At 39.5% G+C, this 72,089-nt stretch overlaps 1 protein-coding gene across 2 annotated transcripts; it reads right to left on the bottom strand.

Annotated features, from left to right (window-relative positions):
* Nucleotides 1-18,513: 18,513 nt before the first annotated feature.
* LOC126092001 (ATP-dependent RNA helicase me31b) lies at nucleotides 18,514-64,533 on the bottom strand. 2 transcript variants are annotated; one of them, XM_049907376.1, is made up of 11 exons: nucleotides 64,171-64,533; nucleotides 63,440-63,605; nucleotides 62,996-63,074; nucleotides 62,689-62,923; nucleotides 54,357-54,500; nucleotides 54,173-54,267; nucleotides 40,897-41,019; nucleotides 23,498-23,626; nucleotides 20,727-20,907; nucleotides 20,433-20,644; nucleotides 18,514-20,323 (listed from the first exon to the last, which is right to left on the bottom strand). In XM_049907376.1, exons 2-11 carry the CDS (start codon nucleotides 63,514-63,516, stop codon nucleotides 20,246-20,248), a joined length of 1,353 nt encoding a protein of 450 aa, XP_049763333.1. In that variant the 5' UTR covers nucleotides 63,517-63,605; nucleotides 64,171-64,533; the 3' UTR covers nucleotides 18,514-20,245. The 2 variants fall into 2 exon arrangements, with proteins under 2 accessions (XP_049763333.1, XP_049763332.1); XM_049907375.1 differs by having other exon boundaries at nucleotides 63,440-63,610; nucleotides 64,171-64,532.
* Between the last annotated feature and the right edge of the window lie 7,556 nt (nucleotides 64,534-72,089).

Genomic DNA, 72,089 nt, shown 5'->3' with positions numbered 1-72,089 from the left:
GAAGTTGTTATGAAATTCGGAGGATGGAGAGAAGCAACTAAAATACATTGCATTTAATATCAAGACGGTTTTGGATACATTAGCAATTCCTTGACAATGAAACTTATTGCAAGATTTCGGAGCAGACTTTTCACGCAGAAATGAAGGAGATTTTTGAAGACCTGGACGCTGCACGAAAGAAGACATGTTAACCTGGTAAAGGATGAACTCTTATCTACGCCATTTCCCCCTGTCAGTTACATTTTGCTATTCTCTGTTCTTTTTCAATAATTTTTGTAGTGGAAATTGGTTTAACTTTTGCTCAAAAACGCCACAAGGACTACCCCAACAATAGCTTTTCCGAATCATGAAGTCCGATAGCTTTTCTGTAATACGAAGTCCGATTTGCGTTTCATTCTTTCACTTTTTTCACGGTCATTTACAATTTTTAAACCCCCTTTTCATTCACCATTTCTTCCCACATTTTGAACCTTTTTCTTTTTCTTTTCTTCTCATTTTCTTTTTTATTAACCACTACAATCTCCTTCAAATGTATAACATTGGATCCAATGGCACCTCAATTTGAGGAACCATTTTGGAAAAATGCATTAATTTCTCTGCAATTTTTAATAACCCTAAACAGGTTCAAAAATATTCAAAATATTTCTAGTTTGTTCAGGAAGTGTGCTGCATTACCTGATATCATGAAAAAATCTGTAAAAGATATACCTTATAAACAGTGCCTGAAAGAAATAGGTGTTGATTTTTACATAATATTGAGCCGATAAAGTTCCCTGTATCCTTAATCTGGATTAACACACAGTTAAAGTGTCCCACAACTAGTGGCATACTGCAGTTGCAACACAGCTGCATGTGTGAACTCCTGGTTTTCAGTGACGCAACTTTGGGCACACAAGTTTTCTCATGCCACTAAAGATTCAACTTGGTTGTAGTTTGTTACGCCACTTTTCTTCAACCAGTGTTCGCTTGTGGATGTATTTCGAAACATGGACATTCTGCCGCAGTTGTCTTGGGGTAATTGCTTCTGTGCTCCATTTGATTACAGCATGTTTTCATTTTATTACTGAATAAAGTGAAAACAGTGGTGGGCAGGTACACTTTCGCAGATTCTGGAACTACAAGAACAACGACCTGTGTTTAATTTTCTGTAGCAGTGTGTGTGTGTGTGTGTGTGTGTGTGTGTGTGTGGGTGGGTGGGTGGGTGGGTGGGTGGATCTGCATGAAATATTTGAAAACCAATGGTGTAGGCCTAGCCCATAATCCTTAAAGATTTTTGGAAGAAAAAAATAAACTTAATATGTAACCAAAAATGCGAGTCATGATTTATGACATAAAGTACTATATTAATTGTAGATTATATTATATGTGGAAAATAGCCCGGAAGTGTGATGTTAAACTAAAAATTAGTTATTAGGAATGCGCATAGTAAAAAAACAGTAAGAGTGGTGCATCTGCAGATGATGTTTACATGCCAGCAGTTGGTTAGTTTACCATAGCAGACAGCATTTTCGTCTTTGAGTGTTGTTTATTTTATAGATGTGTTTGTGGTCCCTGATTTATCTCTGCATGAAATATATTTTCAGGTATAAGATGTAGGATTCGTCTTCCTTGTATTGAACTCTTGTCACTGCTCTAATGCCATAACCTGTACTGTAACAAAAAAAAAAAAAAAACACCCATATGTTTCTAGTTGACGCCATGTTGAAAGCTGTGAAACTAGTAGAATTTGTGGCATCCTATGTGAACGGTAGTTCATGGTACCACTAGAGAGAGCTACATTCTGTGGCGTCACATTAGTTGTGTCGTATGAACCCGTCTGTACCAAAGGCAATAGAAACAATCAGGTAGGTTGTTCTGGGAGGTAGCGCTGCTATTGACTAATGTGAATGATGTCAGCAAGAATACTGTTATATTGCGCTCCACGAGAGTTTAAAGGCCTCCTGTAACTATGCTTGCCAAATATTTGAACGTGTATGGTGCTGTTTGACATACTTGTCAAGTATCGAGCATGTTTGTGAGAAATTTTGATTGACGGAAAGTTTGACAGAATGGTGGATGTTGTTTGTGTCAATGATTCATTGCATATGTTTAGTGAAAAACTGTTTTGTTTTATAGTTTGTCTCACTGTATCCTGAGTTCCCACAACAATGAAAAAAACATTCAAGGATAAAGCAGTAGAGGCAGGTATGACATCTTTCCCAGCCATATATTTTGGAGGAAGAGGTTATGAACAAAATCACTCTTTTAGGATACATACAAATGAGAGTGCAATAGACTAAAATAAAATGTAATTTCGATTCTTCCATGGACGATGTGGGCTATATGTTACTACGTTGTGGTATTTTCATGAACTGTCATTAGAAGAACAAGCAGAAGAGAATAAATTTTTGCATACATGTGTCTTTCTGTTCAATTTGAGGGCGACGTAACTTTAAACATGTTGTTAAATGTTTCACTGAGCATCAGAAGTAACTTCATGTAATCATCTTATTCTGAGTGTAACATTTCCATTAACAGGTTTTCATGTGCATATTTATCTCTCATTTTAAACCATTCCCTGGACCACAGTCTTGTTTTCTTCTTCTTGAAACAGAATGCCAGAGGCATTATTAGAAACGCTATATCAGTTGTGTCTAGGGACAGCAAATCTTGGTGCTGATTGGGTGAGCCAATCAATTGCACTCAACTGGCCTTGTATTGCAGGTCATAGCACTGCCTGGTGGCAGACAGCAAAAGCTTACTTTGACCTTTAGGATAAGGAACTGATTCATTCTGCGCGAAATTTAGAGTTTTTGATTAGTAAAGTTTTTAATCTTGGGGAAGGTGAAACTTCCTGATCGGTTAAATCCAAGTGCTGGACTGAGATTCGAACTCAAGGCCTTTGTCTTAAGTCGGCAAGTGCTCTACTGACTGAACTACCAATTGTTACTCATGACACATCCTCAAAGTTTTACTTCCGCCAGCACCACGTTTAAGGAGGGATCATGAGTCATGCTTGGGTATCTCAGTTGGCAGGGCACTTGCCACAGAAAGGCAAAGCTCCCAAGTTTGAGTCTTGGTCCAGAATACAGTTTTAATTCACCAGGAACTGTCATATCAACGCATTCACCGTTGTAGAGTGAAAATTTCGTTCTGGAAACATCATACAGACTGCAGTTAAGCCATGTCTGCTCATCCTTTCTTCCAGGAATGCTAGTCGTGCAAGTTTCACAGGAGAGCGCCTTTGAAGTTTGTAGTGTAGAATACGAGTAACTGGCGGAAGTATATCTTGGAGAATGGGCTGTGAGTCATGTTTGAGTCGCCCAGTCAGTACAGAACTTGCTCATGAAAGGCTAGGTCCCAAGTTCGAGTCTCAGTCCACTACACAGTTTCATATCATCACACACTCCACTGGAGAGAGAAAATTTCATTTGTGTAAATTGTCACAATGTGCAGAAGTGCCTAAGCTGCCTATACAGTTTTTACAAACTATAGTTTAATGTACCAAAAACCCTCGAAAATATTTCCCACATCTAAAAACATACTTAAGTTTATATTCTTCCCAAACTACAAATAATTTTTCACGAGAAAAGTATTTCAGTTCTTATTATCTTAAATGACTAACTTTATATGTTTCTGACTATAGAGTACTGCACAGATAGACTGATCTGAACCCCAAGTTTATCGCTGATGTCTGCAAAAACATTATAGGCACTGGTTTCTTTTATTAACCTGGAACTAAATTTGATCTTTAAATAATGGAGCTTTACATACTTCTCTCAAGCAGTTCATATCCCGTTACAGCAGTTTATGAGTAGATATAAATTTTTATCCAACATCCCTTTCAGTGTATTGAATTTGCCAATAACGCAAAGAGTATCGTAATTATATCTCATAATCCTGAAGATGTAGAAGTATCTATTAATGTACTGGACTGGAACAGAGATTCAGTAACAGCTGTCAGGTTTTGTTACGTAAGCTAGTTAATAAGTGTATTATGAGAGCAAGCACTACACAATACCAATGTTTATGTACTTTTTACAAGTGTCTGAAAGATTTTTAAAATCGGACAAAGTGTTCCTATAGTCCGAGTGCCAGTGACAATGAGTGAGAAAAGAAAAGCAAATTGTCAAAGCAATTTTTTTTACATTTATAAGGAACAGTAGTGGACCTAAGATTGAATCTTGGGGAACACCATATGTGATTTCTCCCCAGTCAAAATTATGCCCCTGGACTATATTTTTTGAATTACTAAGTATTATTGTAGTATTCACTTACATAAATTGACATATGGCTTCCCCAAGGTTCAATATTACGTCTACTATTGTTCTTCATATATGTAAATGATCTTCCATCTAGTATAAAACAAGCAGAATTAGTTTAATCAATCCATCCATACATACAGAAACAGAAGAAATGGTAAACCAATTTATAAAAAGTATCATTGATTGGCTTTCTGTGAATGGTCTCACCCACAATTTTAAAAAGATACAACATATTGAATTCTGCACATGTAGAGGTAATACACTAATGATAAGTGTAACATGAGGTGATGAAATAATAAGTAGGATGGAAACTTTAGAATTCTTAGCAGTCATATTGATGAGAATTTAAATTGGTAAAAATATGTTTTGGAACTCCTAAAACAACTTGGTTCAGCCAAATTTGTGCATACAATCATTGCAAATCTTGGGGATGGACAGATCGGTAAATTGACCTATTTTGCATTCTGTAACGCCATAAGTAGGATTCGTTATGATTAGGAAGGTAGAGCAGAGAGTGTGTTACTGTGAAGAGTTTGTGTTAGGGTTACTCTTATCAGAATCGAGAGCAAACCAACACCAACAACGATAGCTCAGGTATTTATACCGACATCGCAAGCTGAAGATGAAGAGATAGAGGAGGTGTATAAGGATATTGAAAGGATAATACAGTATATAAAGGGATATGAAAATCTAATGGTCATGGGAGACTGGAATGCAGCTGTAAGGGAAGGAGTTGAAGAAAAGGTTACAGGGGAATATGGGCTTGGGACAAGGAACGAGAGAGGAAGAAGACTAATTGAACTCTGTAACAAGTTTCAGTTAGTAATAGCGAATACTCTGTTCAAGAATCACAAGAGTTGGAGGTATACTTGGGAAAGGCCGGGTGATATGGGAAGATTTCAGTTAGATTATATCATGGTCAGACAGAGATTCTGAAATCAGATACTGGATTTAAAGCATACCCAAGGAGCAGACGTAGACTCAGATCACAATACAGTAGTGAAGAAGAGTAGGTTGAAGTTTAAGACATTAGTCAGGAAGAATTAATACACAAAGAAGTGGTATACGGAAGTACTAAGGAATGACGAGATACGGTTAAAGTTCTCTAAGGCTATAGATAGAGTAATAAGGAATAGCTCAGTAGGCAGTCCAGTTGAAGAGGAATGGACATCTCTAAAAAGGGCCCTCACAGAAGTTGAGAAGGAAAACATAGGTACAAAGAAGGTAACTGCAAAGAAACCATGGGTAACATAGTAAATACTTCAACTGATCAATGAAACGAGGAAGTACAAAAATGTTCCTGGAAGCTCAATAATGGAGAAATACAAGTCGCTGTGCAGCATTTGATATGACCAGAAAAATCTGCGCTAATTCGCAAGGTGTGTTTTATTGGTATTTTTATATATGACCTGACAGGTATGCACTATGTAACCCTGTAATGTTCTTAAAATTTGTATATACTCTCGGTTGATTTTATATATCACCAGACTGATGTGCTGTGTATAAACCTGCAGATCCCATGAAATATCTAATTATGATCGTATTGCCGGCCGCAGTGGCCGAGCGGTTCCAGTCGCTACAGTGTGGAACCGCGCGACCGCTACGGTCGCAGGTTCGAATCCTACCTCGGGCATGGATGTGTGTGACGTCCTTAGGTTAGTTAGGTTTAAGTAATTCTAAGTTCTAGGGGACCGATGAGCTCAGAAGTTAAGCCCCATAGTGCTCAGAGCCATTTTTTATGATCATATCTTATTAAGTATAGGACCACACAGATGTACATTTTTGTAATTCTGCAGTTCTCATGAAATTCCCATTTGCTTTTCGATATGTCCTATATGTGACCAGGCAGATGTGCAATTGTGTAGGTATGCATTTTTCATAAGTTTTGTGTATGTTTACGTGATACAGTGATCTCTAGAGTTATGTACAAGCCTTAATGACGTAATGTTACCACACACACAGAGCCTGTTTGACGTGAGCTGTGACATTCATTTGCGCCTCTTCTGCTATCGCCATCTCGCGATGCAGCCTATAGTGTAAGAACAGAGCCAGAGTTGCGGTAGTACCTAGCTTGCGCTTGTATGTGATGGAGACACTTAACATTTACAATGTCATCTCTCTTGGACGTCTATGTGCTACTTATGACAATTTTGTAAGGCCTGCATGTTACAGGCAACGATTAATATCATCATTGTTTGCCTTGATGTTGTAACCTGTATATGTCCTAAGGTATGTAACTAAATTTACATGTATGCATGTTATATAAGTGGAATCCAAGCCCACTTTTATAGTGTTTTCTGCCCTCCCTAGATCTGATGATGGCGACTTTATTCGCCGAAACCGGTAATCATGGAATAAAAAGAATTTCTGCGATCTTGGCTACCAGTTTATTGTTTTACAAGCATCTAGATCACTCCCACTTGAGCACAATGTGCTCCCTACAAAACATATGCATTTGTCATTTCTTGCAATGTAGAAAGACCATTTTCTGTGTTAAACAATTTCCCAGCAGATAAACGCATGAGCCTAAATAAAGAGAATTTGGATTATTATGAATTTATCATATAGCTTTTAGTGTGGGAGTCTCCAGAGAGATGCTGGCTCATGTTTGATGCAGAGCTCTTTCCATATAAGCAGACAGGCTGCATCTCTAAGGGAATTGAATCCTGTGAGGAAAGAAGGAGGAGGAGATTAGTGTTTAATGTCCTGTCGGCAGTGGCGTCACTAGAGACGGAGCACAAGCTCAGAGTAGGGAAGAATGGGGAAGGAAATCAGCCACGCCCTTTCAAAGGAACCATCCCAGCATTTTGCCTGAAATTATTCAGGGAAGTCATGGAAAACCTAAATCAGGATGGCCGGATTCGGGTTTTTACCATTGTCCTCCCGAATGTGAGTCCCATGTGCTAACCACTGCGCCACCTTGCTTGGTTGTCAGGAAAGAAAGGAATGTAGGAATGGGCTGTGGTCGATAATAAAGGACCATTCCCGGCATTTGCCTACACTGAAATAGGAAAGAGCTCAGTGAAAATCATTTTCAAGGTTGTTGGAGGTTGGATTCCAAACATCTCACCTCCTGAATACACGGATTCGTCGCATCTCAGCTCAGCATCCCAATGTGCATGGCTACCCTGTACGGGGGAGAATTTAGAAGAACTGGTTATTGTACAATGTTCTAAAACAAAGTAAAATACATCACTACAAAAGTCGGAAATCTGATATTCCATGTTTTTCCTTTAATGGTGCATGTTTTTGTCATTTGATTGTGTACGAATGCATGCACGTTTTACGATTTACTTGTGCATGGAATTCCAGGCTTAGTTATTGTAATATTATGAGGGCATAACTAAATTTTAGACGAAAGTGTTGGGGTTGGGGGCAGGCTCCTGCCTTTTGTGTTCTGCGCCAAGTCATTTTGTCACTGTTGTGACCAAATTTGAGCTGTTGGAGTTGTTAATCGATTTGCCCGAACAAGAGTTGGTGTCTGTTGTTATTAGGGGAATGCGCGGGGCGGGTAAGTCGCACTTTGTCTTCCGTAATCAGCCTTCAACTTGGGATAGCTCTGTACCGCGGTTGTGGCGAAATCGGCGTTGCCCCTTGGGAACGATGTATGTCATCAAGTTAAGGGGCAGGCCACTGGTGCTGGCAAGGGAAATTCTGAAGTGTCGATATCTGCTGGAGCCGTAAAAACTAAACCTTGGCGTTGTTTCGGATGCGCTAGCACGACTCATTTGGTGCGCTCTTGCGTTCGCCCTTGCGCACCCAGAGCCGATAAATGATGCAGGGCTGGGCAGCGACCTCGGGATCAAGCCTTTAGACCCTGGCCATGTTGTCGCTCCCTCATCACCGCCCTTGCCTTATGTTTGGTCTCGAGTAGGTGACGAACCGATTTGTGCTCTTTTGGATTCTGGTAGCTCCTTTTCATTATTGAATTTCGAGTGGTTTTTGGAATTTGGTCATCTTACGAAACTTCGGTCGGTCCCTTCTCTGGTGCAGAGATGTTCGGTGGCCAATGGCCAGGTATTGCCTCTGCATGGTTGGGTCCAAGGGAGTATATTGGTAGGGGATTTTTCCTAGCCCTTGTTGTTAGCCTTGGTCAAGGAGCTGCCCATAGATCTAATTTTAGGGTGTGATTTCATCAACAAGACGGGCTTAGTCTTGGATTACTCTCGCTCCTGTGGAGAAGTTTGGTTTCTGTGAGTGCGCTAAACGTATTGTGCATCAAAAAACAGACGCATTGGCTGTTGAGGCTGTGGCTAATGAGTTTGATCTTACCCATCTCTCACCACATCAGGCTTCTCAATTACAGGATTTGTGACAGAGTTTTCCTGAGCTTCTTAGTGATAACATGGGCGTTACTAACGTTCTTAATTACCATCTTCTATCCGAAGATATTCCTGTCAGGCAGTCCCCATATCGTCTCTCACCCCCTAAGGTGAAGATACTGAAGGCGAAAATATCACAAATGCTGCAATAAGGAGTTACCAGGCCTCCTACATCTGCTTATTCTTCCCCCATATTCCTTGTTCCTAAGGATCAGGGGCGCAATTTTAGACCTATGGTTGACTACCGGCGCTTGAACGCTAAGGTTGGCCTGGAATCTGTGCCTCTGCCTAATCTCAATAACTCTTACCTGGTTTGCCAGTGCTAAATGGTTTACTGTTCTTGATTTGAATCAAGCCTATTATCAGATTCCAGTAGCTGAAGAATGTAAACATGTTACCACAATTTGTACTGATTGGAATTTGTTTGAGTTTAACAGAGTTCCCTTTGGTTTGACAGCCGGTGCGGCTGTTCTTACTCGTTTAATGGATAATATCCGTGGGACTTGAAATTAGTGTGTGTGTATAATTATTTGGACGACTTAGTCATCTATAGCCTTTCGTTTCAGGACCATTTGGATCATATCCAGCAAGTTCTTTTGAGGTTACAGGCAGCTGGGCTCACTGTTAAACCTAGTAAGATCACATTAGCCAGGCGGCAGGTGTCCTTATCAGGTCACCTAGTGTCAGGTCAGAGTATTCGCATTGAGCAAGAGCGAACTAAGGCCTTAAGGGCTTTGCCTCTGCCTACTGATAACTGTGGAATTGCTAGGTTCATAGGCATGGCGAACTATTTTAGGCGTTTTGTCCCTAATTTTTCTCAGTTCGCGGCGCCCTTGAACGAATTGCACGGGAAGGGAGTGCGTTTCGAAGGGGATCTGCCCAGGCCACGTTTGAGCATATTAAGGCAGCTATTATCAATCCTCCCGTTCTCGGAGTACCAGTCTTTAATAAAAGGTTTATTGTCCAAACTGACGTATCTAACGCTGGTATTTCAGCTGTCCTCCTCCAGGAGTTGGAAGGTCAGAGGCAGCCATTAGCTTACGCATCTCATCGGTTAACTGGTGTCGAACTTCAGTACTCCATCTATGAAAGCGAGGTGTTGGCCGTTTTGTTTGCATTAGAGAAGTACCGCTTCTACCTTGAACATCGGGTATTTCAGTTAGAAACCGACAATCAGGCTTTGAGCTGGGTGTTGACTAGGCCACGTAAAACTAGTCGTATTGCCAGATGGGCGGTACGCATTTCCGCATTTCAATTTGAAATTAAACACGTGAAAGGCACTGAAAATGTTCTTGCGGATGTCCTCAGTTGGATGTTCGCCGAATTTACACCTAGTGAGGGTACCAGGGAGACAGATGGAGGCAGTCTAGGCTCTATCGTGTTGGGTGAAATTCCTCTTTTGTTTGATGATGTCGCGCAGCATCAAGATTAGGACCCTATGTGGGGCCCGATTAAGCAACACCTTTTGGCTGGGGAACTGTCGGTGAGTGTATTATAAGAGTGGCATTCTGTGTAATAGGGTGGGGCATGCGAAGCAGCTCAAGATCTGTTTACCAGTAGCTCTGGTGCACCCGGTTTTTCGTTACTTTCACGATTCATTGGCGGTGGCCTCTTAGGAACTTATAAGACTCTGCAAAAAATCAAAGAGCATTTGACTTGGCCCTCCATGAACCGAGATGTCAGCGAGATAGTATCCCAATGTCGGTTGTGTAATGTAGCCAAACGCGAGAATGAGATTTTCACTCTGCAGCGGAGTGTGCACTGATATGAAACTTCCTGGCAGATTAAAACTGTGAGCCGGACAGAGACTCAAACTCGGGACCTTTGCCTTTCGCGGGGAAGTGCTCTACCAACTGAGCTACCCAAGCATCACACTCGCCCCGTCCTCACAGCTTTACTTCTGCCAGTACCTCGTCTCCTACCTTCCAGACATAACAGAAGCTCTCCTGCAGACCTTGCAGAACTAGCACGCCTGAAAGAAAGGATATTATGGAGACATGGCTTAGCCACAGTCTGGGGGATGTTTCCAGAATGAGATTTTCACTCTGCAGCAGAGTGTGCACTGATATGAAACTTCCTGGCAGATTAAAACTGTGTGCTGTATCGAGACTCGAACTCGGGACCTTTGCCTTTCGCGGGCAAGTGCTCTACCAACTGAGCTTCCCAAGCACGACTCACGCCCCGTCCTCACAGATTTACTTCTGCCAGTATCTCGTCTCCTACCTACCAGCGCATACTCCGCTGCAGAGTGAAAATCTCATTCTGGAAACATCCCCCAGGCTGTGGCTAAGCCATGTCTCCGCAATATCCTTTCTTTCAGGAGTGCTAGTTTTGCAAGGTCTGCAAGAGATCTGTTAAGTCTGGAAGGTAGGAGACGAGGTACTGGCAGAAGTAAAGCTGTGAGGACGGGGCGAGAGTCGTGCTTGGGTAGCTCAGTTGGTAGCACACTTGCCCACGAAAGGCAAAGGTCCCGAGTTCGAGTCTCGGTCCAGCACACAGTTTTAATCTGCCAGGAAGTTTCAACCCAAGAATGCTCTTCAACAGGGTTTGTTGAGCTCCGAGTGTGAGTCCTGTCCTATTCACAAACTCTATATCTATTACCTAGGACCCTTACCTCGCATTAAGAAAGGTCACCGATTCATGTTAGTATTGATGCATTCTCCAGATTCACTCGGCTCCTTCTGAGTCGTAACGTCACTGCTACTACTACTATTTCTCATTTAACTAATGTTTTCGGTGTATTTGGCCCACCTAAGCAAATTGTTAGCGATATTGCACCGGCCATTCTTTCGGCTCCCTTTAAGGCATTCTGTTTTCAGAACTGTGTCAAGCATATCACAACTACGCCATATTATCCGCAGGGATCCTTTGCGAGAAGGTTAACCGAAATCTTAAATCCGCTTTGATTGTTTATCATCAGAAAATGCCTAGTAAGTGGGACTCTAGTCTTCTTTGGCTTGGTTTTGCCTTTAATACCGCCAATCATGAAGGCTTCAGAGCTACTCCCGCCGCTTTGATCTTTTCCTATCCTGTTAATTCCCTTCTTTCGAACTTGTGGGGGATTCAAGATTTAGTTCCGGTAGTTATTACTCCTCAAGTCATCAAGGAAAACTGAACTATGCCAAACATAATATACTCCTGGCTCATAATAAACAAGCTAAGCGTTACAATCGTAATCGGTGAACCTTAACAGGGAGGCCAGGAGATCAGGTCTATGTCCATAATTTACCCGGTAGACAGGTGCGTCTCAGAAATCTGAGTAAATTTACTCCTCGTTTTCTCAAGCCATGCACCTTCGTACGAGTTTTAGGCCCAGTAAATCTGATGATTAAGGATAACCAGCTCTGGTAAGCAGTACCGGGTTCACCTTAGCCAGGTTAAATTCAGTTAGTCTGATGACTGAATCACCCCTCCCCAGCATCATGTTTGAGGGGGGAGGCTGAGCTGTGGCTGGCTGGCGTCACGTCTTTTATTTTAATTATCGTTGGTTGCAGTCCTGTTTTATTTCTTCTTTGGTTACCACCATAACCTTGCTGTCTTCTCTCCGTGAGTGGCAGCAGCAGTGTGTATCAATACTACTACTGTTGTATTATCTTTGGAGTGGTGGACATATATTTTGGGTGTGCGGTGTGTGACAACCAGTCGGTTGGTGCACAGTAGCAAGGAGGTCCCCGTTGCGCAGAGTCGGGTAGGAGTCACTGTCGCCGAGCACATGCTGGTGGGGTTGTGAGGCACTTCTTGCGAGAGTTACAAAGTTTGTCATCCACCAATCTTGGACTCTGAAGTTGAGTACTCATTTAACCTACTATCAAGCCTCAACTGCTATCACTTCTCTTCGTTTGCTCCTGGTTATTGCTTTCTGCAAGATTCCTACAAGCAACAATGTGTGTGCATTGAAGTCGGTTACAATGCAGCCGTTTTCTTGGATGAGGTTTGACTGAAGTCACTCCTTCATTAATGAAGTGCACCAGAGGTATCTTCTGCCTTGTGGCCGTTAATGTTCTGGTCACCTGCCCTGAGCGTTGACGTAGTTTTTGGCAGTGTATTTTCCTCGTCGTGTTGTTGCTGTCCAGCAAAGCGTGTAGTTCGACAGCTGAGGTGCGTTGGTAGTTTCGGGCATTTATTCTGACTTGGCTGGATTGGGCACCAGTATCAAGAACATTGCGCTATTGACATCTTGTTGTCGTTTTGCACATTGGGTGGAGCAGAACTGATTTTGTTGGTCTTTTTGCCAGCTGGACTTCGGTTGGGTTGCCTCCCGATTAAGAGGTTGTCGGTCTGGCTGCCTGTCTCACCTAAATGTGCATTAGTGTTACTTCGCAGGCCGACCCTTGGAACCTTCTGAGCGCTACTCCTTGTGTTTTACATAGTGATTTCCTTGTAGTCTTAAGTACTCTGTGTGGCCTTCGGCTGTGTATTAGGTTATTAAAATTGTTAATTTCTTTCCTCTTTAGGCCTTAACCCATGAAATTGTTTTCTCCATGGTGTGTGGCCTTCAGCCGAGTTGGCATGAAATGTTTTAAGCTAAGGCCCTCAGCCTGTTAAATTGAAAGCCCTTCTTCCTAGGGTTTAAGCTGTTAAATTGTTTGGTTGATACGCAGCCTTCAGCCTATTTGGAATTAACACAAAAAAATCTTTGTTTTGGCCTTAAGCCGTAACACTGTTCTTGCTTAATGTGTGGCCTTCAGCCTATATTTAATGAAGTAAAAAAATGTTTTTTTTGAAAGAAGTGGAACTTCCAGAACAACTCCTGTACCTCAGTTCCTTGCTTAGGCCTTGGATTTTCGTATGTGGCTTTCAGCAGATTTAAATCAAATGAGCTCTTTCATTAAAACCTTGAGAGATTTTAATTCTTGCTTATGGTATTGTGTGTTTTAACTAATAAAATTTATAAATTGAGCATAACTGACAGCAATTTATTTTGGCCCCTTTCCACAAATATAACCTCACTCGCTCTGTCCTGCTAGTCCAGGGATTTCAACACTATTCTCACCTCAGACTTCACTGGACATAATTACACCACCAGCCTAGTTCAAAAGCAGATTTCCCAGGCCACCACATCCAATCCTGGTACTGCTGATCACTCCAAAAAAAAAAAACTTAGGAGTACACCACTTGTTACCCAGTATTATACTGGTCTTGAATGTTACTTCCTAAAATCATGCCCAGAAATGAGCTTCATTCTGTCAGACATTTTGCCCACCACACCTAGAATAGTTTTTCATCGCCCTTGCAATCTCTGCCAACTCCTTGTCAGCTCCTATGCCACTTCTGCACCCAACTTCCTACACTATGGCTCCTACCCCTTTGACTGTCCCCAATGTAAGACTTGCCCTATGCACCCTCCTACCACTGTATACACCTCTGTTACTGATAACACACATACTATCCAACAGAGAGCTACCTGTGGATTGACACATCGTATACCACCTGTTATGTAAACACTGTTCAGTCTTTTATGGTGGCATGACTACCACAAAGTAGTAGTAGTAGTAGTAGTAGTAGTAGTAGTAGTAGTAGTAGTAGTATCAGCAATCTTCAGTCCAGAGACTGGTTTGATGCAGCTCTCCATGCTACTCTGTCCTGTGCAAGCTGCTTCATCTCCCAGTACCTACTGCAGCCTACATCCTTCTGAATCTGCTTAGTGTATTCATCTCTCTGTCTCCCTCTGCAATTTTTACCCTCCAATAGTAAATTGGTGATCCTTCGATGCCTCAGAACATGTCCTACCAACCGATCCCTTCTAGTCAAGCTGTGCCACAAATTACTCCTCTGCCCAATTATATTCAATACCTTCTCATTAGTTATGTGATCTACCCATCTAATCTTCAGCATTGTTCTGTAGCACCACATTTTGAAAGCTTCAAGTTTCTCTTCTTTAGAAACGCTTTCCTTGCCATTGCCAGTCTACATTTTATATCCTCTCTACTTCGACCATCATCAGTTATTTTGCTCCCCGAATAGCCAAACTCATCTACTACTTTAAGTGTCTCATTTCCTATTCTAATTCCCTTGGCATCACTTGATTTAATTCGACTACATTCCAGTATCCTCGTTTTACTCTTGTTGATGTTCATCTTATATCCTCCTCTCAAGACACTGTCCATTCCGTTCAACTGCTCCTCCAAGTCCTTTGCTGTCTCTGACAGAATTACAATGTCATCGGTGAACCTCAAAGTTTTTATTTCTTCTCCATGGACTTTAATACCAACTCCGAATTTTTCTATTGTTTCCTTTACTGCTTGCTCAATATACAGATTGAATAGCATCGGGGAGAGGCTACAACCCTGTCTCACTCCCTTCCCAACCACTGCTTCCCTCTCATGTCCCTCAACTCATAACTGCCATCTGGTTTCTGTACAAATTGTAAATAGCCTTTCGCTCCCTGTATTTTACTCCTGCCACCTTTATAATTTGAAGGAGAGTATTCCAGTCAACATTGTCAAAAGCTTTCTCTAAGTCCACAAATGCTAGAAATGTAGGTTTGCCTTTCCTTAATCTATTTTCCAAGATAAGTCGTAGGGTCAGTATTGCCTCACGTGTTCGAACATTTCTGCGGAATCCAAACTGAGCTTTGCCGAGGTCGGCTTCTACCAGTTTTTCCATTCGTCTGTAAAGAATTTGCGTTAGTATTTTGCAGCTGTGACTTATTAAACTGATAGTTCGGTAATTTTCACATCTGTCCGCACCTGCTTTCTTTGGGATTGGAATTATTATATTCCTCTTGAAGTCTGAGGGTATTTCGCCTGTCTCATACATCTTGCACACCAGATGGTAGAGTTTTGTCAGGACTGGCTCTCCCAAGGCCGTGTTGTCTACTCCTGGGGGCGTTGTTTCGACTCTGGTCTTTCAGTGCTCTCTCAAACTCTTCACGCAGTATCGTATCTCCCATTTCATCTTCATCTACATCCTCTTCCATTTCCATAATATTGTCCTCAAGTACATAGCCCTTGTATAGAGCCTCTATATACTCCTTCCACCTTTGTTTTCCCTTCTTTGCAAAGAACTGGGTTTCCATCTGAGCTCTTCATATTCATACAAGTGGCTCTCTTTTCTCCAAAAGTCTAATTTTCCTGTAGGCAGTATCTATCTTACCTCCTAGTGTGATATGCCTCTACATCCTTACGTTTGTCCTCTAGCCATCCCCGCTTAGCCCTTTTGCACTTCCAGTCAATTTCATTTTTGAGACGTTTGTATTCCTTTTTGCTGCTACATTTACTGCGTTTTTGTTATTTTCTCCTTTCATCAATTAAATTCAATATCTCTTCTGTTACCCAAGGATTTCTACTAGCCCTCGTCTTTTTACCTGTTTGACCCTCTGCTGCCTTCACTATTTCATCACTTAAAGCTACCCATTTTTCTTCCACTGTATTTCTTTCCCCCACTCTTGTCAATCGTTCCCTAATGCCCTCCCTGAAACTCTCTACAACCTCTGGTACTATCAGTTTATCCAGGTCTCGTCTCCTTAAATTCCCACCTTTTTGCAGTTTCTTCAATTTTAATCTACAGTTCATAACCAATAGATTGTGTTCAGAGTCCACATCTGCCCCTGGAAATTTATTACAATTTAAAACCCAGTTCCTAAACCTGTCTTACCATTATATAATCTATCTGAAACCTTGTAGTATCTCCACAGTTCTATGTATACAACCTTCTGTCATGATTCTTGAACCAAGTGTTAGCTACGATTGAGTTATACTCTGTGCAGAATTCTACCAGGCAGCTTCCTCTGATTCCTTACCCCCATTCCATATTCACCTATGTTTCCTTCTCTTCCTTTTCCTACTATCGAATTCCAGTCACCCATTACTATTAAATTTTCGTCTCCCATCCCTATCTGAGTAATTTCTTTTATCTCATCATACATTTCATCAATATCATCATCTGCGGAGCTAGTTTGCATCTGAACTTTTACAACTGTGCAAGGTGTGGGCATTTTATCTATCTTGGCCACAATAAGGCTTTCACTATGCTGTTTGTAGTGCCTTACCTGCACTCCTGTTTTTTTTATTCATTATTAAACCTACTCCTGCAATACCTAATCTGATTTTGTATTTATAACCCTTTAGTCGCCTGACCAGGTTTTTCTGACTGCCATCGAACTTCACCAATTCCCACTATAACTTTAACCTATCCATTTTCATTTTTAAATTTTCTAACCTACCTGCCTGATTAAGGGATCTGACATTCCACACTCCAATCTGTAGGACGTCAGATTTCTTTCTCCACAAAGTTATCAGTTACAATGAACATGCATAGGCAGAGGGTGTAAATTGGCAATCCACAATATCCTGTCACAGAGCATTCTTAACAAAATTACAGTCGTGACCTTGATGACTATTTCATCACACCTGCTAACTGGATACCCCCCCCCCCCTTCCTCCAGGGCACCTGTTTCTCTGAACTCAATAGGTGGGAACTGGCTCTACAATGTGTCCTTGGCTCTCGTCACCCATCTGGCCTTAATTTACATTACTTTCTACAGTCTCTGCGTTTCTTCACAGTAACTATTCCTGCCTTTCAGTTTTCTACATTTTTCATTTTCTGATCTGTATTTTTTGCTACCACCCTCTCTCTTATATCACATTCTATGCACTTAGTATTTGGTCCTATTAACTCATGCATGATTTGGCAGTAATGTGTCTCGCATATTAAGCCTATCTTCCACATTCAACCACTCAAGTTTTCCAATCCATCCAGAGCAGTCCCCGAAAGTGTCTTTCCTTCTTGTCCTGTGCAGTGTCTCCCCTGACCCTGAGGTCCTGGGCAATTTCCTGAAATTCACATCCTTTTCCTTTGCCATCAGTCCCGCCAAAAGGAACCACTGACTCCAAGAGCTTGCAAGCTTTAGTACCTTCTTTGCGTGTATTCTTCTGCCCCTACTTGGCGAGTATATTTCTTTTCTGTCCAGTTACATTACAGAACCACATTTCTGCAGCTTCAAAGTGAGCTTTCTTCTGCTTTGGTGATGTCAGGGTGTCACATCCATGTATTAGGACACCACACAGTTATTAAATCTTTTCTTACTGTGAGCTGATGGGTTTGTTGAACATGTTCTTTCTTTGTGTGACACTGCCAGTGCTACTGTTCACTTAATTTCCTTGAAATATCCATTGCCTTCCCCCATATGCTACTTGGATAGTGAAATGCAGTTACTTTGAGCTGCTCATTGCCTGTTTAATGCCAGTATTACCTCCACCTCATTTGTCTACTTTGCAACTTCTGTCATACTGGTATTTAGTTACCTCTACATGATTCTCTTCATCTGGCCTACCATTATTGCATTGTCCTCAGCAAATCTGATGAACATTAATTTTGATCCCAGTGTTTTTCACTATTACTGGCAGATCTGAAAATAATAAGTAAGGTGACAGATGGGAGCCATCACGCCGCTTATTTTTTTGTTCCTTGCTACCATTAATATCCAATACGTAATGAAAATTAGCTGCCCATCCATCCAGTCAGGTCCTATTTTACACATTGCTTTAAATAATAACTAACCATATCAAATGAACTTTCTAGGTCACTGAATGCTATTTATGTTTCTCTGTTAACTTATCCTCCCAAAATTTGACCTGTCAATATTTATTCTGGTTCCTTTCCCTGATGGTAAGCCCCAAACCTGTCATTGGCCAATTTCCTTTCCTTCATTTTCCTAATCTCTCACCACAGAGATTATTTTTATTCATGTGACTAAAGTAAGATTTCGTTTTTCAGTAACATCAGTATTTTCCTTCTCAATGTTATCTTCCAGGCCTGAACATTGGATTTATCTGTTTTTGCATTACTGATGGATTGTTGCAATTACTATTTCAGAACACACATGCACACGTATCAGTTAAAAAGAAATGCACACTCATACAAATGGTGGGAATTGGTAGATAATAAAAACTGCCAGGTTAGTGAAGGTATGTATATATTTTTTGTTTTTTCTTATTTCAATTCACCTTCTGAGAAAACTGATTTTGAAGTTTTTATGATTTGACAAATAAAACAAACATTTTGAGAGAAATATCAGATTTGACAAACAAAGTATTATTTGTAACAAACAGAATAAATAAAATTTTAATTAAGATGCTATTTAATATGACAATTTTTCAGATTTCTTTCCACTAAAAATGCAGCCAATTGAATACCTTCACATTTTATGTATTTTAAAGTTTCTTTATGCCAATGTGCCAAAATGTAAAATTTTAAATTCCTGGCCAAAATAGTAAATTTTGATAATTTTTTAAATGCCCTTTATTTGTGAAACCCATTTTTACCCAATGGCCATTGAACTGAAGAAGGAAAACAATGTAATGCACATATACTGTAATCTCTGTAAAGTGATTTCTGATTCTTCTGAGGAGTTTTATGTAATTTTTTCTTTTCATACAAATCAAACCAATGACACGCAAAGGAAAGCTGTGGTGATAAAATCTGAAGAGGTAATTTTGGTATGTAGGCATTTGACACACAGTGTCTGAAGTATTAATCTTCAATTTTTTGTGTGCAGCTTATTGACAGAAATCCACTCCCCGGTCAGTAACTGGATTTCTAAGGCTTGCTGCACTGAAGCCTTGTGTGCTTTGGATCTCTACAGGTACTCATTACTCACACTTCAAGCTTCAGTATAGAACCTCGTATTTGCTTAGAGGCTCCGAGTTTCCCTGAATTCTTGAACAGCATTTTTCTTCACATACACAAATACTCACAGCACAATCACACATTCCAAACAATGCAGTATCTGTGTCATTTCTGACACTGAAGAACTTAACCGCTTTATAATAAACTAAATGAAAGAAACTCCTTCCAGCGACATTTTCACACACATTTGCATCTCCGTAATTTCAGACTATTACTTATTTACATGTCTCACACTACACGTTTCACAACAAGAAAATACAGTAGTCCTTCAAAATTAAAGATCTTCAGAAAGTGAAAGATCTTTGTTCTACAATAAAGACAATATTGCTTGCACTATGATTTGAGTTCTGATTTTTAACGGACAGATTATCCAGTCATTTCAAAATTTGCACTCAATATCTGGCTATGGAAAATTCTTCAAGTGTGCTTTCATTCAGAATGACTTTGCTGCACAGATGTTATGCATCGAGATCCAAAAGGTGTTATCGGGGGTAAGATGTTAGGTTACATGCATAGCAAAAAGCAGCTGTCACCTGGTGTGCTTCATTCTCCTGAAAGACTTTCCATAGCCAATCGACAATGTATATATAAAAATAAATTTACAAAACTATTCACTCTTTGTAGTTCTGGCAGTGGATCGAATTGGAAATTCCAGAATATATTTAGTTAAAATAAAAATTATGACTCATTATTCGTTAGAATGTTCAGCAATACAACTGATCCACTGTGAGAACAAAGCAAATAACAATCTAGAAATTTCTTCGGTCACTCCACGAGTGTAGATAGCGTCATACACTATATAAATCGTATAAAAAGTCTAAACAAAAATTCACACCGTCTATTCACATTCCACAAAAAGTGGAAAATATTCAAATGAAACTGTTTCCTCCACCAGGACGCAAGTTCATTTCGGCCTGCACTATGAGGAAGTAATGATTCTGTAGTATGTACAATGGGAAAAGACGAAACGAAACAAAAACTTCACTTTGTATCTAAGTGTCCAGCACTGTTACCACATTACTGGCACTGAAAATGAAATCAAAACTGAGTCTATTTGCTCACATTTGACTCATCAATTCCCTGAGTGTCTTCAATTTTCGTTGCAACATACAGCGAGGGATCAATCACCTGCAAAAATAAGTTATTTTAAAATATTTTAGATGAATACTCACTGTGTGACTAAATTTATTTAAAATAGTGTACTCTTGTCACTAAGCTGTGATCACTGTTTTCTCACCTTGGGTATAGGTTTGATCTCTGTACCTAGTTCCTGTTCAATACGATGTAGTGCAAATCTATCTTCATAAGTAATAAGATTTATTGCTATTCCGAGATGGCCAAATCTTCCTGACCTACCGATTCGGTGCAAGTAAGTTTCGGCCATCTTTGGGAAATCGAAATTTATTACTACATTCACAGCCTGAACATCTATACCTCTTGTGAACAGATCTGTAAAAGAAAGTGGAAAATACTTAGTTTATTCCATACACCTAACACTGACAAAGTCAGTGTCAATTGATAGAATGATTACCTGAACACACAAGATTTCTGCACAAGCCTGCTCTGAAGTCGTGGAAAACACGATTGCGATGTGCTTGCGCCATTTTAGCATGAATGTAATAACAACAATAGCCCAATTCAGTTATTTTCTTGGCAAGCAACTCTACACGTTGTGTTGAATTGCAAAAAATTATGCTCTGGTTTATCTGCAACTAAATACAACAAAAAATTATGTATCAACAAGAAGTTCAAAAGCGAAAAATCTCTAAATTCCGAAAAGAGCTCTTTCACACAAGTTTTAAGTCTAATTTTGGCAAGTAGAACTTTCTATAAAAATCTGAAAAGCTGGTTTCAGAATTATGAATTTATACAAAAGAAATAATGAATAAATGAAATTTAGAGTTACTGGAAGTTCCAAAATTAAACTGTTACTAGAACTTTGGAACTACCACTTTTATCAGTAACACTACCATTTATAGGTGCTGAAGTAATTAACTTCTAAAAACAATATCTTAATTACCAAGTATCAGTCCATCCGTAAATGGAACTTTTACCATCACTTAACTGGTTGCCAGATTAACAACTCTGCAATATGCTGCCTTTTTATTTCACTGCAAACTTTATGAAAATAATGCCACATCTGCATAAACATCTGTAACACTTCAATGAAGGAGTGAATAAAAGCATCTTCAATCAGTGGATAAAAAGGCCCTTTAATGCCCATTTTAGTCACATAGAAACAAGCAGTGGCTATGAATCAGTCATGACAACAATTTGAAGGTGATATGGCTAGGACACAATATCAAACTTAACTGGAAATGGATTGTGACCTTTTTGCACTTTTTGTTTTTGGGCAATTTTTGACTGCAGGGCTATCCAATTGTTCAAATGCATTTAAGATTGCATGAAGTTTAACTTTAACTAACAAAATCAGTATTACTTGTTTCGTTTGAGATCTGCTAAACAATCTTCTTCTGATGGTTTATGTGGCATATGTTTCTAATTTTTATTTTGAAACCTGGTGAGATGAATTTTGAATGTTGGAAAGGCAGTATTACTGACTTGGGAAAATATTACAGAACTTTTAAAAAGACAAGAAAGGAGGACCAAGTGAAGGGAAATAGGATATCCACTTAGTCCCATTGCACAATATTTTGAAGAACTGATTTTGTCCTCAGATCATTTTCAAATTCTATTGTTTGCATACTAAATTATGTGATCCCTCCCTAGGTCATTGTCTGAAGCCGAACTGTAACATTTCAGTTCACCATGAGAATAACAGCAGAGATGCAAACTTATAAACAACAATGTGGAGCAAACTTTCTTCACATAGTCACACTTGCTGTTTTGATGTACTCATGTTGGTGATAAGTTTATGAATTAATTGTGTTAAGCAGAGTGCCACGAAGTGCTCTTTACTTGTAATGCAGTCAGCTGGAGGGATGGTTAACAAATTTCACAGAGTGTTCAACTATCAGGTGAACATACTGGACAGTTAAGGTTACAAAGCTCATAACTGAACTGATCTGATATCCACAATGAACACTGGAGTAAAGAAAATGAACATTTGGGTGAAAATGTGTCTGCATGCTGTTGCTGCAACTACTCACAGTAGACCAATAATGGAATAGCAATAATCTGCTAACCTACTAACTTCAAGTTGCAAGTTGGTTACCTCTCCTTTAAACTAAGGTAGTTACTGAAATTTAAGCTGCAATGTGGGCATGTCCTGGCAAAGTAATAACCACTTTTTAAGGATAGTTTATAATTAAGAACTCGTTAAAAATTTACTTCTATTGAACTTCAAAGACTTGCAACAAAACCTTATACAAGGCTGCAGATCAGCCACAAATGACTATAATTATGAGACCTAAGATGCAAGTATTTCATGTATAAGAAATGCTGTCTAGTATTTTCAGAAGGCCATACTCTTTTAGGCCTGCTCCAGTCACTGCCCCATCCAGATTGTTACTCCAACATACTGGTGGGTAGCACACCAGTTGAATTAGACCAGTTAGAGGCAGCCTTGCAATAAGTCTGAGGAGTGTTGCATCATTAGCACTTATTTGCCTAACATCAGTTTGCAGAAATGAGCCCAAACGAGCCTTACAAAGTAATAATAGTACAGACCCATTCAGAGCCCACTGCCTGGTACCAGTATTTCAACTGGCTGTAACAGTTTGTAAGATTGAGTGGGTGATGCTGGGAGGCTTTCTGATGGAACATGGGTACATTTATCAGGGTACATGAACTTTTGGAACAGTCTACACAACAGAAAAATAGCATTGTGGTATGAAATTAGCACAACATGAATATTCAGACTTTTTCCACTGACAGGTATGAACATTACACAGCAATCTTTTCACTGCACTATACCTAATGAAATTTGTTATTTCATGCAGGATGGAGAACACACTAGGCTACCAATCCCTCTACAACTGCACGAGTTTTCCATGCTGTGTACTAGTTATAGCTATTTCATAAAACTTATTCTTCAAAAATCTATCACAAGTAAAATGGTTCAAATGGCTCTGAGCACTATGGGACTTAACTGCTGAGGTCATCAGTCCCCTAGAACTTAAAACTACTTAAACCTAACTAACCTAAGGACATCACACACATCCATAACTGCGACTGTAGCAGTTCCAGACTGTAGCACCTAGAACTGCTCGGCCACCCTGGCCCGCTATCACAAGTAACTTCAAGGTTAAAGCATTAAATTCTAGCACTGTCCGAACACTTTCTTATTAAGAACTATTACACTTATCCTTAACATAGTCTACGGTAGTGTGACCAAATTACCTTGGAAAACAATGTGTTGAGGCAATGAACCTTCTGTCTCTCTTGTACGAAGGCGTAGTACTGTGTGACACCCTTTAAGGTAAGTTCTTCCATTAAGTTAATCTCATATGGTTTCCGTAAGTGTTTTTCCTGGAAAAGAAAGTAAAAAATATATATGAGAGAGACAGAGTGAGTGAGTGTGTGAGTGAGTGAATGAGTGAGTAAGTAAGGAAGGAATGGTGATGATTCATTTTACTCAGTTTGTCTAGAATCATTTACTCATATGCAGTCCATGGTTTAGTAGTTTGTACTCAACATAAATAATCAAGTTCCTGACATAACTCTTGCCCTGTTGAGATATTTTTGGAAACATACTATGGACCTGCAGTTTTCTTCCAGTCATATCTTTATAAATAATTTATCTAAACATACAAGTATTACAAGCATAAACATACAACTATTACAAGCACTGACAGACAAAATTTCATTACTTACACACACATCAAGGAACAGGCAGTCAAAAGACTGATACAATTGTTACAGTAAGTAAGAACATCACTTTCACCAGAAAGAATGACAGCAGATCATCATCATCATCATCATCATCATCATCATCATCATCATCATCATAGACTGATTACGCCTTTCAGCGTTCAGTCTGGAGCATAGCCCCCCTTATACAGTTCCTCCATGATCCCCTATTCAGTGCTAGAATTGGTGCCTCTTCTGATGTTAAACCTATTACTTCAAAATCATTCTTAACCGAATTCAGGTACCTTCTCCTTGGTCTGCCCCGACTCCTCCTACCCTCTACTGCTGAACCCATGAGTCTCTTGGGTAACCTTGCTTCTCCCATGCGTGTAACATGATCCCACCATCTAAGCCTGTTCATCCTGACTGCTACATCTATAGAGTTCATTCCCAGTTTTTCTTTGATTTCCTCATTGTGGACACCCTCCTGCCATTGTTCCCATCTACTAGTACCTGCAATCATTCTAGCTACTTTCATATCCGTAACCTCAACCTTGTTGATAAGGTAACCTGAATCCACCCAGCTTTCACTCCCATACAACTAAGTTGGTCGAAAGATTGAACGGTGCACAGATAACTTAGTCTTGGTACTGACTTCCTTCTTGCAGAAGAGAGTAGATCGTAGCTGAGCGCTAACTGCATTAGCTTTGCTACACCTCGCTTCTAGTTCTTTCACTATGTTGCCATCCTGTGAGAATATGCATCCTAAGTACTTGAAACCGACCACCTGTTCTAACTTTGTTCCTCCTATTTGGCACTCAATCCGTTTGTATTTCTTTCCCACTGACATTACTTTCGTTTTGGAGATGCTAATCTTCATACCATAGTCCTTACATTTCTGATCTAGCTCTGAAATATTACTTTGCAAACTTTCAATCGAATCTGCCATCACAACTAAGTCATCCGCATATGCAAGACTGCTTATTTTGTGTTCACATATCTTAATCTCACCCAGCCAGTCTATTGTTTTCAACATATGATCCATAAATAATATGAACAACAGTGGAGACAGATTGCAGTCTTGTCTTACCCCTGAAACTACTCTGAACCATGAACTCAATTTACCATCAACTCTAACTGCTGCCTGACTATCCATGTAAAGACCTTTAATTGCTAGCAAAAGTTTGCCTCCTATTCCATAATCTTGTAGAACAGACAATAACTTCCTCCTAGGAACCCGGTCATATGCCTTTTCTAGATCTATAAAGCATAGATACAATTCCCTGTTCCACTCATAACACTTCTCCATTATTTGCCGTAAGCTAAAGATCTGGTCCTGACAACCTCTAAGAGGCTTAAACCCACACTGATTTTCACCTAATTGGTCCTCAACTAATACTCGCACTTTCCTTTCAACAATACCTGAGAAGATTTTACCCACAACACTGATTAAAGAGATACCTCTGTAGCTGTTACAATCTTTTCTGTTTCCATGTTTAAAGATTGGTGTGACTACTGCTTTTGTACAGTCTGATGGAACCTGTCCCAACTCCCAGGCCATTTCAATTATCCTGTGTAGCCATTTAAGACCTGACATTCCACTGTATTTGACGAGTTCCGACTTAATTTCATCCACCCCAGCCACTTTATTGCACTGCAATCTATTTACCATTTTTTCCACTTCCTCAAATGTGATCCTATTTCCATCACAATTCCTATCCCATTCTACCTCGAAATCTGAAACATTACTGATTGCATTTTCACCTACATTGAGCAACTCTTCAAAATATTCCCTCCATCTGCCCAAGACATCCACAGGATTCACCTGCAGTTTTCCTGACCTGTCCAAATACTTGTCATTTCAATTGCTGATTAAATAGAAAACTTACATTGAATTGCCAACTGAATGTACAGCTACTTTAACAAAGGTTGACACTGTTTTCATGGTTTTGGGTCCAAAGCTAAATTATATTCAGTTTCATTACTGGCTTTAGGACAGTTCTGTTTCTGAAAGATTACACGTGTGAAATAGACAAACAAAGTGTTATTTTTTAAGTTTATAATCAACATATTTTAACTTTATAGCAGTGATTGGTTGGTTTGGGGGTTAGTGACCAAACAGCGACATCATTTGTGCCATTGGATTAGGGAAGGAAGTCGGCTGTGCCCTTTCAAGGAACCAACCTAGCATTTGCCTGAAGCAATTCAGGGAAATAAGGATGGCCAAACACAGGTTTGAACAGTCGTCCTTTTATGGCAGTGAGACCAGAACTTTTAATGCAAAATTCATTAACACCCTTTATGTTTGTTCAGTGAGCAATGGGGAGATGCATATCTGTAATCACCAAGGCAAATAACTAACTGATCACGAAACAAGCTTGAGTGTAAGATACTCTGTTCACTCCAGCACAACAAAATTAAAACACACAGTACAACACATGGAACATGTACTCAAGATGGATGACTGAATGAATAACACGAACCAAAGACATTTGATGCTGGATCTCAAGAAAAGTAAAGATAATAACTATCATTTAAAGAAAGGTTGGTAGGAATCATGCATGAGGAACATGGATGCTTAGAACTGATAACTGCAATCTAGCGTAAATTATGCAAGTGGCTTTCATCTAACAGCCATTGTCAAATGGCTGTTGATACCACGTCAATATTCTTATCTATTTTAACACAAGCTACCATTTGAAAATCTTAATGGTTCTGACACTAGTAATTAAATATCTACAAATACTGCAATGGAATAACTTTTTACACAGGTTTTCTATTTTAAACTTTCTACCCTCAGCATGTCACCTCATTGCCCATACAGTTAATACAGTATGGAATAAAGTATCTATATGAAGACTATGGTGTGGGTTGCACAGTTTCCCCCCCCCCCCCTCCTCAGCAGTGCTTTGTGATGATGAATACCCAGTTGTAGCATGGTGCAAAATCAAACTGCTGCTCCCTTCTCAAATAGCTAGATCACTCCACAGGTCAAAAGAATGTAGAAGGATAACACACTGAGGCACTGTGGTGGTGAACTACTCCAGTTCATTAGCAGGCCTTAAAACTGCTGCAACAATGCTGTTGAGAAGGCCTGTGCAATTACCATGCAGAAGACTGAAGCATATATTAGTGATCACCAAGAACTGACAAGGCCCTTACTTGTTGAAATCAGTCTGACTAGATTAGATTAGTGTGTCATCCAATCAAAAAGGATGAAGTATACTAAAAGGATAATAGGAAAGAGTGATTGATTGATCAATTGAAGGGGGTCCGTGAGTGAATAGTGAAGTCTTCAGTGACGCGATTCCAAAGTCACACATGGAAGAGACAGGGTCCGCTGAAAGTGGAGGAGACAGACTATAAAGTGATGGAGTTAAAACACACAGAAGCTATAAAAGGGTAGCCCAACTCTAAAAACTTGGAAAACAGTGGGATAAAAGAGCAGTCTTTGCAAGGAGGTGTGGTCATGGGTCCCAGACGGAGACAACATGAAGAGAGGCTCCAACCACAAGCACCTTGCCCCGGATCCAGGAGCAAAGCAAAACCTTGTATCTGAAAATAAAAACCACTTACAGGGAGGAAACTGAGGACCAGTTCAACCACCTGTGAATCATCTGCTAATATTAAATTTAAGCAATCTGGAACACTATACTTAATACTAAAGGCCAAAAGAATGTGACATTCCACCAAAATATCTGATACCATCAGTCTGGCTCCACAACCGTATTGTGGGGGTGATTTGTTACTCAAGAGGAAACAGATTGAGCCTGGTATGACCAATATGTAGACACCATAAGACAGTGGACTTCTTCCATGAGGAACAGAAGGGAAAACATCAAACTGCAGTAGACACTCTGCAGAGAGTATCATTGCAAGCAGTAGCTCACCAGATGTCATTCCACTTTCGGACAAAGAGATTTGACGTACATCTGCATCTCTGCAGTTGGAATCATGGAAGAGAATGGAGGTATGCATCTGTTTCTCTAGCCAAGTAGTCAGCCAGTTCATTCCCTGGGATGGCCCCAAGACTTGAGACCCAGAGAAAGACAACTGAGCATGCAACACAGCCAAGTTTAGAGAGGTCATGGGTAGCAGAGGCCAAAGGGCAATGAGAGCAGCATCGGTCAACAGCCTGCAGGCTGCTCACTGAATCAATACAAATTAGAATATTGTGGAGGGAGGCCTGACACAAAATGGTGAGCTTTGAATGGCTAGAAGCCATTCTGTGAACAGACTACATGATTCTGGCAATAAATGGTGTTCTAAGCCAGTAGGAGACTTGAAAGCTTATCCCGCCTTATCTACTGTCTATGTAGAAGACAGTGGCACACTACAACTCTACGAAAATGGCATGTACAAGACGCCAGAAAGCCGTAAGTGCAACAGAGACCTTAGGACCCTGGAAAAGGTTGGTCCTAATCTGTGGTCTAGGCACCATCCAAGGGGGAATGTGGGAGAAATACACAGGACACATTCCAGTGAGTGGAGAGAGATCCTGATGGGGGAAGTGAGACATTCCAACCAACAATCCCACCTGTGGGTGGTTATCAGGAGGGAGACATCATCCCTCTGCAAAGAGGACAGGGTACATGGGATGGCCAGGGAACTGGTAAATGGCGATTGCATGGGAAACCACGAGTTGGCTCTGTCATATTTGTAGAGGGCAAATCCCCACTTCTGTGAGAAGTAACACGACTAGTGTGAAAGGCATCAATAGCCAGACACCCCACAATGGTAGAAGGGTCAAGTATTTGCATAGTGGAAAGAGCTGCCGAGTCAAACCCTACAACCATAATTAGTCTGGAAAAGACCAGAACATGGTGAAGATTGAGAGTAGCAGCTTGGTCTGCACCCCAAGATGCATCAGTCAGGAGGCAGATAGCATTAAGCTTCTGTATACGTGTAGTCTTTACGTGGCGAATATGGGGTAGCCACAGCAAAGGCTGCCTGACATGGTGGCCATTGCTGGGAAGTTCAGATGCCTGAGGAAGACAAGTAACCACACCTTGGAATACTTTGGGGGGAATAGTTCAGGTATCAGTAATATAATCCCTGTGTTGTCAGGGGACTAAGCCTGATGGGTACATAACAGCCACACCACACACACTGGCTACACGTGCTGGTGACCTAGCAGGGTTAAGGGAGGCTATAGCAGGGAAGGAAGAGAGGAGCGGAATCCACACCATTGATGCTAAGGAAGGAGTTGTTCTGTTTCTAGTGTGAGCCATTTGGGGAAGATTTAGAAGTGGAGGTCACACCTCAAGCAGGGACCTAAATGCTGAAAAGAATTAAAAAACAGGCAGGAGGAACAAAATTAAAAGCAATACAAGGAACCAAGTAAGTAGCCAGGTCAATACAAATCGGAACACTGAGGGGAAGGAGCAAGGCTAGAGAGGGAGGGGCAGGGTGAACGAGGAACGGGCTACAATAGCTCGGGGCCCCATGAAAGAAATGAGCCCCCTGAGGGCCAGGAAAGACAGGAATGAAGCAAGTTGGGTATCGGGATGATGTGGAGTCAACAGACTGACAAGACTACTGACAGCAGGAATCTTCAAAGAAGAATTCCATAGTGATGACTATGGCTTTACAAATGTTTTATCTGAAGACTTTGTAAATGTTATATAATTAACTAGCTGGAGCATCTGGCTTCACTCATGGAGTTTATGTGAGATTGTGTGGCAGTTGGAATAAAAGCGTGAACTTTACAGTGTAACAGGTTAATTTTTTATTGAAAATGTTCCAGCTATTTACAATGCTTGTTTATAAACAAGCCTTTTCATTTTGTTATCTGGGCTACATATGAACAAATTTTCGAATTTCCTACTCTAGAGCTATGTATAGCTGACAGTGAGGTAGGAGTCTGAGGTTGATGATAAAATATTTTGAAGTGTGTCATTGTGCCTTGTTAACTGTAGAACTGTAGGCTAATTTGATTGGAAATCGAAGTCTTTTCGATTGTAATGGCAGTTCAGTAGGGGTGGAGAAACTTCGCAGGCCTTATACCTTCAAAAGCATGCCCTTCAGGTAAAAATGGGACCCTGCATGGAAAGGGGGAGGGGTGGGGGTGGGGGGCGTGTGGAGAGCTACCACATCATGATAACTCCCTGATCATATCGGGACTTTTCCAAGTTTTAGTGACACACATTGTACACTTATAATACATACTGAGTAATTATTTCACAAATCCATTTGATATGGAATGCTGTGGGCTACATACACATTATTAGTGTGTGGGTATATAAAGATCTATTACCTAGTTATTTATAGATTATAAAAAACACTGATTTAAATCTAAGGACTTAATTGTTTTACCAACACACTTATTCAATATCCATGAATACACATACTTCAACTTTACACATCCATGCTACTTCAGTCAGTTTTCTAACACTGTTTACTCTCCTTCCACCGCATTACTTGCTTTATCTCTAATCTGGTAAATTTGGAGTCGAGATGAATAATTACAATATTAAAAGACATAATGCCACCTTGGTTTTATGCTACAATTTAGGAAATTGTTGCAATAATCAGTTACTAGTCTTGCTATGAACTGGACTACAGCAAAACTAATTGCAAAAACTTAATACATATTAATTTGTGCCTCCACAAAAAGGGCTATAAAAGAAGCCTACAAGAATACTCTGTTAGATCCTAGTGTTCTACGAGAAAATCTTAGGACATTGTTATCATACGTAAAATCAATGCAAATGTCCAAACCTTCCATTCTCTCATGGGCGAGTGTTTAAACAGAAGACAAAAACAAGCAGAATATTTTAAATTCTGCATTTAAAATGTATTTTTTAATTGAAGACACTGAAATACCAATGTGTCACTGCTGCACAAACAAAGGTGATACTGATACAAGCAACTCTGGTATTAAGTGAAACCACTTAATGTTAGCAGGGCACCACATTACATTTCATGCATTGCCAAAGTGATCTCTTTCTTAGCTCATACGTATCTAGAATTTCTTGTGTAGTAACAGCCCCCCCCCCCCCCCATAACCAAGATGAAACAAAATGATCAGACACTAAGAATTAAAAACTAGTATTTATGATGTCAATTTGTGACCATTTTAAAGCATATTCTGTGCTCTAATATGAGATTACACAGGCTGACTTGGGGAGAAGGGAATAGCAACCACCTTTTAATAACGCTATACACACACACACACACACACACACACACACACACACACACACACTGTTACATGTTACACGTTTTGAACCTACATGTTAAACATTAGATGGTTGTTGATGTTAAATATCTTTTACTGTTTACATGTTAACATTAACCTGATGAACTTGTCTGTTCCAAAACAGAAATGGTGGATGCAACTTAAATGTATAAATGGCATAACTAAAAGTGGCTGGTTTCTATTTTCTTCTCTGGAAGAATCAACCTGTATTTTGCACACAGCCAGTGTCTCAAAATTACAGTGTTTGGCAAAATAGCACAAAGACATTCCAAGTTGGAAACATGAGTCTCATAGAATCAGAACAGGTTCTTTAACACTAGCATGAAAGCTACATTGCTTCATTATTGCACAATATCTTGTGAACATTAGTCTCAAGTAAACATGTTGATTCTGTTTTCCTAGATTTCCAAAATGAAACACATTAACTACTAATTGTTTGAAACACTGAAAGAATGACAGCTTTCCTTAAATGTGGATAAATATCAGATTATGCCTCCAATAAAGAAATAGCCATGTAGTATCTAGTTGCAAGATTACTGAGTAACATCTTGAGCAAGTCTCACCTGTACATATTCATAATCAGAGATTACATAAAGAAATGATATGAGCTGGATTATAATTTAAGATCCTTACTAGGAAAAGACCATTTGTTGACAATCTGGGGATGTGTGGAGCACCTGTATAGGAAACTGCAAACAAGATGCTACTATTGCACCTTAATACACAATTGGATAAGTTTTGACTACCTGTGTTTGAGGAAGAAAATTAACTGTTCTGCTGCAACCATTGTTTATCTCACATAACGATCATGAGCATTTGATGGGAGATGACAGTCATTCTTCTTCTGCATCCATATATAAATGATGGACATGGCTGCCTTAATATTCCACATGGGATTATACAGTGGCTTGTGGACTATCTGTGGATGTAGACATCTCTAAATTACAGGTTCATCTTTCAAACATTTACCTGGCCGAAATGTCCTGCTTCACCTTTTCCCCCCAACTGAAGTCACAATTATATCTTCCACTCCACCCCATTCCATTCTGTGATCCATTTCCTTGCCTCTCAGTAATTACCCGTATGCATATCTCCTTGGATCACCCAAATTTTTTTGAAAGTTTTTACACTAAAAGCTCTTTTCTCAGTGCAATAATGTGATACTAAACCTACTGTTTCAGATGCTATGGTTAGGGACAGGGAAATTTCCCAATAACAGTAACGCAAAATCTCTTTCTGGCAAAGTAATGTGAAATCTGATTTTTGTGATGCATCATGAAATTTGTAATGTAGCCATAAAAAAGTTAATCTGAGGACAGCAGTTTATGAATGTTCATAAACTGATAGTTATTGAATGTTAGAAATGCATTTTCACTCCTGATCTCCTTAAGACAGATCCTTGTACAATCAAATTGACATTTTATTTTGCACATAACTAACATTGATGTGGTAACGGAAACACCAAATGTGATCATGAAAGAATGATTTTTATGTCCCAGTTTCAGAACAGTTCTATTTGTATTTTTCTTTTTCAAATGGCTCTGAGCACTATGGGACTTAACATCTGAGTCATCAGTCCCCTAGAACTTAGAACTACTTAATCCTAACTAACCTAAGAACATCACACATCCATGCCCGAGGCAGGATTCGCACCTGCGACCATAGCGGTCGCACGTTTCCAGACTGAAGCGCCTAGAACTGCTTGGCCACACCAGCCGGCTTTTCTTTTTCCATCCACCCAGTTGCTTTCTTCCCCTGCCTTATACACAGAATTAACAACTGGTTCTATGACTTACTTGAGCTGCTTTCTCTTCAATGCTTTGATTTTATGTTTAGTTCCTGTAACTACCTCTAATATTGCTGACAATTTTCATGATCTGAAATCTGAGTGACTTCCTCAAATTCTGTGTTTCCCATTATCAAGTTAGGCTACAGCTTGTATTAACTTATATTTTCTTGAAAATACTGAAAGTCTGAACAGTGTCATTTCAAAGGCCATTAAAATAAATGCTGATTAGTCAAGATCTTTTCCCCTTTGTATGACTACCTGACAAAGTGGTAACCCATACTCCTTGGTCCATTCTATTGGGTGTTTCCTTAATAGCGTGCAAAAATGTAACATGAAAGAGAATGCTCCACTGAACAATTTGAGGTATGGAACCCGGGGTCAGGGAAGTCAGCTTAAAGACATATGGGAGTAAACTTTTCTACCTCTTTGCTTGCATTACTGTTTTCCAGCTTATTTACAACTAATACGTATACATGCATGTTTATGTGTGCTGTGCTGTTAATTTACATGTATGTCCGCAAACTACCTCAATTTGGTATTCCATGTCGCTGGCTTGTAAACGGAGGTCTTATTCCATGGCCTGCGAGGTCACCTAACGTGAATCCCTTGATTATTTCTTATGGGGATATCTAAAGTCACTTGTGTATGACACCCCAGCACATATGGAGATGGAATTGCCAAATTGTAGCTGCCTGTGGTGTGAATCTACATACACTAAGGATATTTGACAGGGCACATCAGAATCTTATTTGCCAATGCCATGCTTACACTGAGGTTGATAGCCATCGGTTTCACCACATTTTGTAAGATACAGTACAAATGGTATGTTCGTTGTGTCAACGATGGCATTTGCAATTAACTGTAACTAATGTTAATAAAAAGTACACAGTCACGTGTTTTTATTCCTATTCCCCTTAAGCTGCCTTTTCCGAACCCAGGTTCCCTACCTCAAACTTAAGTGGAGCATCCTCTGCCCTGAAAAATTTTTGAATGCTCTTACAGAAACCGTGTAATTTGCCAATTACACTAGAACTATAAAATGCACATTTTCTGTTTTATTAAAATTCAGAGGCTTTTCTACACAGTGGTAATTTCGTCATGTTCATCATGGAGGAGGCATGCGTGTCGAAACGTTCTTTTTTCTTGCCCATATTACTTACTTTCCTGTTAAGTAGTGTAATTACAGCAGTGTTCCAATCAGAATTGGATCTCTCCACCAATCGTTCTTTCAACAAATTTTCATTTAATTTTATCATATCTTCTCGAAAGCATTTACAAAGTTTCATTTAGTTAAGCATATAGTAAGCACGTTCCCATCATCATTGTTTGCATTCTCCTTAACATCTTTTTCAGTTGAGCTTTTTGTTGTCGTCGTCGTCTTCAGTCCTGAGACTTGTTTGATGCAGCTCTTCATGCTACTATATCCTGTGCAAGCTGCTTCATATTCCAGTACTTACTGCAACCTACACCCTTCTGAATCTGTTTAGTGTATTCATCTCTTTGATCTCCTCCTCTGATTTTACCCTCCACGCTGCCCTCCAACACGAAATTGGTGGTCCTTGATGTCTCAGAATATGTCCTACCAACCGATCCCTTCTTCTAGTCAAGTTATGCCACAAATTTCTCTTCTCCCAATTCTGTTCAATACCTCCTCATTAGTTATGTGATCTACCCATCTAATCTACAGCATTCTTCTGTAGCACCACATTTCGAAAGCTTCTATTCTCTTCTTGTCTAAACTATTTATCGTCCATGTTTCACTTCCATACATGGCTACACTCCATACAAATACTTTCAGAAACAACTTCTTGACACTTAAATCAATACTCTATGCTAAATTTCTCTTCTTCAGAAACTCTTTCCTTGCCACTGCCCATCTACATTTTATATCCTCTACTTCGACCATCAGTTATTTTGCTCCCCAAATAGCAAAACTCCTTTACTACTTTAAGTGTCTCATTTCCTAAACCAATTCCTTAATTTTACTTATTTTCTTTACACCAGCAACACCTTTGTTGCAGAGTTGCCCTCAATCTCTATACCATCATTTTCAAAGATGGCAAACTTTTTGGTTAGTTTTATCTAGCATAAATATTCTTATTTGTAGTCTGCACCTTAGAAGTATATGGTCAGCTGAAATTTTGAAATCATAACTATTTGGTAAAATATAGTCAACTTCATTTTTGGTTTCATTTAGTTATTTGAGAATGTTTTCTTCTGAAAAAATATATCAAGACAAACTTCTCAAACATACTCAATAATTAATGACCTGTTATTTCTTATATTTCCAGTGTCAATTATAACTCAATATGGGCTGCCTGATCCTTGAAAAAAGATGAAATCACAGACTGGAGGTTTACTTGGTCTGGCACAGTTTTAATCTGCCAGGAAGTTTCAAGCACATTGCTGCAGCTGGGTTAACAAGGAGCACAGTTGTTATTACTGTCTCAAGTATTGATCAGAACTTTCACCCTGAAGTGAACTGTTCTTGACTGTACAAATACTTTGGAGGAAGTCAGTATGCAATTACTACTATAAACCAGAGTGACAATCAAGAGCAGAACACAGAACTTAAAATTCACAGACATTGGAAAGCAGTGCCCCCGGCAGCTGGCAAAGAAACTGCTCTACAGCTGCAATTCACTTCTTACCGTGAACACACTACACTCCCCAACTTGACACATGAGCCCTATTGGTTGGTGTCGACAGTTGAAAACAACAGTGGCACACAACTGCGTAGCAAACGCTACATCAGCCCCTACAATGGAATTTTAGTTTTGTCACAGAATTGGGCAGGAAATGAATTTGGAGGCTACACTGGGTTGTGCACACTTTTATGTCGGCATTGGCCAATTGTTGACCCAGTGGTCAAGATTGTGGTGCTGGTACTAGAGGATGCTGATGTCTTGGTGCAGTGGATGCTAGTTCTTCCTGGAAAGTGTATGCAGCCTTGACAGTTGGTGGCAATAGTTGTGGGCTTTCTGTTACCACGACATCCATTGTCTGTGTGATTCTTCATAGGGTCATGCTATAGGCCAGACTACAGCAATTTCAGTGGTGACTTAACAGTGCCCATTCGGAGCATCATGTGCGAGTAGTTTTAAGTCACAGGGCACATAAGTGATTGGCGTACTGTGTCTTGAGGTTGTGGAAGGTCATATTCTAGTAACATGGTCCCTTAATTGCCAAAGGAATTCCGGTTGAACTTGCTTTGCAAGGAGCTGACCTCAACAAATTTCTGTTTCTGTAGTGATATTCTCCACTTGTGTTGCCTCCACCCAGTACATTAAACTGGGTCATTGTGATCAGATGTCACTGGCTGTTCAATAGAGGAAATGCTCCTGTAATGTTTCGGTGCACATTGGCGAAACAAGATGTTGCATCTAGAAAATCATACTAGTGTGTGCACATGACAAGACACTTTACACCACTGACATTGGAGGCATGTGTGTCCACTCTTGGCAACCTCTCCACCTGTGGCCAGACAAAACTGTGACAAGACTGAAAACTGCCAAAGACTTAGTGCTGACATGAAGTCAGCAGGGGCAGTCATGGCCTGACCTGTGGAAAGTCAATACAATTCAGCCTCTTTTCCAGGAATGTTGACCAAGTGCAGCTTGAATGCCAAAGTGATATTGTCGATCAAAGTCTGTAATTCTACCTTTCTGCTGTGCCTTGGCCAGTACTGTACAGTCTATTGGTTGTAACACTGCTGATGTGTCAAAGGTGTCAACCACCACCCTGTCAATGCTGGAAATGTGCTTTATGTCCACATCAAACTGGCTTATAAATCACCTTCTGTACTAGTGGGGAGTGCAGCTGATGATATTCCACTTGAATGGCTTGTGAGCCTTTTAGATAGTGAATTTCCTTTCAATGTGTGGCTGGAGTTATTTAACTAACACTGCCAGGAGCTCATGGCCATATGTGCTCTACTTCCATAGCAACAGCAACAATTTGCACATGAAATATGCAAGTGGTTGCCACACATCATTTAACCATTGTTGTAGTGATGTGTCAAACTTAGGGTGCACGAGTAGTGCTCCATTTGCCAAACTGTCTTGCGGCCTTGAAAGTGGAGTGTGTGTTTGCATTGGCACAGTCCAAACCACTGAATACTGTTCAGTCGTGCAGTGCATGATTTTAGTAAGGCAACAAAGATGCAGGATCACCATCAGGTACAGCTCTGGCATTGAGGGCACTATGATCACCGCACAGGCACCAGGCTCTTTCTTCGGGGTGAGGTGCAGTGCAGATGGACTATGGGCTACATGATGGCTGGATTATTTCTTCAAGCATCATGTCAAATTCTGCTTTAGCGATGGCCAAATGACCAGTCCAAATGCCTGGATCTACAAGATACCAGAGGACCATCTGCAGTTTTAATATAATGCATCATATTGTGTGTCGTACACACGTGCAGTCAGAGGTCTGCTCAAAGTCAGAAATTGTCACAGAGGCATACTTCTTGTCACCTGTATCATCAAAGCACTGCCCACCAATTTATAATGGTGAAAGCCCACTGCCATGTCTGACAATGCTGTTTACCAGCCAAGCATTTACTACATCCAATGAGAGACTGAAGTGCCAAGAGGTTGGTTCCTATAACCAGCTCCCCAACATCAGTGACTATGAACTCAAAAGTGAACGGATGGCACAATCCCAAATTCAACTATCCACTGTGTTCCATATGTAGAGATGTAAATGAGTTACTAGCAGTGGATAAATGGAATGCCCTCAGCAGTTTACAGCTGGGCAGTGAAGTTCTTTGTAAGATGCTTAAATCTGAGCCATTGCCTATCAAATAGTTGTGGCCAACCCTTTTTACTGAAAATGAACAGGCACTGCAACTGGGGCAGTTGCACCTACCACTGGCAGTTCGCTGTAATGTTGCTGTACATTTTCGCACTTCTCTGAACTTATGGTGGCACCAGCACATAGGTTGTTTCTCACTCAACGACAGCATTGGTTGATGATAGGCTTCTGGATCTCCAGAGGTGGCACTAATCTGCATGCATAATTTCTCCACTTTTGCTGATTGCCTCTAATCTGATTGGCGAGCTCTGCCACTATGTCCAACATTTCCATTAACAATGCCACAATCACTGACCTGCGGCAGTAATCTGCTCCTCTGGAATGTGCATAGTGTATTATCAGGAACAGTAACTGCATCCACCTTGCTCCACAAATTATGCAGATATTCCAACAGCTTACAATTGCCTGTGTTGTCTTGTGTCAACACTTGCCAGATTTGCTCCTTGCCAAACACTGCAACTTTCTGGATTAATTCAGATTTATGTCTTCCATGTGAATTCTCTTCAGGCAGCACAGTAATTACATCTCTTACTACCACAGCATTGTGGCAGTCAAGTTGACTCACTATGAGGATGAATTTCATCAAGTTGGGCGTAATCCCCGTCTATTATTGATCATCTTGCATAACTAATCCAGTGGTGCTTTTCAAACTCCTTAAGCTCAGATCGCGTCAGGGCCGCCACTTGTCTACGACAGCTCTATTTGGGCTGCCCAACATTTGCAAACTTAACACACAGGCTGGATGTTAACTGGAACACAATCCATGACTGCAGCAACTCTATTTAACAAACATGGTGAACAGACATCACAGCAATCATTATTGTCCGTCAAGTATTGACTGAAACTTTAACTCTGAGGTAAATCATTCTTGAATGTACAAATAGTCTAGTGGAAGTCTAAACAATTACTACTCTAACACAGAGTGACAGAATCAAGAATGGAATATGAATCATACATCACACAAAAATTCACTGCAAGGAATAAACAATACACAGACATGCAAGAACTTATTGAGAACATAGCACACACTGGCAGCTGGCACAAAAGCTGCAGTTCATTTACCACACACGCGACACCACACCACTAAGCAAAGGAGCATCAGTGGGCATGAAATTTACAATTGGCCACAATGGAAACGTTTCACTGCTTACAAGAAGCACACCAGTAAATCCTCAACTGATTCTTTGTAAAGAATTAAATTCCCATGTGTATAAAATAGCTTCAAATGTCTGGTTACTTTACAAATGAGGTAACGTGAAACTTCCTGGCAGATTGAAACTGTGTGCCGGACCGAGACTCTAACTCGGGACCTTTGCTTTTCCAAGTTCGAGTCTCAGTCCGGCACAAAGATTTAATCTGCCAGGAAGTTTCATATCAGCGCACACTCCACTGCAGAGTGAAAATCTCATTTTGAGTTAACGTGTTAAAAGTTTGATGTGAAGCATCTAAGTGAGAGAAAGCTTAGGAAAGGTTTGAAATTACGTATAATGTGCGCTGGATGTCGCAAAATGCTCTTTCTGAAATAATGGATCAATGAAGTACAGGTATTTGCATGCCATCAGTTACATTGCCTCAAGGCAAATACACAGTTTAACTGTAATATCTTTCTTGCTGTCTTAAACTTAAGATTATACCTTTCAGTGAGTAGATGGCATTTTACATTTTTAACTCCTGTTAGTAATATAAAATAATGAAAAATCAACATTTCATTGCTCCTGGAAGCCATCACATAGCCAATATGCAACTGGTTCTGGGTTCCAGAATAGTGATTTAAGTGACTAACTTTCAGTCTAATGTTCATTCTTCTCTTTCATCCTACTTTTGCATTAGCATATTTTAGCAATGCTGCATCTCCTCTTAGAACTATTCTACCTCAGCAGAAGTTGACAATTTCTAATTATTTCCATGTAACTTTCATAAAAGTCTTCCTATTTTGTTCGATGTGTATTTTTTATTTTCTTGTATAAATTAGCAAGGAGATTTTCAGGGAACTAGTCTTGGTGGTAGTGGCGGCAGCAGCAGCAGCAGCAGCAGCAGCAGCACCCTGCCACAAAACCCAATGGAATAATTTGGTTGGGTGACCTATTTGGCCAAAGCCTTCCTCAGAAAGGAAGGAAGACTCACACATTCACGTCTTCTCATACACACATTACCGCTATGTCCGGTTGCTCTTACCAGATTGCAACTGTTATATTGGAAAAAACCAGCAATCCTGAATGAAGCAGGGACAGGGGAGGATGACAATGGGGTATGGTTGGGCACACAGAAGAGCACTCTGTGGCTGATCGTGTAAAGACAAGAAGGCAGCAGGACTAGCCTGCCAGGCACAGCACCAAGAAGCTGTGGGGGAGGGGAAAGGAAGGTGGGTTACAGGAGGGGGGTGCAGGTATGGAAACAGAGGTGAGCAGAGAGAAGGTACTGGTGGGTCTGTTGGCAGAGAGTGACTCAATACATGTGAATGGATGTGAATGTGAATGGGGGGGGGGGGGGGGGATATGATAAAACTGAGCAGAAACTATTTGGCAGATGGTGCGGGGACAGTAGGTATCAACTACTGTGCTCTACACACCTTCCAAACAGTTTCTGCCCCTTTTGTCCTATTACAACCTCCTAATTCATATTATCTAACAATGTGTGCATCACTTTCTGCCAACATGCCCACCAATGTTTTCTCCTCTCTGCTATCTCGTGTCCCCATTTCCTGTCCCTACAGCTTCGACACTACCTGGCAAGCTTGTCCTGTCACTTAATACTCTGCAATCTTTCTCCCCTCTCCCATCCCTTCTCTGCCTCACTCATGATGGCTGCTTTTGTTCTATCTCACAGTCGCAGTCCATGGAACACAGGAAACTAACACAGCACTGGATACTGAAGTGTTCAGCCCAACAATATTTAAGAAAATTATTCTACCCCATCAGTAATACTCTTCTTTGAATCCCAAAACCTATTCATGTGGCAGTAATATAATCACTGGAAAAATAAGCATCTATTTATACAAAATGTTAACAATTGCAATGAAGGCATTAATACAGTAAACCTAAGACCATTAACATGCGACATTATTTAAAATAAGCACTTCTGTTTGAAATAAGCAGATTTTAAATTCAGTTACCAATTAACTGGATTAGGTGCTTACGGTCTTACCATGAACTGCTTCACTGAGAGGGGGAAAGTAGCGGAGTACAGCAGTATCTGCCTTTCTGATGGTAACTGTGCTATGACATGATCCAGCATGCCTTTGAAGTCTTGTGAGAGTAGTTTGTCAGCCTAAAAATCAAAGCAAAAAATTTAAGAATTATTACTACTGCTGACACACACACACACACACACACACACACACACACACACACAGCAATAATATTTCTAATTTAAATTATAATTTGGAAAGCCCTGCAAAATTTTAAAAGGATGTAAGATTTTCTATTTGTGAGGAGATTTCAAGTAGTGTAATGTCAATTGTAAATGTGGCAAAAAGTTTTGAACCACTCTTCACAGAATATAATACTTACTAAAATCAATAAAGTTGTTATACTCACTTTGGATAATTTTATAGGTGACTACACGTAACTGCACACTTGCACAAGTGTGCTTCAGTAAGCATGCTTAAGCACGTGAGGATAATTTCACACGAGTGTCACGATTGTACAAGCAGCCCAATTCTTGACAATTTTGATTATGCATGCTTGTGCAAATATTCAAGCATATGCATGCTTGTGTATATATGAAGAATGGGGAGGCTAGTGGAAGCCTTCGTCAGTAATTTGATTTGATTTCCATTTTTAATTTGGTCCTGTTAAATTATATGTCGTACAGAAGTTTTATTGTAATGTAGGCTAAGTCAAAGAATACAATATTATACGGAGAAAAAGACAAGAAAAAGAGCAATACTGTGAATGTTTCCATAGCTTAACTCCCACGATTAGTTAATCTGGCAATAATATTTTCGTTTCTTTAACCACTCTATTCCCAGTATTCACTTTTTTCCGTAATGGCAAAAAGGTTTTCAAAGCCAGTGCATCATCACCTGGGCTAAACCTTTTCTGATAAACTGATGCTTGTATAAGCATCCTTGAATCACGTGGAGATGTGCAGAACTGGTGTGTGATTGCGCAAGCATGCTTGCCCATGGTTCTTGTCAAGCATGCAGTTACATGTGTGGCCACCATAAGAGATCACATATCTCAGGACTACAGAATAGGTAAATGATATACTAGGTCTGTTCAAAAATTTCAGAACATTCGTAATTTTGTGCCAATTGTGTGATGGTGTTGGCATTCCTGCACATGCCTGTGTTTAATGTGTTTCACATCTGTGGGTTATTGTTCAAGGCCGCATTGAGTGGAATGTTGTGTCACACAGTTTGCAAATTTCAAGATGCCAGCATTAGAGGAGCAGTGTGTCTGCATTAAATTCTGTGTGAAACTCAATACCATTACAGATACACACTACATGATGCTTGAAGCTTATAGTGATGAGTGCTTAATTTGTACTTTGTGTTACAATTTGTTCACATGGTTCAAAAATGGCCAGACAGAGAAAGATGATGCTGTGTCAGATTGTACTTCGACGTCTACTGATGATACTAATGTCTGGATCATCAAAATTAGGCACGCCAATCTAAGACTGACTGGCTGAAATATACAGAAGAATGTAGCATTTCATTCAGTTCGTGGCATAAAATCCTGACACAGGATCTTTGAATGCATCGTGTTGCCGCCCATGTTGTCCCACAGCTCACGAGTCAACACCAGAAAGACCTTTGCTTCACAATCAGAAGAGCTTCCAGATCACACAAACAACTAGATGTTCCTTAAGAGAACCATAACTGGTGATGAGATGTGGCTCTGTAATTCTGATGTTGAGAACAAGATTCAATCTTCACAATGGGTCAGATTAAAAAAAGCTCATCAGGTCAAATGTCGAAGCCATGCTGATAGTTTCCTTTGACTTTGAAGGATTAATTCATGATGACTGTGCCACAGGGACGGACTTAATGGTATTATCGGGATGCATTGTGACACCTGCAAGAAACTGTGAGAAAGAAACAGCCTGAAACATGAGGAGACAATTCAAGGCTCTTGCATCATGATAATGCACCCACAAATCATCCCCGTTAGTGTGTGACTATCGCACAAAAAACAATCACTGTGCTGCCTCCCACACTACTCTCCAGAGCTCACTGCAGTGGGCTTATTTACAAAGGATGAAGATTTGCAACAATAGACGAGATAAAAGAAAATTCACAGAGTGCTTCGCACGACCCAGCAGGAGGCGTACCTAGACTGCTTAAGGGATTGGGAGTGGCGTATCAATAGTGTAGGAGAGTATTTCGAAGTAGACCATGCACTATACATAAGAGGTACACAAGGAAAATTTGTGGCCTAATTTCTGGAATTTTTTGAACTTACCTCGTACTTCAGTCCATGGTTGTTACAGCCTGTGCTGCATAAATACTTTGCCCCAATATTTATTGAATTAATAGAGAAACTCAGTATATTCAATGTGGGAAGTTCCAGAACCACTCACACATTCTGTCCAGTTACAGGAGGGTCATACAGGTTGTGCAAAAATGGTTGTCCTGCTTGAATATGAGAAATTCCACAAACAACTGTTAGGTGGGTGTATGCCTCAAAAAGAGAGAATCCATACCATACACACACAACCATGCTCGAAGGATATCTGAAGAGGCAAGATAAACAATGTTACCGAGGAAGTGCAGCATTCTTGCCAGTGGTTGCAGGAGCAATGAACTGGACAACTGACTGATCTAGCTTTGTAACACTGGCCAATATGGCCTTGCTATCTTCCTACTGTGTATGGATGAAAGCAAGAGGAAATTACAGCCATTATTTTTCAGAGTGCATTCAGATCTACTGTAGAGCTCAGTGATGGCATCCTCTTATTTGAATCAATCTTGAGGTAAAACAGAAACAATCCTTAGGCAAAATTGGGGGGTGAGGCACTATTTGAATCTCAAAATAAGGAAGTTATCAGCAAAAACGAAACTGGGATTCTACATTTTGCAACATAGAATGTTAGCTTCCTTTATAGGTTAGATAATTTAAGAAAATTTATAGGTCCTAGTTGTAGTGGGAATTAGAGATATATGGGGGCAGGAAGACCAACACTCCCCATTAGGTGAATAGAAGTTTATCCACACAAATACAATGATAACTAATAATGAACATTAAGGAAAGTGCTCCATTAAATTCCAGGCTTGAAGCTGAATAAACTACATTTCTAATACATCAGTTTTGGCCATCTTCAGATTAATTCAGTCTTCAAGCTCACTCTGAATATGGCCGAATGGTACATGGCTGAAATATTAGATCAAGTGGAATATTTGTAGCTGCACTCTTGAAATTTAACGAACAGACATTGTGCCACAAAACTATGTGATTAAGATATTCTAGCCAACATAATGATGGCTTTATTACAGCCAAGATAGATACAAAGCCAATATTCGATTAATTTACCTACTAGCTCTGCAAATGAAAAAAGGATGTATGAGAGAAATTATACCAATGGTAAAGGGAGATGAAAATTTAACAGTACAGGAATTTATCAGTATGAAACGGAAGAGAATGAACAGCAGGAGAACACTGACATTAGGAAAGGAATTAATGAGGAAGCCTCCTAGTAGAATATTACACATAGCACAGGTTTTTTATTAATATTTAAATTAACAATCATGAGAGAGGGCCAAATATGTGGAATAACCCAGAGACACCAGAGGGTTTTAGATTTTTATCACAGTTTGACATTTTGAAACCATGTTTTAAATGACAAACTTTTTGGAGGCAGCTGCTGACTAATTTACTGATTATAAAAACTGAAGAAGTTGCAAAAAATTAAGGAACTAAGGAATCTAAAGAAACAGGTTGTTTAGTATGTCAGAGGGAGCATTAGGGACCAATTGGTGGAAACAGAAAAGAAACATAATCTAAGACTAACATATTTTTGAGAGATTAAACAGTGAAGCAGCAGAGGATCAAAAAGACAAAGCCTAGGCCCAGTAGAAATCACTGGATAACAGGGGATATTTCATTTCACTGACTAAATAAGGAAATACAGAAATAGGCATCAACGAAGAGGCAGCATGTCTAAAAATTGAGACTAAGTGTAAAACTGAAAATCATCAGCATGAGCCACATTTCTGAACCTTTCTTCCCTGGGGGCACACTGACACCCCTACATATATTTCCCTAGATACATAAAAGCACATAGATTTTTATTATTATGGAATTACAAGCACAAATTTCACAAATTATGTACAACTGTCTGATAGAAACATATGAACATAAGACCTAAAAAAGATCCCAGAAACAGAGACATGATATTTAAAACTAGTGTGACTTGTCCAGCAATTTTTGCAATGCAGATCTATGTGTGAACGAACTCTTGACAGACACTCTTCTCACAGTCCACAACTAGGAGGCGAAACCTGCAGTCATGTTATATTCTTCAATGTAGAAATCCAGACTTGTGTCAGTAGGATGTGGAAAATGGTAGTAAGAGAGATTTGATTTATTTGTGTTATCTGGGTATTCAACTTTGAGATCCAAAACATCAGCACAGCATTTTCTTTAAATTTGTCTTGGGACTGTATTTGATGATATTTCTCTAACTTGCTATTTTTTCAGAGCTGTTTAACTCCTCTCTGGACAGCTTATCCTCATTAGGTGCAATCAATCACTCATGGCCAGTAGTCAAGATCAAGGGAACACATTTGGATATTCCTTCTTGTAGCTCTGATAGATTCACTTTTTTGTGTTCCTTCATCTAATTTTTTTTCTGTATTCGATTCACTTGATGTGATGGCCACAGCTGGTAAAGTAGATCATTCTCTCTTGTTGCATAGATCCAAAGATCAATTTTTTTGATACTGTGTTGATTTTATAACTTTACTATATGATCATTTCAAGCCACTCCTATATATTTGAATTCAAAGCATTAAGTTTGTAGAAAGTTTCTGAAAAGTAAGCCAGCTCACCACTTGGAACAGGGTTTCTTTAAAGACATTCACAGTAATTCAAACTTGAATTAGTTTCAAAAATGCAAGTAGTTTAAGTTTTATAGCTCTGGTAAGTATTTTTCCTTATGATCTACACATTTCTTTAGAGTTTCTTAAACAAGAGCAATTTTACGCAAGTTTTTACACAGCTGAACACTGGAACAACCAAATAATTTCCATGTGTAATCTTTACCATTAAAGCATCTATGTAAAAAGCAATGTAATAATTACTAATGGGTTTTTGTTCCACACAAAAACCCCTTTATATTTCCCATCATTGCAGAAGCACCAACAGTATATACAACAATGCTATCAATCCACTTTAGTCTATTATCTTGAAAGAACCTCAAGAGCAGTAATTACACTGACTGCAGTGCTTGCCATTTCCAGTTCTAAACAAAACAGTTTTTACTCAATTTCTGACCCGCAAACAAATTTCACAAAAGATGATAATGAGCTTTTCTGGAAATTGTGCTTTCATCCAACTGTAGATTAAATTGCTGAATTTTTTAGTTTTGAGAAATTACTTTGGATATCATAATGTGTCAAACTATCATTTGACAGAGGTATCTTTGAAGTAGCAACCATTTATGTGCTGGCCAAATTGGCTCTTTGTCCATGGGTGGGGCTTCCGTTTCTTGGAAATCATTGCAGTAATTCTGAGTGATAAAATTGCTTTATCAGAGCTTCATTTGTTTTTTCATTATGAGAGAAGGGCCTGAATGAAAGTATACAAACACTGAAAATACTCTTTAGAGAAGCTGCAGTAGTTTAGCTCCAAATAACTTTTCAGCCTGTTACGTACCACAGACTCATTTGATAACACTGCACTCCACACCAAATGTTTTGGTCTAAGCTTATCCCGCTCAACTGTTTACACACATCCGAAATTTATGTATTCTTCTTCATAGTGACTTATGTTGGATCTTGCCTGATCCTGGTTTTAGACACTTCAGAAATCCCTTGTATGGCCTCTAGAATTTACTATCACCAGAACACCAAGTCATCCTCATCAACTAGCATTCTCAGTAGACCAGACTAGTAACAACATTTTACCTATGCAATTACTCCTTGGTCCATTGGTGTATAATGGCAGTCACATTATGAGGTGAAAGTTACAATGAGACCATCAGATACAAGAATCCTTTCATCAGGATGTGAAGGGGCATTATCAAGCAATGCAACAGCCTTCTGTGGCAATCCTTTCCTCTTCTAGAAATGCCGAACACCTTGGAGAAAAGTGTGAAACCGTTTTTGAAAATTTCACTATCCACCCATGCTCCTTTTGTGGTTGTAATGATACACAGGATGATCCTTAGCTGCAATCTCTTTGAATGCTCATGTTGTATTTCTCCACCAGTAGTTTCAGAAGCATTAGTGGTGCACAAAATTGTGATGCATTCTTTTGATGACTTGGCAGTATCCAGGAGCATGAACTTTGCTCTTAAAATCAAGGGCTCTATTTGGTAGGCATTTCCGATACAGACCACTTTCATCTACACTGTAAATCTGGTCTGGTGTGAAATTCTGTTCTTCCATATACCGGGTGCTTATAATGAAAGTTTCCCTATTTAACACATTATAGCATGGAAACAAACTACCATACAAGTACCAAACTGTAGCATTAACATCCAGAGGATGGGGATGCACGATTTCTATGCATCTTAATGCCACCGTTCAGTTCCAACCATGGCAACATGGTACTGTGGACCAGTTACAGTGCACTTGTTTACGTGCCAACATGAGCTTTAACAAAATAAGCAGGGCATTACTGGTAAAGCTATTATCAAAACAACAAGAATACTGTAGCTGCACTTCGAGAATATCACCGGCTGAAAGGATTATGGAAGGCTCCTCTCTCCATCTGCTGTATGGAGCATGAAGTTCGAAGAAGAGGCCATCGACATGTTGCACCACAGGTGGTTGATGAAATCGCTGTTGCTATGGCAGACGATGCTGCACCCAACTCCTGATTGTCAGGCAGTGCAAATGCTGTGTCATGACAGTAACACCCTGTGGTCCAATGTACAGAAAGTCTTCGACCCATTCTCAAATGGTATCTGCGCAAGATCCGTATCTTAGAGCAGCCTGCACCACAGGACACACAATGACGACTTGACTTCACCCTCCACTTTCTCGTAAGGACTGAAGTTGATTAGGGCTGGCCCTGGATCATCCTCTGGACAGGTGAAGCCCATTTCTCTCTGACAGGTGAGGTGAAAGCAACTGCTGAGTGTGGGGATTTTCATCTCTAGTCACTGTGGATGAAGTTCCTCTGTATGCTGAGCATGTCACAATATGTTATGGCTTTCCAGATACATTCATCTTTGGTCTATTCTTTGATGAATAGGTTGGCACTCAAGGACGAAAGACATGCAGTGAGACAGGCCTGTGTTACTGCAATATGCTTTACCAGCATGTCATACCCACCCTACAGGAGACACATTAAAGGGGCCCCATTCTACATCAGTCATGATGAAGTTTACTGGCTTCTCCAAAACACATTTGGGAATGGTCAAATTATCAGCCGATTATTTCCAAATGCTTGGCTGGCACAATCACCTGATCTCGCACCTTGTGATCTGGTTGTGGGGCTACCTGTAAGACAGGGTTTATGAGGGGAACATTCACACATGTGCTGATATGAAGTGCAGCATTTCAAGAGAGGTAGCCAGCATACCTACAGATTTGCTTCGTTGTTCTGTGCAAACTGCAATGTTGCACTTTCAGACTCTTCTGGACACTGAAGAGCACTATCCTGAGCTCCTTTTGTAGCAGTAACAGTACTGGTGTGTAATGGTATGCTGTACCATCGCAGCACATTAGAAGTGTTTCAATTCAATTGATTTTGCATTATCTCTCTTCCTCATGTCCTTGACATTAATGCTATCAAGTGTGGTTCTCATTCAGTAATTAGTTTCTGTGGTAAATGGAGAAAGTTTAATTATAACCACCTGGTATTTCTGAAACTCTTACTGGAATTGATAAATTGCAGCAATATTTGGATTAAGCTGCTCACCTTACACAGTAAGTCCACAAATCCCATGTCAAGCCATCACTGCCTTTGTTATCCTGCTGGCCATATCCCATTTCCATTTAGGTTGAAACTAGTCTTTGCCACTGTTGTCTCGTTTGCTCTAAGGACATGTCTGTACCAACGTAGGTGGCTTTCTCATTTTGTCTACTACAGGTGAAATGCCGTATAGCCAGTGAGCTTCATTATTTGTGACATGGTCATGCAATGTTAATCCCATGTCCACTTAAGCATTTTTTGTCTCCATAACAGCAAGTCTTTGCTCTACTTCCTTTGTTGAAGGCCAGCATTCAACCCCATACAGCACAACTGGACAGATTACCAATCAGTATGCTTTTGATTTGAGCCTGTTTGGAATTCTCTTGTCGCACAGTACTCTACTAGCTGAACATCATTTGAGCCATGCACTACGAAGGCAGCAGATGGAGATTTCTGCAGTGAGATTTCCATCAGCAGTGATTGTCAGAACCAGTTACTTTAAAGTCCTTGCTGTTGGGAGGTCAACACCATTGATTCTGATAGTTAGAGAGTCATTTAAATCTGTGGAAAGGTAATGTTTTCAACACACTGAGCCGTAGTCCTACATTTGAAAGCCTGTCATTCCAGGCTTGGACTAAGTTTTAGATCATTCTTATCTTCACTGGCCAGTAGCACATCATCAACATACAGTAACATTAAGGGTGAGGTTTTCTGCAGGTTTCTTGTGATGGTACCCACGATAGTGATAAACAGGAGCAGTGAGAGAGCAGATCCCTGATGAACTCCCACAGAAATAGGGAAGTCTGTCATAGTCCGGTAGCTGACTGTATCCGGCTTTTCGGGTTCTGGTAGAGCAGCCTGACCCACCTAATGAGCTCTTCGGGTACTCCATGTTCTCACAGGGCAAGCCAAATTAACTTGTGTGGCACTCTGTCAAAGGCCTTTTTGAGGTCAAGAAAGGCCAAGTGTAGCCGTTTTGACTTTTCACAGAGCTTTTCGATAAGCAGGTGAGCTGCATGGATAAAATCTGTCGTCCCACAGCCCTTCATGAATCCACACTGATTGCTGGAGAGAGAATTTCTCAGATCCTTTTATCAATGATGTGTTCAAATACTTTCATGGTGTGTGAAAGAAGGTGTACTGGGTGGTAGTAGTTACATTCAGCTGGACTTCCCTTCTGCTTCCAAATTGGAACTGTTGTGCTACATGTCCAGTTATCTAGAATCCTACCCTCCTCAATGATCTGTAATCAACCATTCAGCTGAATCCCAGTGTTTTGATTTCCACAAGTCTGCAGAATATGATATGGCCCCGTTGCATTTCAGATTTTCATTTTCTGTAATGCTTTGACAACCTCATCCTTGGTGACTGATGTAATGGGTCCCTCTAATGGAGTTGACACTAGAATTGGAGCATGTGGAAACTCATCATGTGGAAACCCCTCATTTCAAACTTCCTCAAAGTATTTCCTCCATCACTCTGCAACTTTCTTTCTGATGCTGGCAAGTTTGCCTTCATCACTGATTCCCCAGAATCTTTCAATGTCTGCAGTTTGTTTATGGTACTGCTTCGCCAGTCTAAGTTCTTGTTCTTCATTAGGTTTTTCTAGTTGATTGCAGACTTAGCTGAAGTGGACCGATTTGGCTGCTGCAACTGCCTTCTTTGCTGCATTTATAGCTTCATGGTAATCCTTCCAGTTTTCATCTCTCTTAGAGAGGAGGAACCTTTGGTATAGCTGCTTTTTAAAGTGCACAGCCTTCTTCACCACCTCAGTCCAGAGCCATGTTTGGCTATCGATTTTACATCTATTTTTAAGGGCATCCCATTTTGTTCCTACGTCAGTAATAGGGGGAAGGGTGATGGATGAAATAATATCTCTCTCTGCTTCTTTGAGTCACCACCATTTAGTATGTGCTGGGCCATTGCATTCTCTCTTCCTTTGATTTGGAGATTTGATGCACAATTTGAAAATAGCAGGCAGTGTTGTATAGCAACTGCTTCATACGGAATAGATTTTGCATCCAAAACAATTTAGGTCACGTCGCTGTACAAGAATGAAATCTATCTGGCACATGTTACCACTGTAGGAAGTCCAAAGGTGGGACATCCTCCTCTTGAAGATGTTTGTGATGACTAATTTGTGTGTTTCAGCAAAGTTCAATGTTCTCTCCCCATCTACGTTTTTATGTCCAGCCCCATTACTACCAAGGCATCTGTATCCATCTGCATTTGAAACATGACCATTGAGATCACTAGATATGACAGTATCTTCAGGTGGCACTTCTAAGATCTTATCAAGCAACACCCAACAGTCATCTTTTGTCTTGTGTGTGCAGCCTGTTTGCAGAGCATAACACAAATCTCTGGATGTTCCTCTCATCTGTAGCCAAGACCACTTTCATCAAACTGTCATCAAATCCTCTACTTTTGCTAGAGTGCCAAAATTTCAAGCTAACAATCATCCCAACCCCTTTGATTTCTGAGAAACTGGGAAAGCACAACATAACTGAAAAGTCACTGGTTCACAGGGCAAAACCTAAGGGATTGAAGAATCAACAATTTGGGAATGGAAATTGACTGTGGGCGGCAAGGGAGCAAGAGATGGTCTTCAATTTTTACAAAGGCTTAACAACAGTAAATGGTTCAAAATACTGTAGTCTGTGTTAGCCAGAGGATTACATATTGTTCTGCAGAAGAAAACTGTGGAAAGAGAATAACTGGCAGACTGCGATAAACACTTGGGTTAACACAAAGCTTGGAGTATGACGACTCTATACATTGTATGAATGTAGAAGTCTTACGTTCAGGAGACAAAATGGCTGGGAAATTAAGTATACCGTTTCTCTGTATTTCCTTATCTGCTTTTGTAAGGAAAATTCCTAATTTATAGCACAAGCCTAAATCAAACTACCATGAATTCTTGTGCAGTTCAATATATCTTTCACAACTTTTCACACAGCATCATGAAAGAACTATTGATCATTACTATACCACAGAAAGTATCTGCCTAATTCAAAATCTATGATCTTTTCAATTTTAGAGGAGTGTTTCAGGGGATGCACAGGAAGGTACAAATTGACATGCTTCAACATTATACACTGACTGCCACCACTGATATCATGTGTAGTGTCTTACTTAAATGAACCTACAGATATTTTAGTGATACAACACCATGAAAAATGTCAGTCCTTCAGTAAGGTGGTGTAATCACCTGTATCTACTAATTTGTTGCGACAACTTTCTGTTAAGCGAGGTCGGTCTGTATCAGAAAAGTTGTCAAATTTTGAAAAGTTAGTGTTTTACAGTATACTTCAGACAGCTACCCACAGAGGAAATGTACACCAATCTTCCATTTCAGCACTCTGCATTCCTACATTGGTTAACAGGTAACTGAACATCATTAGCAGTAAGTAATGACACTTATCCACCAATTCATATTGGTTTTTGTATTTATTCTACAAAATAATGTGTCACCCTACATTTCAACAATACTATCTAATCAATATATCTAAATACTATCTAATCATGTAGTTGAACTTTTTCCCTGGAATTTCCAGGACTATAGCTGGGTTTGTCAAGGAATACAAACAACAAAGTTGTACAATAAACGGAAATATTACTAACTAAACCTTAGTTAAGGACAAAATGTTTCAGAAACTTTACAATAGCCTCTTTTCTGGGAGCAGGACGGAGTAATGAAAAACATTTTATCTGTATTTCCATTAAAAACTGATGTATTCAAATGTACCCAAAACTTCTAAATCTTCCCATGCTTTGAAGTGGATAAAATTGTTGAAGAGATCTGCATAATGCTTTTAGATTATACTTTCTAATCAAAAGGGAGCAATATACTAAAACCTCATTTAACCATGCCTCATTAACCTGGGTTCCCTATATCTGGATTCATTTTGTTCCCTTTTCCTGTGATAGAAAAATGCATACTGGAGAACATGAAACATGTATACAGAAGACAGCTACTGTGTAGTTTCTGTGCTGAAACCAGTAAATAGAAAAAAGGTTTTTTATGGTTGCAGCTTCTTGGGATCAAGTAACAGAACTACTGATTCTGAAGCTGTGGAAAACAGTATGGCCCACCATTTGCAATTCCATCACTGAAGTATTCAACACCTCAATTCTTAGAAATTTAAGAAAATATTCATGGTCGTTCGGATATAGATGATAGTGATGAAGGTGCCTAGTTGCAGACTGACAGTGATTCTGCCTTATGGTATGATGATGGTTGGAGGGTTGGTTTGGGGGGATTAAAAGGACCAGACTGCGACGGTCATCGGTCCCTTTTTCCAAAAAATTAAAACCGCCCAAAGAGAATAAAAACGAACAACAGGAAAGATGTCAGACGACACGGGACAAGAAAGACTCCGACAGATATCAGACAAAACGAAATAAAATCTCACAGAGTGTGACAGTGGTTGGCCAACCACAGGAACAAAAAAAAGGAAAAGCCAACCACTGAGAACACATTAAAAACTCAGTTTAAAACTGTAGGCCAAAGGCCAGAATCAACACAAAACAAGAAAATAAAACAAACACTCATATTAAATGATAAAAACACCCTGCCCGAATAAAATGCAAAACTAAGCCAGCCATAGCAGGGTCATCCGCTAAAAGGGCAGGGAGCGAGTCAGGCAGTGCGAACGTCTGCCTGAGCACAGCTAAAAGTGGACAGTCCAATAAAATGTGGACCGCTGTCAAAACGGAGCCGCAGCAACAAAGTTGGGTCCTCACGTCTCAATAGGTGGCTGTGCGTCATCCATGTGTGCCCAATGTGCAGCTGGCAGAGGACAACAGACTCCTTGCGAGAGATCCGCAAGGAGGAGCGCCACACACCGGTAGCCTCCTTGATGGCCCAAAGTTTGTTTCGTGAAAGCAGGGCGCACCATTCAGTGTCCCAAAGGTATGGTGGTATGATGAATTCTTTACTGCAACAGGTTGTACTGCAGAGAATGGCAGTGATGGTGAAGAGGGCAATGGAAGTAGCATTTCAAGGGAAGAAATAATGCCTCATGTGGAGGCCACAATACAGATGGAAAAAATTATGGTTTACTTAGAATGTCACATGAAAACAACTTCAACTGAACACTTTAGTGAAAAGTCGAATTGACTGTACTGTTCACCATGCCACCCAAGTATCAGAAAAGGGTGTTACACACACTTTCAGTAAATAAATATGAATTCACTACAGTAACTTAAGAGTTTATGTGCCAAAAAAGGGTTTCTTTTTAATACCAAAATGGAAGGTTTGTATGCTGTAGTATATATTCTTTGCAATATTTCCATATTATCTGGGGTTTTCTTAATCCAGATTACAGTTGATTCTGAATAAATGAAGTTCTTATGTGTTGGTAAGTATGAACATCAGGTAATACACTGACCTCATCCAATACAAGCATACGGCAGTGTTCCATGTTGGCGACGTGTTTATCCATTAGGTCCAATATTCGACCAGGCGTCGCAATTACAACGTGCACTGGAAATTTTACAGGTTGATGTTATTTAGGCTACATCCAGATAACATATATAAGTCTTATTTCAGAATTAAGATTTGTAACTTATTACCTGTCTGGTAAATCCTCATGATATCATCTCTCAGATTTGTACCACCAGTAGTTACCATAATTTTAACTTTCATGTGTTTTGCAAGTTCTATGCATATTTGACTAGTTTGAAGGGCCAACTCTCGGGTTGGCACAATTATAAGTGCTGTGAATAAAGAAAGAATGGATGTCACATGACACTCATGCAGTGAAACATCAAATTACTAAAATCTTTCAACTGAAGATGAAAGCATTATTGTCAAAAATTTTGATTTTAATAATAATTGTTAGAAGTATACACACACATCTTGTTACACTTTTTTTATACTGAAAACTGATTTTATCTCAATACAGAACACCTTCAGACTATAGTTTTAGTGCTGTGTGCAGAAGTCATATGTCACTAAATTTATCAACATGAAAGTGTCACACTGTATTAACAGACATTTCACTAATGCCGGTGACCCGAGTTCCTCCACTTGACAGTACGTAAAGTCTTCTCCGAACAACATAATATGATTATCCTTGCACCTTGCCCCAACTTAAGATATGTAGAATTCTTAATTCCCTAAATTCCTTGTCCTGCATACAATGAATGTCAAACAATTGACAAACATAAAAAGCAGGTGTGTCTTGCCTACCTTTACATGATAATTACAAAATGTGTCACTTTGGGAGTAAATATTCAACCCAAAATCTCCACTCACTTCCCCAGCCCAAAAGCATAAACTGAATAATTGAAGACTTTAAATAAAGGCTGTAAGTGCCATAGTAAGGAATTTTATGGTTGCATGTGAAATTGGAGCTACATGCCAAACCCAATAACAAAAGGCTTGAACTGCCCAAAAATGTAGTGCCAAAAGCTATCAAAATATAGTACGTGATTTAACAGCCACAGCTGTTAACGTAGGAAGGGCTCTATTTTCTGCACGGTTACTCCTCAGAGTTAGATAAAATGGCAGAGGCAGCAGATTTTTGTAACAGTTTAGAGTGGAAGGAAATGAGTAAAGGAGAAGGTACTGAGGCAGCAATGAGGAAAAACCTGAAAATGGAATGAACAAATACTTATGTTCATGCAATAAATGTATTCCTGCAAAAACTCGTCCAGGTCCAGAACAGGATTTAAGTCTTATTACTGATCCCTAAAATGGAAAGGACATGGTGCAACAATCTAGATAAAAAGAGCCATTTACTGTCAGTCACACGAATGCATCTCACCTCTTAGATTTCATGAAAGCAGCAGATCTTAATACAAACATAGCACATCTAAACAAATCCAAAGTACAGTGGCTATGGTTGCACAAACTTGAGTCTGAAGTAGCAAAGACCAATAGAAGCTCAGATGAAACTGAGGCCTGGGAAGGTATCCCCATTCTGAGAATGTGTACAAGTTCAGGATGTCAAAAAATGCAACATCCTACCCTGGATGTTAGGAGCCACATCCTTGTAGAAAAGAGGAAATATTTGATTGAAATGGCACAGTACCTGACAAATATGACAGCATACACTCCTACAAAATCAGAATGAGCTTTTACCATCTTTCTGCTGAGTACTGAACTACAGCACTTAGAACTTTTCATTGCATTTGTACTTCCAGTAAGTTTTTCAGACTAACTTCTTTTGGAAACTAAATCCATACTACACTTAGCTTTTAAATAGAATATATAAACAGTGCAATTATGAACATTTATTACCTTGTATACTTAAACTCATTTTCCTCTAATTCATGATTTTCGCACTTAGGAGATTTTTGTATTTCAAGTCTTCAATTTGTGGTGCAAACTAACTTCTTGCAAACAGGTTTTCAGTTAGTTCATTGTGATAATTATTGCTTCACATCCCTCTTAACAAGGAGCCCAGATGACAAATTAAGAATTAGATATATACAGGTAACTACATATGACCCATATTGTTAAACAGATTAGTTCTAGAAAATTTTTAATGATTACAACTTAGAAACAGTAACTAGATAGCAGTTGGTTTGCTGGTTACTATTTTTTATTTTGTATATTTCCATGAATTTTCATGCATTTACTTCACTATCATCAATCAATAATATAAGAAGGTATAAAATTATTTAAATGAAATTAATATTTGTGAAACAAATAGGTCTTTTCTTCTGTGGCCCCAAACAGTCACAGTAAGGTGCTAGCAAAACTATACTGTTGAGTATATAATAATGAAATTTAACAACAAAAATAATTATTGACAATATAATGTAAATGGATAGATAGAAAATCTACTCAACCAGTGGCAGCAGGGACACATGGACACACAGTATCAATGAGCGTGCTGTCCGTGTGGAGCAGGGAGGAGGCACATGATCTGAGTCTGACTGAGGACAAATTGTGATGACCCAGAGGCTTGGCATTTCATTTCAGAAACTGCACGACTTCTCAGTTTTTCAAGTTTTTCTGTAGTGAGTGTCTTCGACATGTGGCAAAATCAAGGTGAAACCACTTCAGACATTGTGGGGCAGGGCAGCCACCCCTCACTACAGATATCTGACATCATAGGCTGGGCATATTGGTGAAATGGGACAGATGGAACTGTGACAGAACTAACATCAGAGTTGCTGAGCAGAGTACATGTACATCTGAACATAGTGTATCTAACACTCCTAACAATGGGCCTCCGCAACCAATGACCTGCTCATGTGCTAACATAATGACATTGGCAAATAGAGCTGACATGAACACATGACCATCAGCACTGGACACTGGCAGACTTTTGTTTCTGTTCATACCTATGGCAGGGCATGAATCACTCCTCCAGGGGAATAGCTCATTGACACCTGTACTATGGGGCATTTGACTACCACGTTTCCCAATGGCAGTGGGATTTTGTAACAAGATAATATGCCATGTCACAAGGCTAAGAGTGTGATTGAGTGGTCAGGAACATAGTGGCAAGTCTCAATTGAGGAGCTGCTCCCCTCCCCAACTCACCAGACCTGAACATGACAGAGCTCATTGCTGCTTCCCAGAAATTACAGGAACTGGATGACTTGTGCATCCAAATGTGGCGCAACTCTCTCCAGCAAACTACCAAGACCTCATTGCTTCCACATCCCTGCTGTTATCTGTGCCAGAAGTGGACATACTGGCTATTAGCAGGTGGTCACATCTGCCTGATTAGTGTATTCTACATGCACTCATGGCAATATGTATCAATTCATCATTGGATTTAATTCAATATTACAAAAAGCTTGTGAATTACAGACAATAACAAATGGAAACAACAGACCATGGTAGTCCAGCAGAACTAATTGGTAACAAGAAAAATTATAGAACTCTAAATTTAGAGTAAACAAAAGTTTACGACCAAAAGAATGTTGGTATAACAGTTTTTAATACAAGTTCAAAAAGATTGCAATGGTGAAATTACTTTCTGGAAGAACTGGAAATTGTTGATGGTGTAATGACAGCAACCAGCCACAAATTTACTTTGAGTTCCTTTATGCAAAGGAAACCGTTACCGGTTTCGAATCGTTGTGATTCATCATCAGACGGTTTATAAAAAAACACACCAAATGTCAGAAAGAAAGCGTGTAAACCGTCTGATGATGAATCGCAACGATTCGAAACCGGTAACTGTTTCCTTTGAATAAAGGAACTCAAAGTAAATTTGTGGCTGGTTGCTGTCATTACACCATCAACATTTGTCTTCAAAAACAGCCACGGTCTCCAACATGTCATCATATGACAAAACTGGAAATTGTTCTTTGGCATAGTGGAAAGAATCTGATTTAGGTAGTCTATGTTATGTCTACATCTGCAACTATACTCTGAAAAACACCAAACCACCATGAGGTGCGTGCATGGCAGAGGCTACGTACTGTTGTACCAGTTATTAGGGTTTCCTCCTGTTACATTCATGTACCGAGTGCAGGAAGAATGATTGACTGAATGCCTCTGTGCATGCAGTGATTATTCTAATCTTATCCTCACTATCCATATGTGAGCAATACATAAGGGGTTGTAGTATACTCTTAGTGTTGTCATTTAAAGCAGGTATTGAAACTTCGTTAATAGACTTTCTCAGAATAGTTTATGCCCTATCTTCAAGAGTCTTCCAGTTTAGTTCCTTCAATATCTGACATTCTCCCACAAATTAAACCTGGGACAATCCATGCTGCCCTGCTCTGTATACTTTCAATATCGCCATTAGTCCCGTTTGGTATGGGTCTCAATATTCTAGGATGGTTTACGTGTTTTTTGTAAGTGATCTCCTTTGTAGACTGATTTCACTTCCACAGTATATTACCAATAAACTGGAGTCTAGCTGGCTGATTCCATAAGTGACTCATTGATATTGACTGGTATTATACAATACAACATTTTTCCGTTTTGTGAAATGCACAATTTTACATTTCTGAACATTTAAAGAAGTTGCCAGTCTTTGCACAACTTTGAAATCTTAACAAGATCTGACAATATTTGTGAGTCTTTCAGACTATACATTATAGACAACTGAATTTGGAAAAGTTATTTTACTATTAATATTGCCTGTGGGGTCATTAATATAAAATATGAACAGCAAGAGTCCCATCATACTTCCCTGAGGCACACCCGAAGTTACTTCTAAATCTGACTACTCTCCATCCACATTAACATGCTGTGTCCTTCCTATCACAAAGTCCTCAATTCAGTCACAAATTCCACTTGATAATCCATATGATCATACTTTTGACAATAAATGTAGGCGTGGTACTGAGTCAAACACTTTTCTGAAATAAAGAAATACTGTATCTACCTGGCTGCATTGATCCAAAGCTTTCAGTATGTTAAGTGAGAAGTGAGAGTTGGTTTCACACGATCGATGTAAATCCGTGCTGGTTGGCTAAAAAAATGGCTCTAAACACCATGGGACTTAACATCTGAGGTCATCAGTCCCCTGCTGGTTGCTCACTGAGCTCAAAATGTGTTCTAAGATTCTACAATAAATCTATGTCTAGGATAATGGATGTTAGTTTTGTGGATTACTTCTACTACCCTTCTTGTAGCTCCGTGTGACCTACGCCTTTTCCAAGAACTGGGCACGGTTTTTTGTTTGAGGGATCTACAATAGATTATAAGAGTCATAAGAGGGGGCTAACACAGCTGTAAATTCAGTACACAATCTAAGATTTCATTGGGGCCTGGAGCTTTGTTCAATTTTAACGATTTCAGCTGTTTCTAAACACCACTGACACTAACACTTATTGCATTGATCTTTTCAGTGTTGTAAGGATTGAATTGTGCAGTTATCCTGAGGTTTCCTTTATAAACATTTGAAAACACGAGTTACCCATTTCAGCTTTTGCTTTGCTACCTTGAATTTCAGTTCCTGTCTCATTAGCTAGGTGCTGGACACTAATGTTGGAGCCAATAGCAGCCTTTCTGATCAGAGAAATGTACACAGCAACTTCAAATGGAATCTTCTACAATCTGATAAATGTACAAATAGTGAAGAAGCTATGGCATGTTTTTGCTGCAGTTCCTAAATTTACATGTGACTTTTCCATGAAAATCAGTCATTACCAGACATGGTATGTAACTGGTAATCTTAGCATCATGTAAATCGAGCAGCAGTAAAATGTAACAATGTGCTTTCAAATGCCAAAATAAGACAGACGAAAAATAGTACTGAGTTACTGAAGGGGGTTCTATGTGGCTGGCTAATCCATCACCCTCAAATTATTTCCCTAATAGCTTTTAATTTAATATTTAAAGAGTTAGTCTAACATTCCCAAAACAAGTTTTGCTTATTTCAACCACTCCCTACATGCCACAGTTACTTTTTGCCTTAAAATTTTGTCCTTTTAATTGACTTTTCATCTTATTGATTAAACTGTTACTCTTTATTTATTCACAATACTGGATCCACAATTCAGAAGACACCCATTTATATGCAAACAGATTTCCACTTCCCATAACCATGCACTGTAGGTGACAAAATTTCCTAACACTGGAAACCACTCACCATCTTAAATGCTAGAAGTCCACTACTTTTCCCGTGTAGTTTATTTTCCAAGTAAAAAAGTTAAATCACTTTCATTTCCTACTGTTACATGGAGTAAACAAATTTCAGGCTACAAAAGACTATTGTCACTATTACCTGAAACAACTGATTTTTAACAATTCATTTCTTTGAGATTTTATTTTGCAAACCAACTCACCTACCATTGTTTAATAGGCTGAATATTATTACAGGGCTATTACTGAGTGAAATGAACTTTTGTCCTGCATCATTGCTGTGAGAGCTGATCACTGATTAACGTTTGCCAGTTACATTCTGAGAACAGCAACTGCTGACATATGAGGTGTATGTGTTCTCACTTCCTGCACATGGGGTCCCAGGTTCGACTCCTGGTGCGGTGAGGGATTTTTTTCCCTGCCTTGAGATGACTGAGTAGTTTTGTCTTCACCACCACCACCACCACCACCACCACCACCACCACCACCAGAAAGTTTGCTGATTACCCAGATTTTAGATACAATAAGATATAAAAATAATGGATAAAGCTAAACATTTGATAACACGGTCATGGATGTAAAAGCACTGACTGGCACATGTATGTATTCATATCGTGAGATTTCTCGAAGATTGGGTGTGTCAGGCTATAAAGAAGAAACTTATTTTGGTGAGAAATTAGTTCCTCAGAAGAACAGGTGCCACAGGTCAGAGCACTCCTTGGAAAAGATACACCACAAGAACTAATTCTGTTTTTACAAAAGAAATTAAAATAAAACCAACAGTGGCATCACTGCATCTGAAAGAACTAAGAGACAAGCTTACACAAATGAACTTCAAAGCTTGTACACCTCAGCTGAAAGCCAAAATAACTGTTACTGTGATAATATGTCCTGCATGAGGAAAGGACACAAGCATCAAGATCTGGACTTCAGAATTCTGTTAGCTTCATTAGATAGTATTTGCCTTAGTACAGTAGCGACGAATTTTATGAGTTCAGGGCTAATCCTAGAGCAAATCTCAATGGCTTTTTCATTTAGTTTCTGGCTTGCTATAACGACAAGTAAACATTTGAAATTTTTGTAAATAAATTTTTGTTTGTAAAAAGATGCACTGGTGAGAAGTACCATCCTCACTATTTCATTGATTTCAATTTGCTGCACTATTGTGTGCAATAGGTGTGGTCTACCTAGCCATGCCTAACTATGTCAAAGTTAAGGTCTGCAGACAAACATCTCACCTAAGTCATGATATAGTCATCGGTGCCTTAGGCACTGGACATGTGTACTCTTGAGGGCAGGAAGATTGGTACAAGGAGCAGTTAAGGAGAAGGTTACTACCTCAAAAGAATGGCTTCCTAAAAGAACCATTTGTGCAGGCCAGAGTTCCATGACCCATAGCACACTCAGTAAAATCTTTTTGTAGGAAGAAAATTTCCCTTTGTTGCTCTGGCCAGGAAATTCACCCATAATGAACCTAACTGATAAAGTTTTGGAGCTGGTGGAAAGAGAAGCAAAGGAAACAATCACCACAAAATTGTCTCATTGGAAACATATGAGTGGTATCACCCAACAATGCAGGACACTGTACAAGCCCGTATTAACAGTATATGCAGGTGAACTGGAGCATTAATAGCTGCTAAAGGTGGTGTGACAACAGGCTTTGTTCCACTTATTGGACCTTTTTAAAAACCACAATTAAAACTGTCTGGTTTGGTGGATGTTAATCTGTAATGTTTACAAAATTAAATCACTTCATTTGGACTGATTAAAATAATCTTAGCAGCTTTTTGTATCGCCTAAATTAATTTGTTAAGAACTCAATATGGCCAGGGAGTGTATATGGCATGAATCCCTACAGACAACTATTCAAGTTAATAGGTGTACACTCTGCACATTTGCTCTTCCTAAATTGTATCCACAAATGGCCACAGCCTTGAAAAATCCGTGAAATAACAGGAATGCAAATTCACGGCAATCTTTCAATCAAAAGAAAAAACAAATCAGTCATTAATATCCTTCCATTATCACTTTTTATTTAATGAAAATGCAAAAGTGAATTCAGTAAACATAATCAATGTGTAACCATAGTAAGAGTTTTGTGAATGTTCCACGTTAATTCTGAATATGACCTGGGGGACCTACAATTAGTAGTTATAGGATGAATAACACACAAAATGAATTGCTTATACGTGGCCAACAGTCTCCTGTGCAAACAATAATATTGTTCCAAGACTCAGTCTCTCAATACAGTCCCAGCATTGCCAATACAAAGTTGAGGAAAAACACAGTTCTTGCTCCCACAAAAATAATGGTAATTTTAGTTTCCTGAAAGTACCTCAGGTTTCAGCAAAGCTTCCGATTTGGCTATTATGCCATTTGTGAACACACACTACTCACCTTGAATGCAATCTTTCTTGGGGTCAACTTGCTCAAGAACAGGTATTGAATATGCACCAGTTTTTCCTGTTCCATTTTTGGCACGTGCCAAAACATCTTTACCAGACAGTGCAATAGGAATACTGGCTTCTTGTATTGGAGAGGGCTTTTCCCACCCTTTTTCAAATATTCCCATCAGCAATTCTCGTTTAAGACAGAATTCTTCAAATTCATTCCCTCTCGTGTCCGTAACATCCTACAGAAATAAAAATTCATTACATTTTCACATAAGAAAAGCTGCAACTGTTTTTAAATCTTTAATTCTTACACTTGTCTGAATCCGCCTGTCCTTTGGTGGAATTTTAAGCTTTGACTTCCATCCTTTATCATCTGTCACATCCATGTCCCTGTAACAATTGTTAATTTCAGTCATCACAAATAGTTTAAATTGTGAAATGCTTAAATTTCTTTGTCATTGGAACACAAGTGAAACACATGCTTTCAACCATTTCAATTTGTTGCAGTATTTCGTGTAATATGTGTGGACTACCTATCTAAGCATAACTGTACATCAAAGTCACAACGAAATTGCTATAGATCTACTGTGAACAATTATGTTCCGAACTGCTACAACATCTAAAACTCCCTGAGACAATATCTTGTAAAGGGTTATGAAGGATTCCAATAAATTTCCAAAGCTTGAGTGGTGTTATATGGAACGAAAATAGTGACTACCAGTAGCAGTAGGATTTAAGACTAAACACATACTTACATTTTTTGATTATTTATGCTGTTTATCGGTGGTAACAGCGAGACATGATTGGAATTCACATGCGTTTCTGTCATCATGATGACTTCTTGTGGCCTCAACGTGTATTTAAAGCCTCTATGGAATACGGACCCTTCGGTCGTGTTGTCAACGATCTAAAACGCTGATCCTATTCTGCAACAAAACGTGAGTATACACGTCATCGAGAATTAATAAATTAAATTACATAGAGTATTCAGGTACAACATTCACAAAGTGGGTTTCAGTGCTATAATGATGTTGCACTACTTTATTGAAATGATACCTGTCGTGGCGTTTTCTGGGTTATTTGTGCACAAAACATTACAACTTTCAACGTTACTACACCGACCTGAAAACTAATCTGACAGACCTACTTAACTACCAATACGAAATAAAAAAAGTTTTTTTCACATTCCTTATAAGTTACTGTACGTAACACTCTTAGCACTCACGCTGCGGGCATATTCTCTGTCCAGAATAACGCCCCCCGAGTGAAACAAACTGAAGAAATCTAACCACATACTTGCCCGCTTTGTGTAACCATGTTACACTTTTATTTAATGTAGTGATTAAAACACTGTGAAAGATCTACTAACATTGTGACAGACACTCTCACAAATTTAAACGAAAATATGGGACGTAAAAGATGGCCTCTACGTCAAACTTACGTCTACTCAGTTGCAAATTATCCAAACTACGTTGTAGCTTATTACCTTAACACGTAGGGCTCAACACACGCTACACTTCCCAATCTTCTCTCATTCAACACCAATACACCAGTAAACATATCTCATTCCCTTATTCAACCGCTAAAGCAGCTTCTGCCAGCAACGAACGTGCTTGCACACATCTAGCGGACAGTATTAGAAACACTCGACCCAAAAGGATATCAATGATGTGCTTTTTCAAAACTTTGAGATCATTTTTAAAATTCCTTCAATTCTCAGTTTTTTAAATTAAATTATAGGCACTTTCATATTGAAATCGTGGAGAAAATATTGGTTTCTTCAACTCTTGTGTCAATGACGCCTGGAAATGTTAACCAAAGAGTGTTGGAATAACACCGGAATAACCTTGATTTAGATGCGTTCGCAAAACAAGATGAAACTGATTGGGGTAAGTTATTTTAAGGGAAGGAAATGTATTAATTTCCTTTACTGTCGCAACAGCAATACTTCTAGGAAGTCTATGCCTCTTTTGGGAATTCTTTACTCACAGCTCAATACTAGCATCTGCGATTACGTTACGATTGGATTAATTATAACATTAAACCTAAGTTGCTTATTGTATAATTGTGAAGATGAGTCGTAGTAACAGTTGTTATTTTATAGTGGTCTAATCATGATCTATCAATCAAAATCATTTACTGGATACTATCTGTACGTAAAATCTTATGCCAACAAAGTGCTATCAGTACTCTCTACACAGTAAAACTTCAAAAATCTATATTTTTCAGTTTTTAACTATTGAGCTGCTGATAACCTGCGACTTCGTACTTTATGTTTTTGCATTTATATGGATATTCAATTGGTTCAGTTTTAACCCTTAAAGTTCCGGATGCGATCTCTCAGCTCCCTAGCGCTTATTGTTACTCTGTCGCTAATGCTTAAGGGTAGGGTATGATATTACAGCGTTATCTAGTTGTTCTTTCCCGAAGCCATCGTGGTTTCCTTCGTCAGCAGCCACTTGATCGTGACGTGGACACTGCGTCTTTCGAGCTAATGGGCTCTGAGACCGCACATAGGACTTTGCATTATGGATTCAGCAACGAGGTCTTCGTATGCGGATCCTGTTACAGATTCTGACTTTGAGTATACTGTTTTAACATGATTTGAGGACAGTTGAAGTGATGTTGGATCAGATAAAGACAACGAAATTGAAAGTGAACATAATTCAGAATAGGAACAGTGTGAACGTGAAGACGAATTTGTTTTACCATCTGTAAATTCGTAGAACGAAACAAATGATCAAAGTGATGAAGAAAGAAGTGTAGAGATCGAATCTTTAGTTAAAGGATCTGCTTGAAATAGATCTGGTCGAAACAAATATCGCTGGTCGTCGAAGCCTCTTCCAACAATGGGTACTCACATCGTTTCTCAGCATGTTGGGCATAAGTGGGGTGAATTCGTTTGCGCTTCACAATTCCTGCAAAGACAGTACACAGATGAATCTCTTCAATTTTCTGAAGCAGCTCGTTGGTGGCACCCGAGACTGAAAGTGAATAAACAACTATCACGTAATTCGTGAGCTTTGTGCATCCATTCACAGTGTTTTGGGTGTAGCAGAACCATGAGTTGAAGTCGTTGTAGGACGATTGGAAAAGCGCTAAACATGCTTGACCAATGACCCAGAAAAGGAGAGGAAGAGGCCTTATATTTGCCATTGTTACAAGAAGCCAATCTAACTTGAATTCTGTACAAAAAGTTGTAACTAGTGGAAAGAAAACCTCTAAGAAGGAAACTAAAAACCTAAAAAGTACTAGTGTCATTACCATTTTCGAATGTTTTATTGAAGTTTTTCGTGGTTTTATTATTACATCTATAATAACAATAAAAATATAGCAGGTGTTAAATTTAGAATACAGGATATTTGAGAGCTGATAGCGTTAACATTATCTAGTAGTATTATATTAATTTTGTGCAGTTTTCTGTTTAAATATGGTTTTTCCTAAAAATAAACTTAAAAACGTTTTTGAATATATTTTTTCTGTGTTAATAATGTAACCTTTCACATAAAAACCAAACTGTTTCATTGAAATTGCGAATTAAATTTTTGTGGGTAGTCAAATACACTGGTCTATCAGACCACACCTGGAACAGAGTGTCACAAAAAATGATTCGGTAAGCTAAAGGTTAACAAGATTTTGTTGTTGTTGTTGTGGTCTTCAGTTCAAAGACTGGTTTGGTGCAGCTGGCCATGCCACTCCATTCTGCACAAGCCTCTTCATCTCTGAGAAACTACTGCAAACCACATCCTTATGAATCTGCTTACTGTGTTCATCTCTTGGTCTCTCTCGACGATTTTTACCCTCTACGCTTCCCTCCAGTACGAAATTAGTGATCTCTTGATGTCTCGGATCCCTTCTGCTAGTCATGTTGTGCCACAATTTTCTTTTCTCCCCAATTTTGTTCAATACCTCCTCATTAGTTATGTGATCTACCCATCTTCTCTTCAGCATTCTTCTGTAGCACCACATTTCAAAAGCTTCTATTCTCTTCTTGTCTAAACTGTTGATCATCCATGTTTCACTTGCAGACAAATACAACTTTCAGAAAAGACCTCCTGACACTTCAAACCACTCCGATGTTAGCAAATTTCTCTTCTTCAGAAACACTTTTCTTGCCATTGCCAGTCTACATTTCATATCCTCTCTACTTCGACCATAATCAGTTATTTTGCTGCTCAAATAGCAAAACTCGTCTACTGCTTTAAGTGTCTCATTTCCTAATCTAATTCCCTCAGCATCAATTGATTTAATTCGACTACATTCCATTACCCTCATTTTACTTTTGTTGGTGTTCATTTATATCCTCCTTTCAAGACACTGTCCATTCTGTTCAATTGCTCTTCTAAGTCCGTTCCGGTGTCTGACAGAATACCAGTGTCATCAGCAAACATCAAAGTTTTTATTTCTTCTCCATGAACTTTAATTCCCACTCCAAATTTTTTGTTTCTTTTACTGATTGCTCAGTCTACAGATTGAATGACATTGGAGATGGGCTACAGCCCTGTCTCACTCCCTTCTCAACCACTGCTTTCCTTTCATGCCCCTTGCCTTATAACTGTCATCTGGTATCTGCACAAATTCTAAACAGACTTTTACTCCATTTACGTAACCTCTGTCACCCTTAGGAAATGAATGAAAGTATTGCAGTCAACATTCTCAAAAGCTTACTCTAAGCCTACAAATGCTACAAATGTAGGGTTACCTTTCCTTAACCTATCTGTTATTATTGCCTTGTGTGTTCCTACATTTCTTTGGAGTCAGAACTGATCTTCCCTGAGGTTGGCTTCTACCAGTCTTTCCATTTTGCTGTTAAGAATTCATGTTAGTATTTTACAACTGTGACTTATTAAACTGCTAATTTTCAAATCTGTCAGCCCATGCTTTCTTAGGAATTTTAACTATTATAGATATTTGTCTTGAAGTCTGAGAGTATTTCACCTCTTTCATACATCTAGCTCACCAGATGGCAGGGTTTCGTCATGGCTGGCTCTTCCAAGACCATTAGTAGTTTTAACTGAATGTTTCTACTCCTGAGGCCTTGTCTTGTCTTTCAGTGCTCTGTCAAATTCTTCATACAATATCATATCTCCTATCTCATCTTCATCTATGTCCTCTTCCATCTCCATAATACTGCCATCAGTGTATAGAGCCTCTATATACTCCTTCTACCTTTCTGCTTTCCCTTCTTTGCTTAGGACCGGTTTTCCATCTGGGTTCTTGATATTAATACAGGTGGTTCTCTTTCCTTCAAAAGTCTCTTTATTTTTCCTGTGGGCAGTATCTATCTTTCCACTGGTGATGCAAACATCAAAAGCTTTACATTTTTGTCCTCTAATCATTCTCACTTAGCCATTTTGCACTTCAAGCCAGTCTCAGTTTTTTGACAGTTGTGTTTCTTTTTGCCTGATTCATTTACTGTAGTTTTATATTTTCTCCTTTCATCAATTAAATTCAATATTTCTTGTGTTACCCAGGTATTTATAACAGCCCTCGTCTTTTTACCTACGTGATCCTCTGCTGCCTTCACTATTTCGTCTCTCAAAGCTATTCATTCTTCTTCTACTGTATTCCCTTCCCCTGCTCTTGTCAATTGTTCCCTAATGCTACTTCTGAAGCTCTATACAACCTTTGGTTCTTTCAGTTTATCCAGAACCCATCTCCTTAAATTTCTATTTTTTGCAGTTTCTTCAGTTTTAATCTGCAGTTTATAACCAATTAACTGGGCCGGCCGGAGTGGCCGTGCAGTTCTGGGCGCTACAGTCTGGAACTGAGCGACTGCTACGGTCGCAGGTTCGAATCCTGCCTTGGGCATGGATGTGTGTGATGTCCTTAGGTTTAATTAATTCTAAGTTCTAGGCGACTGATGACCTCAGAAGTTAAGTCACAGCCATTTGAACCATTTTGAACGAATAAATTTGGGTCAGAGTCCACACCTGCCCCTGGAAATGTCTTACAATTTAAAACAATATCTATCTGAAACCTTCCAGTGTCTCCAGGCCTCTTCCATGTGTACAACCTTCTTTCATGATTCTTAAACCAAGTGTTACCTATGATAAAGTTATGCTCTGTACAAAATTCTGTCAGGGAGCTTCCCCTTTCATTCCTTACCCCCAGTCCGTACTCATCTACTACTTTTCCTTCTCTTCCTTTTCCTACAGTCACATTCCAGTCCCTTATCGACTATTAAATTTTTGTCTCCCTTAACTATCTGAATAATTTCTTTTATCACATTATACATGTCATCAATCTGTTCATCATCTGCAGAGTTAGCTGGCATATAAACTTGTGGATATGGGCTTGATGTCTCCGTTGGCTACAATAATGCATTCACTATGCTGTTTGTAGTACCTGTCCTGTGTTCCTATTTTTTAAATTCTTTATTGAACTTACTCCTCCATTCCCCTATTTGATTTTGTATTTATAACTCTGTATTCACCTGACTAGAAGTCCTGTTCTTTCGGCCACCAAACTTCAATAACTCCCACTATACCAAATTTTAACATATACATTTCCCTTTTTAAATTTTCTAACCACATGCCTGATTAACAGAGCTGACATTCCACACTCCAATGCGCCAAACGCCAGTTCTGTTTCTCCTGATAATGACATCCTCCTGAGTTGTCCTAGCCCCAAGATCCAAATGGAGGACTATTTCATCTCCATAATATTTTACCCGAGAGGATGCCATCAGCTTTTAACCATATACTAGAGCTTCATGCTTTCAGAAGAAATTACAGCTGTAGTTTCCCCTGCTTCCAGCCATTTTCAGTACCAGTACAGCAACGCCATTTTGGTTGATGTTACATGGCCAGATCAGTCAATCACCCAAACTGTTGCCCCTGCAACTACTGAAAAGGCTGCTGCCCCTCTTCAGGAACCACATGTTTGAGTGGCCTCTCAGCAGACACCCCTACATCATGGTTGCACCTATGGTATGGCTATACATATCACTGAGGCACGCAAGCCTCCCCACCAGTGGCGAGTTCTGGGGTTCATGGGGGGAGCAGTATTTTACAGTCCACACATTAAGATAATTACTAGAAAGTACTACCGAGAAACTGCACTTTTATTATTGAACTTTAGGGATTCCTAACCTCTACCAAATGTGTGTGGACAACTGCAGAATACTGAACTCTGCTCTGGACTCTAGACATGGATGAAAAATCTATGTGGACAGGATTTGCACATTTTGTCTGTGATTCAGAACATCAGATATTGTTGTCAATAAAATTCTTCCAGCCTGTTTATCATATTGCCAGTGTATAAAATTTTCCAACGTTTCAGCCACTTGCAAGAGTGGCTGACATGTTGAACAATTTTATAGATGGACAGTGCAGTCAACAGCCCAGAAGAATTTTATGAGCAGTGAGAATGGCCATCGAAGCTTATGCTTACATCGCATATTATGTGCAATACGCTATATTTAATTAGTCACAAGTCTCTTTATATGGGTAAATGTTTTACCATAAATATAAGACTCCAATTGACGTTTCTGTGTGTCTGGTTTCCTTTTGAGTGTAATATTTTTTTCCAATCTCTCGTCTTTGCAATATAATACATTACAATTTTTGCAGCATTAAGTGAGATGGTGCGCTCTTATCTCTTGCCTCTTGATGTGACTTTCTGTTAACATATGCTACGAGATGGAGTCTCAGGGACCCCACTAAATCATTCGAAAATTTTAATTTTAGTTGTGTGACAAATGTTGACAATTATTTAAGTGCTGTTTAAATTCCCCTTGTTGGTTTTACTGCACTAAATAAAGCCTGCAGTATTTAATTTTTTGTTTTATAAAATCACATACTTTTGTGCAATTATTTAAATAGTATTGTTAGAAAACGGTATTTTACATTCTGAAAAAGTATAACATCTTTGTAGCAAATTGATGTTCACACAAATCTAAATTCCAGTGATTAACTTGCACATAAAAATTGCACTTTATAGGCGCAAGAAGAAAGTCTGCAATATTGACTGTCATTGCTTGGATCTACATTTCTCTTTACCAAAAGTCTGAACACATGTGATTTTAAGTAACACTCTAGGTGTTTTATTGCAGAAATAGGAAAATGCCAATCGCCATTGTTCTGGAATCTTCCTCTGAATGATCCTCTTGTTTGAAAGCAAAACTCTTGTCATTGGCTATTGTAAATCGTCGCCTTTTTCGTCTTCTTCTTCATCTGTATCATTGGCATCTTCCTCCATCCAACAGCCACCAATTTTATCAAGCTTAGGATCCTTAAAATCGACACATTCCTGCGAACCTATTTTGTACTATACTGAAGAAAACTGGTACCTAGTTCACATGGCATGGTCTAGGAAACCACAGTACATGTTAAGGAAGTGCATCAACAAGAAGGTGATAATACAATCAACAATAAAATTTTATTGGTTTGGCGATTTTAGGAAGCTAGGAGCATATACAGTATGATTTTTTCCACCATGTACAAACTCTAGTTATTGATCAATGAGAATATATGGAACAAAAATGGTCTAATGAACTTATGGCCGAAAATACATGGTTTCCATGCTACATCATTTATTCAGTCATACATTGTTACAGAGATTGCAGTCTTGCATGCACTGCTCCATGCAAGCGCAGTTACAGTATGCATTGTTTCCTCCTAGAAGGTGGTATTGCTCCTCATACATCATGTCCTGGCACTCTCTCCTGCTGTACTAATTGGTAATGTTGTGTCCAATTCACTTCTCTTGCTGACTCACTTTGTAGTGGATGTGATACAGCATTGTACTTAATGGTTCCATATTAGGATTGAGAGCTTGCTGACTTCATGTTAGTTACGGAAAGGCGAAAGGCAACAGACAGCGGGCAGCAAGGTAATACCAGGAGACCTATCGCTGCCATCAACAACCACAGCATTCAATGTCCGCAACAGTGATTCGCCATTTGTCTGAGACAGAGTCGTTTCAGGAAGGAGGAAATCATGAAGGATGTATGCAAGATGTTCAGAAACCAGACGTAAAGGAAAATGTGATTAACACTATGGAAGGCAACTGCCTTGTCAGTACCAAGCAATGGAGCCGCCAGCACAGGTTAATCCAGATGGCCATGTGGAACATTCTCTGTGACTATTGTTACTACCCTTATCACTTACACCAAGTGCAGGGCTTACTAGTGACAGACTTTCCGCATGTGGAGCAGTTTTGTCACTGGTTTCTTCACCAGGCAACCACAATTCCGTGATTTTTGCCATTCACCCTACTCACAGACGGAGCCACCTTTATGCAGAATGACAACTTCAACGTTCATAACAGTCATCTATAGGATAGTATACAGAACCACCATGATATGGTAACACTGAATCATCAGCATCGGTGCATCCGGTATGTGTGGGCTGGGACAAATGGTGACTGTGTTTTGGGACCAGTCTTCCTTCCACGTCGCCT

This window comes from Schistocerca cancellata, chromosome 7 (assembly GCF_023864275.1).
Source record: "Schistocerca cancellata isolate TAMUIC-IGC-003103 chromosome 7, iqSchCanc2.1, whole genome shotgun sequence".
Lineage (NCBI taxonomy): Eukaryota > Metazoa > Arthropoda > Insecta > Orthoptera > Acrididae > Schistocerca > Schistocerca cancellata.
The sequence above is the reverse complement of the archived record's forward strand: the minus strand, read 5'-3'. Positions and strand labels throughout refer to the sequence as shown.

Bases quoted from the DNA above. Each gene is read 5' to 3' on its own strand.
- LOC126092001 (XM_049907376.1), bottom strand. From the start codon at position 63,516: ATGATGACAGAAACGCATGTGAATTCCAATCATGTCTCGCTGTTACCA. The intron at 20,908-23,497 runs GTAATTTGGTCA...TGTTGTATTTAG, and splicing joins TCAACACATTGTTTTCCAAG to TTGCAGATAAACCAGAGCAT. The intron at 20,645-20,726 runs GTAATCATTCTA...TTTCTTTTACAG, and splicing joins CAGAAATCTTGTGTGTTCAG to ATCTGTTCACAAGAGGTATA.